Source organism: Elgaria multicarinata, chromosome 8 (genome assembly GCF_023053635.1).
Source record: "Elgaria multicarinata webbii isolate HBS135686 ecotype San Diego chromosome 8, rElgMul1.1.pri, whole genome shotgun sequence".
In the NCBI taxonomy this organism is placed as follows: domain Eukaryota; kingdom Metazoa; phylum Chordata; class Lepidosauria; order Squamata; family Anguidae; genus Elgaria; species Elgaria multicarinata.
The window spans coordinates 55,527,716-55,599,004 of record NC_086178.1 but is presented as its reverse complement, the minus strand read 5'-3'; the positions used below and the strand labels follow the sequence as shown (position 1 = coordinate 55,599,004).

General features: G+C 47.9%; 1 protein-coding gene across 2 annotated transcripts; it reads left to right on the top strand.

Annotated features, from left to right (window-relative positions):
* The first annotated feature begins 23,282 nt into the window (after positions 1–23,282).
* On the top strand, positions 23,283–64,484 carry R3HCC1L (R3H domain and coiled-coil containing 1 like). Of its 2 annotated transcripts, XM_063132486.1 has the most exons (8): positions 23,283–23,341; positions 46,155–47,995; positions 53,067–53,117; positions 57,795–57,970; positions 58,385–58,455; positions 58,757–58,852; positions 59,868–60,008; positions 63,909–64,484. In XM_063132486.1, the coding sequence occupies exons 2-8, from the start codon at positions 46,169–46,171 to the stop codon at positions 63,962–63,964; spliced, it is 2,418 nt and encodes an 805-aa protein (XP_062988556.1). In that variant the 5' UTR covers positions 23,283–23,341; positions 46,155–46,168; the 3' UTR covers positions 63,965–64,484. The 2 variants fall into 2 exon arrangements, with proteins under 2 accessions (XP_062988556.1, XP_062988557.1); XM_063132487.1 differs by lacking the exons at positions 23,283–23,341; positions 53,067–53,117 and adding an exon at positions 27,785–27,832.
* Positions 64,485–71,289: the final 6,805 nt, after the last annotated feature.

The following is a 71,289-nucleotide window of genomic DNA, read 5'->3' as shown; positions in this document are numbered from 1 at the left end:
AATAAATATGAGGAGGTGCTCACTTTTTCACTTGTATAGTCATTCATCTATACAGTTGTGAGAACTGTTGAACACTATGGGTTTTTGTGTATGATTGTCTTCTAAACCATAAAAACAGTCATGCAGAGTCACACAACTTGGCTGCCCAGCATGTGTTGTTGAACATTAGCATTTTTGCAGCATTTCTCACATGCCTACTTCTACCTCATTTGTGCTGTAGTACCAGCATGGATAATTAGATGGACTGGACACTGGTTATACACACATTTAGGATGCAATCCTATGCATATTTAGACCAAAAAAAGTCCTATGACTTCCAGCATTCCCCAGCCAGCATGAATGGCTAGGACATACTGGGAGCTGCAGGACTTTGCAGGCCTACCCAGTCAAATTTTAAGATGTCTGGCTGTTATTTTAATAATGTATTAATTTTATGTTTTTAATCAGTTTTATGTATTTTATAGAATTTTTGTATTTGATGTTGTTCCCCACCTCAATCCAGAGGGAGAGGAGGGTAAGAAATTATTATTATTATCATCATCATCATCATCATCATCATCATCATCATCATCATCTAAGCCCTATGGAAGGCTAGGCAAAGTTATACTACTTTCCAAGATGACCATTAATTTTGCTGCCCTCACCATGTATCTCTTGTATTCTGGGGCTACAGCTGTGTTCCTTTCTCAGAGTTTTCCCAATTGCAATTCATAAGTGAATTGAACAAGGGAGAAGGAGATGCATTTGGGAACATGGGAAGTAGGGTGCACTTGCTCCTGCTTCAGACTATGTTGTACCAAAGTTCTGGGTAAGGGAGAAAAGTGGTCCCCTGCCCTTTAGGTTTTCCAGAGCAGCCCAGTGACTCTCTTATTTCTGAACTGCCCAAACTGTCTGTTGCAGAGGTGTTGAACCTCTTTCAGCCCAATGGCCAAATTCCATTTTGGAAAAGCTCTTGGGGGATGCATTTCAGTGGAGTGAGGCCCCAAATACCATATTTTAACTTAAAGCATTTCAACCTTTTAGAATGGGGAAAAACTTCACAAAAGCAGGGAAACCACAAAAGAATTGGTGGTTAGGAGAAAAGGGATGGAGTCAGGGAAAGAGTGTGCGGCCATCTTGAGATCCCAGAGGGCTTTACTGGGATGCCCGAATTGCTAGATATGGCTTCCGGGCTTGAGCTTCTGCACCCCTGGTCTATTGTGTTGGCTGGCCCTGGCCCTGGCCCTGGCCCTTAGGGTTTATACAGTGAAGTGAAATGATTAGTGTTGGACTGGGATTCGGGAGGTCCAGGTTCTAACCCCCACTTGGCCATGAAGTTCAGTGGGTGACTTTGGGCCAGTCACTGGCTCTCAGCCTAACTTAACTCACAGGGTTGTTGTGAGAATAAAATAGAGAGGAGGAGGACCGTGTGAACCACCTCGGGTTCTTTGCAAAAGAAAAGAAAAAAGGTGAAGTATAAAATGTTATAAATAAATTTACCAATGACATAAATGATGTGACATTGCAGGATCTGAAATGGGATCCGTACAAAAGGGGACTGGTCATGAGCTCGTGTGGGCTAATGCTCCATCACGGAGACCATTCATTATGAAATACCCTTATAAATAGGTGTACAAAGTGAGATAGTGCCAGAGATAGCAGATGCATGCCAGGACACTATACCTCAAGACCAGCTGGCGCCTGCCTGCTCCACTGCTACAGGTTCAGAGCAGATACAATGCATTCAATGTAGCTCTGATAGGTTCCAGAGAGTGCTGGGACTACACCTGGATACCTCCCCCTTAGAGAGCTGGATGCCAATAGAGTGGCTAGCACTGATGTGGAGAATGTGGATAAGGAGACATTTTTCTGCCTCTCCCATAATACTAGATCCTGGGGTCATCCCACGAAGCTGATTGGTGGGAGATTCAGGACAGATAAAAGGAAGTACTTCTTCACACAGTGTATGGTTAAACTCTGGAATTCACTACCACAAGATGCGGTGATGGCCACCAATATGGATGGCTTTGAAAGGGGTTTGGATAAATTCCTGGAGAAGTCTATCTATGGCTACTAGTCCTGATGCCTATGCGCTACCTCCAGTATCAGAGGAAATAAGCTTTTATATACCAGTTATTAGGGGACATGGGCAGGAGGCTGCTGTTGTGCCGTGTCCTGCTTGTGGGTCCCTGGTTGACAACTGGTTGGCCCCTGTGTGAACAGAGTGCTGGACTAGATGGACCCTTGGACTGAGCCAGCATGGTTCTTCTTATGTTCTTATATTCTTACTTCCCCCATTTGGCATCTCATGCCTACACTCAGCAAAGGGTTTTGCCACTTCAGGGCCAAAGGAACAGGTGATGTTAGGAGCAGGGACGGCACTCCCTTTGGCCAGCTGCACAGGGCCCTTTGATGCATTTGCAAGCCAGACAGGGCCTTTTGCCAGTGCAGGAAGGAAGGCAAGAAGAGGCTGCATTTTCAGCAGGGTCCAGAGCCTTGTCCCCATCTGACCACAACACCCTCCACCTCCTTGGAGATTCCAACCTTGCCTGTGGCAATTCAAGCAGAAATGCAGGGCATAAGCCGCATGTAGCTTACAGAAACTCTTGGGAGAATGGCACGGCCAGGAGGCATGTGAGAGGCTGGGGGAATGGGAAGGACCAGCCCAGCTACCCCGCTACTGACCCTCATGAAAGATTGATTAGCACCAAATGGATCTTGCTGATTAATCAGTTCCAATCATTGTCTATCAGGAGTGTTTGGGTTCCAAATGGATGCCACCTGACACCGCTGCCCCTCCCAGTCAGAGCCGGTGCGCACTGATAAGGAGCATCTTTCTACTACTGTATGGATTGAAAAGAGCTCTTTCTCTGCACTGTGCCCAGCTCTAGGCACAGTGCATTCTAGCAATACAAGCTCCCTTCTCCTAGGAGGCACAGTCCAAAGGTCTGTGTTACCACATGCAAGGCAAGATGTGCTCCGGGCTCAGAGCGTTCTGGGAGCAACTGGTTTACCAGTTGAACATTGTTAGCATCTTGAAGGCTGGCAGAGCATTCCCTGAAGTCCACTTCCCAAGGGGCAAATTTACTTTCAGGAGCCTGCGTAGATGGAAGGCTACAACGGCCGCATCTCCCGGTGACCTGTCCACTACCTTGGGTTCTATGTTTGGCCCAGAAGGCAGTCCCTGGCACAGTTTCATGGTGACCATAGCTCTTGCTGTGCTGGATAAGAGGTTGTTCTAAGATCCTGTTGCTATCTCTCCAGCCCCACCCAGCCATGTAATGGGGCTGTTTGGAGATGTGTGAACCCAAAGGATGCTAAGCACATCCTTTTGCGTCATTCCACACAGCTGCTGCTTCTGTCTGCCCATGCGCCAGGAGCTCTGGGGTTAACCCTTTCTGCAGCAAGGTCAGAAGCACAATTTGAATTTGCTTGGCAGCATCACGTTTGTATCCACCAAGCAGCTCTGGGGATGTACTGGCCGTGATGTTACTTGGAGACGCTGATGGTGAGCCTCACTCACAGATTCAGCTCAAGCACCACCAGTTGGTATCAAGCCCAGGAGTCCCCAAAAGTAACTCTGTTTTGGAGAGAAAGGTGGAGCTAAGCTCTGAGCTCACAATTTGTTTGCATTAGCAGGGGGGGAGATTGGGCTTTTTACATCTTCAGTGAACCAAATATAAACACTGCAACTGGGAACATTCCATAACCTCCAGTAAAGTCTTCTATAATGAATATAGAATACTGAATAATTCTTTGAAGGCCTCCCCAGTTCCCAGCATCAGAAAACTCAGTTTATCAAAAAGAAAAACCAGGCCACCTCCAGGCCTGTCATTGAGAAATCTATATATCCTGAATTGGCTGGCTGGCTGGCTGGGGATCCTGGGAGTTGTAGTCCAACACATTTGGGGAAGGCTGAACTAGACTTTTCCCTTTTCATTCCTTGATTATCTCCCCACCTTTGAAATTTGGATTGTAATCATCTTGAGACAGGGATCTACTTTTCTTATGTTGCTCTGGCAAGTGCCTTGGCCATTAATGCAGCAGCAGCAGCAGCAACAACAACTGGATGTATCTTTGTGTTATAACAAATTCCTTGCACTAAGGAAAGGCTTAATCCCCATGGTCCTTGCTCATAATTGATATAATCTTATTCTCCTCCTTGCTGCATGTAGACTAGGTTTACCATTGCCAAATCAAAATGGTCTTTCAAAATAAAGAGCCCCTTTTAAAAAAGAAATTAAAAAGAGGGGGTGGGAATCCTATTACAGATACAGGATGTAGAATTCAGCCCCAGCAATGAATATATTTAGAAAAAAGGGGTTTGACATCTAGTTTGAAATGGTGGGGTTTATATCCACAGAAGCCTGGCAACAGGACTGTTTGCCAGCTGCTGGACGGGGTTCGACTCTTAGATCATGTTACAATTGGACGTAGAGATACCTCTGCAGTGTCTACACCCCATCTTCTATACTAAGTGTATGGTTTTGTATATGATCCTGTCTCAAAGGGGCATATGGGCATGAGCAACATGACCAGCAACTATGAGAGATACCCACACATTTGGGGATGCACTGTAGCTCTGCCCTCTCTACAAAAAGAGTGACAAGACAGATTTCCCAGAGATTTCCTGTATGTTTTAAAGTCCTATCTCCATAGCCATGAGAGCTAGAATCTTAACATACATATATAAATGTATGTGATGATTATTAGGAATCCAAACTGCTCTAGATTTCATGCAGCATTTTATAAGCACAATCGCAGAAGATCCATTGTGGTGCCTTGAAGACTACCAGATTTATTGTGGCATGGGTTTTTGCAAGCTAGAGCCTACTTCATCAGATACAGTACTGATGATGAACAGCCCTCTATATGGAATGCTTGAGCCTGGGCTAAAAACCTTAGGTTGCAGTTTCCAGTGCTGTTGCTGCTGCTGTTGAGCCGATTCTTGTACGTTGCCCTGTGTAAAGGACAAAGTAGACCTCTTGAGAGAAGACAAGAGGGGCTGCTCCCATACAGTTCTAATAAACAGGTCCTGGGCCAAAATATGGGAATTTGTGAGATGTTCCCGACTTTAAGAAATGAACTTAATATTGAAGTATTATCCCTTAAAAAAAAAAAAAAAACCCGACAGCTGTATATATTTTAATGGCTATTCCTTATTTCAAGGCTGTCTAAACTCTATAAAACTCCAGACAGCTGACACCATGGATCCAGATAGTTCCTTATTCTAGGCAATTTTGATCTGGCCATCTTCTTGTGACTTCACCTTTTCCAAAAACAGGGGCTCCAATTGCATTGTGGGGCGATGGTTGGCCATGAAAAGCCTTCTCAAACTGCCTTGTAAGGCGCTGACAGCTCCTTTCTCTCTGCTGCTCACCCTTTCACTCACCGAGTCCCTGTGGTCTTTCCAGTTGCAGTTATAGATCAGCAGACAAGAGGAGAGAGACAGCCCCAGCAGCCACGTCAACGCTGAATCAAGCGCCACAGGCTGAGCAGAAAGCCTGCGCTACGTGGAAACGCTCTGTATGGAGGCCCAACACAGAGAAGGGGCTTGATATGCCCCATAGGAGATACCCACGGCAGCCAGAATCTGGAAGCTCCAGATGCTGGGCACCACACTTCAAGAAGGATGCAGACAAGCTGGAGGAGGTTCAGAGGAGGGCAACAAGGATGATCAGGGGTCTGGAAAAAAAACCCTTTGAGGAGAGACTGAAAGAACTAGGCATGTTTAGCCTTGAGAAGAGTGAGGGGAGACATGATAGGACTCTTCAAGTACTTGAAAGGTTGTCACACAGAGGTGGGCCAGGATCTTTTCTCAATCAGTGTATAGGGCATGGAATAATGAGGTCAAGTTACAGGAAGCCAGATTCCAGCTGAACATCAGGAAAAACCTCCTGAGTGTTAGAGCAGTATGACAATGGAAACAATTACCTAGGGAGGTTGTGGGCTCTCCCACACTAGAAGCATTCAAGCCATCTGCCAGGTATGCTTTAAGGTGGATTCCCGCACTGAGCAGGGGGTTGGACTTGATGGCCTTATAGGCTCCTTCCAACTCTATTATTCTATGATCTCAGGCATCAGAACACACAGCATAGGCTTAAGGAATCACATATTTTACAGAGGCCTCATGGGATTCAGGTACCCATGGGAAAACTAGATTTGTCTGTGGCACATCCTGAGATATCACCTCAAGCATTAAAGTTGCAATCCTAAGCAGGCTTTATGGACATCCATCCATAAATTATCGCTAAATTTGGAAGTGCAGGTATTCATCATGACAGTCCTCATAGCCATGTCCCCAACAAGGGACCAAAATTGTAAGCCATTGTGTTGATTCACATCAACAAATCAGTTCTAACAATTTCGATCTCCACCAGGAATAGGTCTTTTGTAAAGATACTGAGTCTTCACAATTGCCCATTCAAGGTCAAGCCGCCACCCCCAATACACCCCCATTATAACAGAGAACAATATATTGTTGCTGGGAAAATTAATTCCCCATCCCCAGCTGCTATGAGAACTGCAGCTAAGCTCAAAGGGAAATGGGAAGGCTTAGGGGGCTGGCAGATGACATCAGCAGCCCTGCTCATAAAAAAGTGCTGGCATTGCATCCCTGTGAGCTCTGGCTCCACTACGTCACTGGGAGAAAGTGGGCAACATTGTCTCCCACACTTCCAATTCAAGGCTGTGCTTGCAACAGGCGATACTGCCGCTTGGCCAAAATGATTCCAGAAGTCCAGGCATGGCTTTCTCTGTGGGGTCTGCTGAAGGTAGATGGAGGGCTGGAAGTGGCAGCTGCGTTCCCCACCTCAATGGCTTGTGCTTAATAGGCCATTTCTAGAATTACAGTCCCAAAGTTAGAGAGCAAGAAAAGCTAGCAAGAGTGGTAGGATTTCTGGTGTCATCTTGCACCAAAGTTCAGGAATTCTCATGCTCACTCCGGATTCCTCACCCTCCTGTGTGCCTGGATGCCGATTAATGCTGAACGTTTCCTGGGATTCTACAGAGGCAAAGGAGCCCTGGTGAATGAGTATGAGTCAGGGAAGGAGGAGGATGTAAAAGTGCAACTGCTTGAATAGCGAGGGGGAAGTACAACCAAGGGGTTGCCTATATGCTTTGAAAGCCCCGCGGTAGTGAGAGTGGCACTGTATTAGTTATATGATGCAGCAGCCATCGCAGAGCTTTCCCACGAAGCTGCGAGTTTAAAAAGTTGGAGACTTATCCTGACTTTTTTGCTGGAGCGAGGCAAGTATGGCACATCCACCATCTAAACTCACTCAGGCGTCATGGCACAGGCGCTCCTGCGTGGATGGCAACCACTGATTGGTGGCCATCCGCCTGGGAGCGAGCCCAATGAGCTGAATGGCCACCAGAAAGCCCCCTCCCTCCCTCGTTGTCAGGATTAGCTGCTGCCCCCTCGCAGAAGAGAAAGCGCAGGGTTTCCTTAAACACAACAATAACCCAGCACTGTCAAGGCAGGGCCCAAGATTTACTGATGCTACTATTCCCTCCATCTCCAGCTGTTCAGGGCTCCAGATGCTGAGGTGCAGTGTGTGTATAAGGAATCTGCCTTTGGAACTTGGTTACATTATGAGATCTTGCTGCTGCTATGGAAACAGTTGCTAAAGCCAAGGACCAACATCCATGGTTGGACTGACAGGAGGCCCCAAGGTGCAGGCTGAATTGCTCAGGCTCTGGGAGCTCTGGGAGCTCTGGTCTGGATGAACCCGAGCTCTCTTACAACACCCCTGGTCATCCTGTACAAGGCTGGCCCAAGATGCTTTTCTGCCTGAGGTCAAGATGCCCCCCCTCCATACTTCATGCACAGAGGCTGACTGCACTGACAGATGAATTTGATTTCAACACTGGTGATGGGAAAGCATCCTCCCCAGCACCAGAGGGCAGCAAATTAATTTAGGGGGTGCAGGCAGGCCATGTGGCACACACATCCCTCTTTTCTTATAGAAGCGAATGGCTAGGGGTGGGGAGAGAATCGGGAGGAACGGCTGAGGGGCTGCTGTTGCCTCCCAACACCTGCTGCCTGAAGTGGTCGCCTCACTCTAATGCCTAATGGCAGGACCAGCCCTGCTCCTGCATAGTAACAGGCTGACATTTCTTCCCAAGAGTGTCCCGAGCACCCACTCCTTGCTCTCTGTGAGGGCTGTAGGACTGGCTCAGCTAGGTCCATTCTATACTGGTTTTAGACTTTGGGAATCGTACAGAGGGTTGAGAATTTCATTTTAGTTTGTTTTTTGATAAGAATTTACCAGAATTCAAACATTTCTTCACATTCAGGAAGGAAAGAACTTGAGATTTAAACAATTTGAATGCAGGAGAAGGAGAAACTGACAGATTCGTCTATTGAATGGACGAATGAATGAATTTAATATGCCTTCAAGGGTCCATTGGGAGCAGGAGAGGCAATGTTGGGATTCTCCAGGAAGTAAAGTCCAGGCTGTGTGGCACTTCAGAGTTACTGGAGTCAGAGTTCTTCAGACACCCAGGTGGGAGCAAATGGGAGCAAGCTTGTTTCAATTTTAGGATCAGGAGCACAGGCATGAACCAAGGATCTCACTAAGACTTGTTAACAGCAGCATTTAAATATTTAACTGAAGGTGCTAAAACACCCAAGACAGGCTCTGTTTTGGAGTGCACGGGCCTGTTCACATAGGTAGGGAGAGAATGCCGAAAGCACCTTGTCTTCGGATGGCAAGGATGGTGGCCATATATGCATCACTCCAAAATGGGACACGCATCACCCAAAAAAGAGGATAGCAATTTGCATATGCTAACACGCACATATGCAAATTTATAACCAATTAGTATAATTTAAATAGAAACACAATACATCTCACCATAGTGGGAAAGACTGACCATGTGACCTTTGTGCCTGCTCTGCCTGCCATCCAGGAGCTAAGTCTTAATCTGCAGGTTCAAGGCCTCAGTGTGTCTCCCTCCTTATGATCCATTCTCTGTAAACCAAGTTTGGATTAAACAGCTCTTCAAATAGAGGACACCTTCAAATAGTGGTCTCTCCTCTGTAAAGCGGGACAACTGGCCACCCTTAGCAAGATCAGCTGGAGGCCCAGCCAGATGAGAATGACCAGCTCTCTGCGATGATTCCTTCCTGTCCTCAAACATGAAGGCTCAAGCCTAATTTCAATGTGATGCTGGCATGTGAGAAAAAACTTACCCATGCAGTGGTGTAGGTGGCCAGCATCTCATCCAAACTGGGCCCTGGGCCTCTATGTGTGCATCATTAGCACACACACCCCCCCCCCCACCCGGGGCACAAATCCCTAGCATGAACAGGTGAGGCAACACAGTGTAAACAAAAGTCTGGCCCTATGGAATGCCCCAAGGTATGTTTCTCATATACATCTGCCATCAAGTAATCAGGCCTCAGAGAGAAAAGGAGCTGCATTTTCACCTTTTAGTCCCCAGTAGGTACCGTGCACTGCAGGGTGGCCAAAAGCTAGGAGGGCGACCCAAGGAGGTGGAGCAAAATCTGGGAGCAAAGGGTTGTCTAAAAACTTCCCGTGCCTTGCGCAGGGCCTGGGCTCCCTGCCACTCCCTTCGCCTCCTGATGCCATAAATCATTTTCTAATTTATAACATGAATAATTGATTTTGCCGTGGCAGCCTCGGTGATAAATCTCCCGTGCATAAGAAAATAATAATAAACCGGGGCTCCCTCTATTGATTACTTGTGCAGAGGGCCACTTTCCCATGATTCAGGCTCGAACTCTTCCCGCTATGCTGCTGGCAGATCCTTGGGGAGATGGCCCTGGGCGAGAGCCCTCTCTAGGCCAGGAACACCCTGGGTGCCCCACAAGATGTGCTGCTCAAGGGCATGAGGAGCCTTGCTGGATTCCCTGACGGGGGGAAATGGCCCCCTGGCAGAATTGTAGGCAGCCAGAATTGGGCTGAGAGGGAGCAGCAGCTGCTGATTGTTTATCTTGGAAAATGCCTGTCTTTTTGGAAATAGATCTGTCCTAACGTGATAACAGGGACTGGTAAAACTTTCTTCTGTCGAGAACTGTCTGTATTCCTTTGAAGGGAATCTGTCGGGGGCCACATGCCACAAGACGTAGTGATGCCTACCAATTTGGATGGCTTTAAAAAGGGATTGGATAAATACATAGAGGATAAGGCTATCAGTGGCTACTAGTCCTACTGGATCTATGCTACCTCTAGTATCAGAGGAAGTATGCCTAGGTACACCAATTGCTGGGGAACATGGGTGGGAGGGTGCTGTTGCACTCATGTCCTGCTTGTGAGTTTCCGGTCGACAGCTGGTTGGCACTGTGTGAAGAGAATGCTGGACTAGATGGACCCTTGGTCTGATCCAGCAGGGCTCTTCTTATGTTCTCATGCCGATGGTGGATGGAGTAGGACAGCCACTTACGAATCACCAAGAAAGGGGAAATGCATAACCAAAGAAGAGGACAAAAGGGGACATTATTTGCATAACCTTTGCATACGCTAATATATATTTATATATCCAAACTTAGAAATGATTATTATAATTGAAATATAAATACAGCACATCTCACCATAGCGGGAAGGCTGTGACCAGGTGACCCGTGTGCCTGCCTGTTCGGCCTACAAATAGAGGATTGTCCTCTATAAAACAGAATACTTGGCCACCCTACGTTGTCATGCCGACGGGGTCAAAGCCAGCAGTAGGTAAGGCCAGGGACAAAAGTGGGAAGGGCCACTCCCTTTATCTTCCCTCTCTCTGTGTGACACCCCCCCTTCTCTCTCTCCCTCTCCTTCCGTGCTGGGGCAGGGACAGATCACTCCTGCCAAAGGACTGAACGGATCTCCTGCAGAAGGCTTTTGAAATTAGAGTAAGAGGCACAAGTTGCTCATGCCTGCTTTATAAAGTCAAAATAACAGTGTGTATTCTGGCTTAAGTTTGAGGAATTAATTTATAAAATAAAGATGTCAGGGCAGCATCCTGATTGGAAATTACACCTGCTCTACTACTTAATCTGAAATGTTTGGGGGCCTTGTTGCTACTCATTTATGATGGACAGGTACTCTGCCCATGACCAGTCAACTTCAAATGTTCATGGGACTTCAAATGTTTGAGGGATGAGATCTGGGAGTCAAAATGGGCACTGGGGCATAGCCCTGCAGAACACTTGCTTCTAGTTGACATGCACCCATTTCAGTGTCCTCTTGCAGCATTGCTTAAGAGCTGGATGGTTCATAGGAAACTGCTGGTCAGTGGGATAATGCACATAGCAAAGTAATTAATTCCCTACACCCTGTTGCCCAGTACTCACGCCAAATCTTTGCTGATCCCCAAAGTTTAGAAACATCATAGTGCATCTCCCTAAATCAACAAAGGAACTCTTTGAGCCTCCTCAATTATCACAAAGACAAAAGAAAAAGAGTTCCCCAACGGTATTCATCACAGACACAGCAAAGAGAAAGAAAGAACAAGTTAAGGAAACAAGATAACATGGAATCAGAGCATGCTTCAGGGAATCTGTGTTCAGATCCTTTAGGAACCAAGGAACTACGTGAAAAAATACATTGCAGGCAGCATACCCTATTGATCTCATTCTAGGCAAGTGTGCTTAAAGGGCTGCAGCCATGGACAGTTGCCTCATTGACTGCTCCTGTCTTTTCACACATTTCCCTATTTGCCTCGCAGCATCCAACTGTGGCAGGTTCCACAGGCAATTGTGCACGATCTGCAAATGCCTTTTGATCAATGTTAAGATCTTGGGAGAGGACAGATAACCTCGCCTTTCCCATAGGCTTCTCAACCCACCTCTGGCATATCTGCATTAGCGATCCCCTGGGCTCCTTTCAGAGAGGACTGGGGAATCACAGGCCTAGGAGCCAAATCCAGCTTGCTGAGTCCTAATCCAATCCTCCAGGGATCCCTAGATTGCTACGCTCCTGGCCCCATCCCCTTTGCCCCAACCACCAATCATTTGGTTGTTTCCCAGCTTCCCCCGCCCCCATTCTAAAAGGTTGCAAATGCCTCCCTTAAGGCTTAGTTACTGTCAGTAAGATGCTTTAAGAACATAAGAGCCCTGCTGGATCAGACCGAGGGTCCATGTAGTCCAGCACTCTGTTCACACAGTGGCCAATCAGCCCACAAGCAGGACACAGTGCAACAGCACCCTCCTACCCATGTTCCCCAGCAACTGGTGTATACAGGCTTACTGCCTTTAATACGGGAGGTAGCACATAGCCATTATGGCTAGTAGCCATTGATAGTCTTCTCCCGCCAGGAATTTATCCAATTTATTGTAACTTTAAACTACAATGTGCCAGCATTTTGTGTTTTGTAATTCTGGCTGTACCCCTTTTGCTTTGCCTACCACTGGAATGTGGCACCCAAGAGCTTCTCCTAAATTGAATTTGGGCCACAGGCTGAAAGAGGTTCCCCACCCTTTCAGGGCCATCTACTTCAACCGCAGTGAGACACAACCCAGCCAGGGTCATGCCAAATCCTTATAAAACAGGAAGGGGGAGATTTAGAGCCTGGGCATGGGTGGTGGGAAAGCAAAGGAGGAGACCCGTGTGAGCTTTAGCTTTTCTACCAGTCATGAACAGCAAAGTGGGGTGGGGAGAGAGAGGAGGACAGTTGGTTTCTGGGGAAAAGCACTGGTGGGGGTAGAGGGTTTACTTCCCCCCCCCCTCCACACCCACTCATGTTGTGCTTTGACTCTCCCACCTCTTGCTTTGGGATTCAGCTACAGCCGCTGTCACATGTTGTTTGGTTTGGCCCAAAAGTTCGATCTATTTGTCCAGCCGTTTGAGCCTTTCTGCCCGAGAGCATTGCCATGCCGGTATGCTACCAGGGCCTGGCCTTAGCCCCACTTCCCCGTCCCTCCAGCCCAGTGCTCATCCTCCCCACCTTTACCTACACAGTCCTAAAAAGTTGCAGCAAGGCCAGTTCAGCCCTGCCGGAAGCTAATAAAGCAGAGGAGTAACAGAGTGAATCCATATGCCTTTAATATGCGACATTAAAAGGTAATGGGAAAATCAATCGCAGCAACAGCAGGGTTCCCTCCGCTTCAAGTGCAACAAAGGCACCAGCAGTATTTGTTTGGCTCTGCCAGGGGAGGCTCGAGGTGTCAGGTGCTGCACGCTTCAAGCTGCGCCAGAGTTCTGTGTCATGACGAGCCGGATGCTCGTGTGGGAGCGGCTCCTGGTTTAAATTGTGAATAACGGCAGTACGGTAGACAGGGAATTGAGATATGGACATTTCTTCTTCTTCTTCTTGGCACAGCTGTTTTTGTGTGTCGCCTCACCTGCTAACTCACACTGCTTGCATCAGGCTGTCATAAATAATGCTTGGGAAGGGGGGAGAGAGTGATAACACTAACAGGTGCTTCTGCCATTTTGGAGGCAAGATGTCCCCCAGCTCAAATTGCAGGAAGCAGCTATGCTGGTGAAAGGGAGGATCCCGGGCCCTCCTAACAGCCCAGCTCTTCGCTTATAAACCAGGGGTGCTGATAGTAATGTATACATTTGGAATGGAAGTGTTAAATCCTTCTTTATCCCGCTTTTCTTTTCTCTCTCTTCTTTTTAAGGATGAGATGATTATTGTGCATGGATAGGTCATGACACGTTCTCCCTTCTCCTGCCCCCACCTTCTTTTCCTCTTTTGTGCCCCCTTTTTATTCCTTTGTCATTGCTCTGTTTGTAAACAAATACATAAAATAATCCAAGGGTGCAGGACCTTGGACCTGGGGGTCAAATCCGGCCCACTTGGGATCTCAGTCTGGCCTTCCAGAGTTCCCCAGATGGCCACACCCCTTTCCCACCAATTGTTTCCCAGTTTTTGTGCAATTTTCCAGCTTTTGTGCAGAATTTGACAAAGGGGGTGGTGGTTTCCAGGTCACTCTCATCATCCTGGCATGTTTTCCCACTGCTTCTTCCATCTTTTGTTCTTTCTGTGGAAAATCCATTAAGAAGGGGGGGGGGGAGACGAAATTACTGCACAATGTCTTCTGATGGGAAGTGCGAGGAGCCCTCAGTTGGGAAGCATTAGCCACGATTGCACTATCCATGATCCCCATGCCGACTTCATCCCAGCTCCCAGAGACTCCGAATGTCAGTTTCGGGGGACCACTTTACTCCCTCACTTGAGTGCTCAGTGCTTGAGCCAGGGTATTAAGACGCATCATTCTGGCTATGCCTATCTGGCAAGGGATGAAGTAGGACAGGGCAGGGGGAAAGATAGCCCTACCCATGGAATTCAGAGACGTTCTCAGAAGATCTTCCAGAAGAACGGGGGGGGGGGGGATCCACACGTCGTACCCAGAGCGCTTCTATGCAACCCCAGTGCACCCCGAAAACGATCGTCTAACTTGCCTGTAAAAGAAACGAGAAAGAGGCGTCCTTGCCGGCGAGGAGAGCTCGGTGAAAGAAGGCGGGGTGGAGAGGAAAGGAAAGAAAAAGGAAAGTGTGCGCTGGCGAGAGAGCGAAGAGGGCACAGAAGAGCAGCTGATTTCCCGCTTGTTTCCCTTCCTCAAAGGACCAAAAGCTGCCAGTTCTCTTCCCCACCCCACCCCACCCCACCACCGCCCCCACCAAAGGCTGAGGGGGAAGGGATGACGGCGGCTCGGGTTAGAAAAGAGACGCGTCTCTCAAGGTGGAGACCCACACACCAACACACCGCTCGCCTCTCCCATTCCTATTCCTTCTTCCTGTCTCCCGGAGCCGGCACCTTCCCCTCCGAAAGGGGCACCGGAGCCGGCAGCGGAGTCGTGCCCCCTCTGTCGAGCTCTCCTCGCCGGCTGGCGAGGAGCGCCGGCAAGGACACGTCTTCCTCGTTTCTTTGACAGGCAAGTTAGACGATCGTTTTCGGGGTGCACTGGGGTCGCATAGAAGCGCTCTGGGTACGACGTGCGGATACCCTCCAGGTGACAACAGCACCAGAACAGCAGAGTTCTGGTCATGATGGGAAACCTGAGGAGGTATGAGTCTGGGGCTGAAATTCAAAAATAGCATGGGTTGCTGGAACTTGTGCATGTGTTTGTGTGTATGCAAGTATGCCCTGAAGTGCATGTACAAATGCAACGCTGAATTATTATGAGTCGAAGAAGCATTCATATCCCAGGAGTGAAGGGCAGGAGTTATCGCTGTTATTACATTCTCCCTGTGTTGGAGAAATGGACGCTTATCAGCTCCATCAGTAAAACTTCCCCTGCTTAGTAAATTAAATGCAGTGCAGAACAGCACACAGGCCAGTATCACCTGTGCTAGCTCCTGCCGGAATGCAAGGCAGGAGGGCACCTGGTATCTACTGCAGAGTGCCCAGAGTGAAGCTCTTTTTTACTTACATGTGTTCTGTATATTCTCTAATGATACCAAGCAGTGCCAGATTGGCAACTCAAAGAATGCCACTGAATTGATCATAATGACACTTTCTTTGTCACGATACCTAATAATTTGCTCCAGAGCAGCCTGTCCCTCCCAGAGTGAATTAATTCTGATGGCTTGGAAACATCCTCCCTCCCCTCAACCCACAATCTGCCACTCACTGCCAAGCAAACTTTTATCATACACAACATATTGCCAAGCAAGGGCAATTTGATCAGAAGCAATACCTCTGCTTGCGCCTTACCCTAGATCCAGGGCAAAAGCAGGGTAAGGTTCCCTGGGGGTGAAGTGAGGTGAAGAGACAAGGTGTGGTTGCAGGAAAGTGTCGGGCGGTGGGGGCTGCGTGCTGTGCGCACAAGGCTGTGATAACTGCTCTTTCATTACCTGAGAGACAGATTAATCAAATAATAATTAACTTTACTGCCAGCAGGGAAACTAATACACAAGCATCGTCTGCTTAGTGGGTCCACAGACCTGAGTGTTCCAGTCCTGGAAGGAATCCTGGATATTGGGCTGCTTGCATGTCATTCCTCCTGTCCCCAGCCTCTTCGATGTGGGCACAGTGGGGGCCCCAAGGGACAGAACAGCTGGCACAGCTGCCTTAATGAGCACTGCTGCCTTTCGCAGAGGAAGGAAGTCATCGCTCAACTGTATACTTTCATTTACATAAATGTATGCACATTAAAAAGAAATTCCCCTGGCATATTGTTGAGGTTGAATCATGATGAAATGGCTCCCTGCACCCATTCCATGCTGAAGCAAGCTGGCTAAAACCCAGCAAAAGGACAAGCCTATTTTGCTTGGATTAGTCCAGATCTACCACACTGATGTATGAGTTGTTCTCTGGGAGGGGAGCAATAGGTAGGTGGGGCATGCACTGTGCTTATTGATTAGGGACGGAGATGTTCTAGTAGCTGCAGCTTTCAAGCATATACAATAGCTTGTACGCTTTTCACAAATTATAGCGCACATCTTTTGCGCATGGTTTTTACTGTACCCATGTGGGGAAAATGTCAAATGTGAGACATACACACTCCTTGTTCTTTTCAAGCAGGGATGGATAGGAAGTAGATTGTGATCCCCTGGTAGATTTCTGAATGATTTGCAATAGTTCTCCATGGCTTTCTTATTCTCAATAGTTTAAAATGGTAAATACAACTGCAAGGTTTCTTTTTTTTTTAAAAAAAAAAAGAGTGACCTTGTAGTAATGACTGTTCTTTCAGCCCCCATATTCCAGGCCTGTACAAAAATGAGTATCAGTTGGTTGCCTTTGATGACTTTGTTCACCTCTGTTGGCCAGTTTTAGAGTTTGGAGTTAGAAGCAATATCCAATGGTACTCCTACACAGAGTAGAGCCATTGAAGTGAATGGGCCTAATCTAAGTAGGACTATCATTGGATACTGCCCCTAATCTGTAGAAATTAGCTGTAGATTTGTACTTGCGTCATCACATGGGGGGGAAATCGCGTACTGTCGCTTCTCCACCCCCATATTTGTCCCTCATTACTTCCTCTTCCGCCCAAGGGGAAAGAGGAAGTAAACAAAGACCCCACGTGGCCCATTCAGGGTCCGTTTTAATCATGCTGCTTTTCCTGCACACAACAGGAGACCACGGCACATGCCATTAAAAAAAAGTGGGATTAAAAGGTGTTTATTTTGCGATGGAAAAATGGGCGGAAGGAGCGCAGGAGGTGGACAACGTCATCTAAAGGACACACAAACATCCATAAGTAGGCAGTAGCGAGTGTGCGATAAAACAATCATCTTATGATGTTATCCTAGGGCGGAGGGGAGGAAAGCATCCAGTAGGTAATTTTCTCCATTCTGAATCACCATTTTGCATCTGGTTCCCTTAGCTACTATTTTGCAGTTGTCTCTGGTTGGTGGAACTCTGAGTCTTAATTAAAAAAAACCTGAACAACAACACCTAGATCCCACAAAGCTGAAGTCTGGCCATCCCTATTGTAAAGCAACACAAGTATAGGTAAGTCATATGTGGAATTTGTTCATGCTTGTTTCAAAGCACTGCAAGGCTTCTCGGCATCCTGGAGACCGGAGGAGGGTCAGTCAGACTAGGACATCACCATGTAGCAGTGGCCATATATCTTTGTTTAATACAATCACCACCTCCCTTTCTCAATCTCTCATCTTCCGCAGCTTGCTAGTTCTGATCTGGTCATCTCACTAAACATAGAGGAGATCCAAATAGACAAACCGTGCTGAAGGCAAGTCCACAGCAAGCCTTTCCAACAAAGGAAAACCCAGCTAGACTCACAATAACTGAGGAAGATAGGAACATAGAAAGCTGCCTTATAGCAAGTCAGAACATCTAGTCCAGTACTGTTGACACTGACCGGCAGCAGCTCTCCAGAGGGCTCTTTCAGGCAGGGATCTTGAACCGGAGACCTTCTGCAGGTGCTCTATCACTGAACTATGTCTCCTCCCTTCAGGACATTATTATTATTTATTTATATAGCGCCATCAATGTACATGGTGCTGTACAGAGTAAAACAATAAAATAGCAAGACCCTGCCGCATAGGCTTACATCTTAAGACCAACATGGCTTAGGGACAAAACGGAAGGCAGGTGAGGCAAAAAAGAAACACAACTATTGGAGCAGATTCATTTAAGCAACTTAACCTTTCCACTACCCCAGATCATGTCAGCCACACAGCTCCCCAAAATTAACACTGCTCTCCATCACTGGCTCTGTAGATAGGGGTGGGGAACCTGTGCCCCTCCATATGTTGTTGGACTACAACTCCCGTTATCCTGGACCATTGGCTGTGCTGACTGAGGCTGATGGGAGTTAGAGTCCAACAGTATCTGGAGAGCTACAGGGACTCCACCCCTACCCCAATCTGAGCTGTCAGCTATTTTGAAGAGACACCCCCTCCCCCCACAGTTGATTATTTCAAATCTATATCCCACCCCTTTAGCCACACTCTACTCGTTTTCAATTATGGTACATTAAAATTAGTTTATTGACGATAGAGGAGATAATTGGATAGGATAAGGGGGAAACAAGATTAAGTTGCACTGCAAAATGAAATAAAAATTGAGTCCTTGCCTAGCATATAGTTGCCATAGTTATCCTCTGGTATACTAGCCTATGGAAGCAGTGGGCGCTAGAATTTCACATGATGCAGATGCCCACCTTGAATCTGTTCCATTAGTGAAAAGAACAATGAGTTTCTCTTTAGACTTTTACTTTTCACTCCAAATGTCCTCCTGGATTTGCCTCTGTGACCCTATCGCACAACCTTTCAGCCTCCTGCATTCAGGCGAGTCCCCAAACTGGCAAAAGTGAGTGACCACCCACCCTCCTTTAGGCATCATGACTCCAACCCCAGACACTGTGAAGCACAAGCAAGTTTCTCTCAGGCTTTTACCAGCATGCCCATTACTCTGCTGGGAATGGCAGTGATGCCCTTCCCCAAAACTAGAATGCTTCAGAGTGACCTCCGAGTCAGCCTAATAAAGGTATCAGAGTTTCCTTTCGGCAGGTTTCAAAAGCTATCCTAATCCACTATGTCCTCACCATGATCACGGCCATCGTATACACTTCGTTTAGCTCTTCTGTTACTTCTAGCATTGGAGGCAATAACGTCTGAGTCTCAAGATAGTAAAATGTCTCCTCCTGGCAGACATTGGCCTGCAGCTGGGGTAGAGTCCCTCAGAGCTGGGTTGTAGCCTGCCAGGGAGTTAATGAATTATGATTTAATGGCACTTTCATAGCCTCCTCCTTGTGATATTTCTGATGAAGGTGTCAGCCTTTAACTGGAAATGCCAGTGATGCATGGAACTTGGGACCTTATACATACAACCAAACTGCTCTACTACTGAGTTAGAGGTTATTACAGGATCAGAACCAGAATCCTAAGAGTTATGCATAGCAATGAACTAGGTTTAAGAACAGTGGTTGTAGAAGCTGCAGTGTTATAGGAGCTATACAACCCCAGTGGTCTGAGGTACTGCTTGATTTGCTGGTGTGGGCCATAAAGATGCCATTTGCATTTCATGCATGCCCAATCAGTTGGCATTTCCCTGGATTTGTTAAGTTTTGAAAGCCAGGATAGATAGACTAGGTTCAAGATGAGCAATGGACAAAACAGAATTCTTGCACAAAAGAGGAAAGGAGGTCTAGCACTCGGCCATGGGTCTCTAGAGAGGATCAGGACTTGATAAGGCAAAATAAATGTGCCAGGTTCTAAGGACCGTGTAACAAAAGCATATCACTTGTCAACATAGGAAACAATTGCACAGTGACAGCACAAGAGACAGAAAAAATATCACAAACTGGGTCAGGAAAAAACGGAATAAAGAAGCTGGAATGCAATGTTTGGCAAACGCGTCATGTGGATTCAGAGTGAGACATTATGGGAATGGGGTAAAATTCTAGAGTGGACAGTCCCAAAGTCAACAAGAAAAGGACTTGCTGTTGTGAGACTTCAAAAGAGATTCAAACGGAGCAATGCAGATCCAAAGGCAGGCCAGATGCCAGTATGCTTCTAACCTAGGTCCAGAACAACCAATCATGTAACCATGTAATGCAGAGGTAGGCAACTTATGATCGTGCAGATCATCCATCACCACTGACTATGCTGGCTAGGGCTGATGGGAGTTGTAGGCCACAACTTCCCTAACCCTGACATAATGGATGAATCAACTAGAGTGTGCATCTAGCAACCTAAGCAAAGGGGTATGTAACTCCCAGCACTTCTGTGCTAGTAATCTGGTAATGTCCCAGGAAGTTAAAGGCAGAATTCTTTTACCCAGAGTCTTAACCAGAGCTAGATCCTGACAATCCCATAAATCTTGACTGAGATTGCCTCTCCAGCTGCCCTCCCCATTGGCTTCAGCTTTACTCAAAACATGTGCATTTTCAATTTTGTCAACGTCTTGTTATCAGCATCAGCCTTCCAGCTTTGGCAGTTCTCAAGAGATCCTGCTGGTTGGTGCATCTGTGACATTGCAATGTGGCATTGCCATTCTTCAGTAACATATGAACACGCTCACCAGAATCAGATAAGCGGCATCAAACAGAGGCATTCAGACAGAAACGAAGCCCTGGACAGAAAGGTAGCCTCCTCTTCTTAGCCTGAAATACCAGGGGACTTAACAAGCCACACAGATCAGTGTTTTATGCCCTACATTTCCTTCACATAAGGCATCATAAAGCTATTCTAGCCCAATCTCCTGCCCAAAACTGAACCATCAGCCTCTGACAAAATTCTTACTGCAATGTGTCACAAGCCAAGACTATTTGTACCACAGAAACATGCTTGCAAGACAAACGGGTCAAAGTGGCTCAAGCAAATGAACCAAGCCACCTGGGCTGCTGAAGAATGCAATCCTTATATCACTGTCAATTTGACCTGGGGGAAACTCATTCCTGACCCCATCTTACAAGCAGCTGGACCCCAAATAATACAAATATAATGAAGCTCTGTTGCAGAGGCATGGAGACTGAAAGCTCCGTCCGACGAGCGTTTTATTGCACACTCGTTACTGGGCACTCATGGAGTTTGCTCAAGTCCCTCACATGATGTTGTCTGCCTTCTGTGCGCCTTCCGCCCCTTCTAGCCTTCCTTGCGTGACAAAAAACCCTCATTAAGTCCGATGTGTGGGTTTTTTAAACTCAGAATTGCTGCTCTCTCCTGCTGTGTGCAGTAGAAGCAGCGCCATCAGAACAGCGGACTGAAAGCTCCATCACACCGGGGTTTAACACGCTCCCTACTTTTGCTTCTCCACCTGTGTTTTCATTCCAGTTACTTCCTCTTTCAAAAGAGGAAGTACAGAACAAGCACGAGGCCCATTGAGTCCTAACGGCGCTTCTCCTCCTGCACACAGCAGAAGAGAGTAGCAATTCCAAGTTTAAACAAACGGGGGGGGGGGGGGGTTGTCGCAAAATGAAGGCCAGAAGGCGCATGGGAGGCAGACAATGTCATGTGAGGGACCTGAGCAAACTCCGTGAGTGCCCAGTAATGAGTGTGCAATAAAACACTCGTTGGATGGAGCTTTGAATGGGCCTCCTGCTCATCCTGTACTTCCTCTTTTGAAAAGAGGAAGTAACTGAGGAATGAAAACACTGCCAGAGAAGCGAAGGTAGGGAGCTTGTTAACCCCCTGGTGTGCTGGAGCACTGAACTAAGCCTAGAACTAATATTGCCTGTTCTGGGGGAGAACCGAGTGCCAAAGTCATAAATGGATACTGTTGTTTTATACTATTGTTTTTATATTTTTGATGGTTTTAAATTTTGTATACTTTTTAATGTTCACTGTTTTTAACTTTTGTAAACCGCCCAGAGAGCTTCGGCTATGGGGCGGTATATAAATTTAATAAATAAATAAAATAAAGTCATACACTCTGGAGACATCCAATTAGATTCCTCTCACTCCCTATCCTACGATCTTAACCTTTCTGGTCCTTATTGATAGCAGTACTTAATGGATCTTGGAGATGCAGGAAGCAGCCTTATGACAAGTCAGAACATGGGTCCACCTAGCTTAGTATCTTTTGCTACAGTGACTGGCAATGGCTCTCCAGGGTTTCCAGACTGGGGTCTTTCCCAGCACTACTTGAAGATGTCAGGGATTGGACCTGGATCACAGATATGCAAAGGAGGTGCTCTGCCACTGAGATACGGCATCACACGTGCATTAGTTACAACATAACCAATGGGATTTGCTTACAATTAAGTGTGTAACCTTATTGTGACAGGCCCAGGCCCGTGGATGTGATGACATCCCAGATATAACAGGGTTGTTTCATTGACCCTCGGTACTGATCATAAACATAAGGACTAGGAAACAGAGTGTTCTATTTTGCAATGGTATTGGAGAGGGTGACCTGTCCAGACACTGTGTCCTGGCACAATGAAAACATGCTCACTGCTGGAGTCTCCATGTTTCCCTCCTAGGATGCTTTGAACCCAACCTACTTGGTGGAGGCATTTTATGCTTCCAGAGGATAGAGAGGCTGAGTTAAATCCAGAGTTCCCACTCTACTTTTAACCTTGATTGAATCAAAATAGGGCAAAATTGGAGGCATGGCTTACTAGTACTTAACCCTGGACATTATATGCTACTATCAGTTCTGTCATTTTTATTGCATTTGCCCTTTTCACAGTGAAGTAGTCAGAGCTGCTGCCATTACTCAGCAACTGCCAAGGGGGGAAGGAAGGTGAGTAGAGTAGAGACACCGCAAACAAATATCGGAAGGGCACAGAAAGGGAAAAGTTCAGTCTGGGGTGGGTGGGGGCGTTTTGTCCCACATATTCAATTTCCGAAAGGGAAATCACATTTTATTTCACATTAAGTCCCATCCCAAACCTGTTTTCTCTGAAGTCCTCTTGATTTTAATGGAGATAAAAGTTATTTTCCCCTCCTAGAGAAAATCTACAGAACAGAGTCCACGGGGAACAAAGTATGTGTAAATGTCTTTTCTTCAAGTTACCACACCAGTTACAACATAGGGCGGAAGAGGGAAAGGGTAAGTCACTTGTCTGGTTTAGGACTTTGCCCCCCAGTTTAAATCTTTTAATTTTTTTCCAGATTAAAACACCGTTCTCAAGATTAAAACGCACCACTTTACCACTGGTTTACATTTGGACGCTCCACATCCATTTCAGGAACAAAGAGTACACCTGAGCATCTGCAAAGTGCCTTTCCCTCGCCGCTGAGGAACACATGCGAAATTCACAATGGGGCGGGGAGGCGGGTGCTTCCTGACGCCAGGATTAGATGTATGAGATGGGAGACTGCAAATCCGAATAAACCGTTTCGTAGGCAGTGTGAGTAGTATCCGCTACAGAGGCAGGTAGAGCGGGAGAAGGCGCTTGAGGGAACGCGGAGGTAATTAAAGGAAGTCCGCTGTAGCTTCCCTCAGACTACATTTCCCAGAGGCCCTCGCGGTGAAGAGGCGTGGCCCGCCAAGGAGCGGACGGAAGTAGCGAAGACGGAAGCAGCTGAGGCAGCGCGACTCTTCCTAGCGCCTGGTAACTGTCCCCCCCCCTACCCCAATGCGGGTTTTAAAAGCGGCTTTGCAAAAGTTATTTCCTTGCGCCTCCCTCCCCGCTTTTGGGGCTGCTCATTCTCAGTGCCTTCCCCCAGAAACTGTTGCTGTTCTTGCTCTTGTTGCCTCCCTGCTTCGGGCTCTCTCGGTGTCCTTGCTATATGCTCCACGCACCGCGTGGTGTGAACGTTGTTCTTATTGCTTCCCACTGTCCCTGCCGTGTTCTTCTTGGACTGTTGTTTAGTTCGTATTTGAGCAACACGTGGGCAGCAATTGATTTCTGAGAAAAAAAGGTGTTGGGGCTCAAATATTGTAAAACTTTATATACCATTTCCCCTATATTTAATATATGAAATAAAAACTTTGTGATGTCGTATAGTATTTTGTCTGTTAGGAGTTAATCACTGGTTAGAAAGCCCAGTCTGATCATTCAAGTTGGAATGGGATGTCTTGTTTGCACAGGAAAAGGAGCCTGCATCATATTGTGCAATAAATAGGCTTCTTCCTTCAAGGTAGTACTTCCCTTGGGGTGTGTGGAAGGGTTGCATCTTTCCATTGCTACAGTATTTCGCCACTGGGGAAAATGGGATTCTGCCTCTAACATTTCCTCTAGGAGTTAGTGCTGTGGGTATTACAGTTTTGGAAATGTGATGAGCTCCGGTTAAAAACAGCCGGTGACCTCACTGACACTGGAGAGCACTACTTGCCTTTCTCTCCCTAACGCTTGGGCTATTGTAGAAGACACTTTTAAAAAAAAGAAAAGCTGTTACCTTTTATTTTTTTAAAAAAAAGCTTCTAGAAGGCTTGCTAGTCTTGAGATATAGTTGTCTAAAGGCTGTGTGTTCCCCCTTTCTGTTGTTGGGGCACCTCTTCTGGCCATGTGGTTTTTTGTTTTGGTGCTTTCTAAAGTCCGTACATACTTACCTGGGAGTAAGTATCATTCAGCTTGGAGGGATTTACAAGCCTCCTTTCCATTTCAGTGGTGCTGCGGCATGCATGTAACACTAAACAAACGCGGAGTGGAGGTTGTCATCTAAAGAGGCTGTCGAGGTATGCCTTTTATTAGTACTTCATGTGTTCTAGTGATCTATCTTGAGTCTTAGAATAGTTTCCGGAATTACATTCTGGCCCAAATTAGCTCCTACCAGTATGTGATCTTATTGACGCTACAGTAGCTCCAGATGTGGGTGTTATTCATTATTTAGTGTTAGGTGGATTTATATGGGATAACTATAGACAGCTTTTGGTGTGTGTATGCATAATGCTTTATAGTATGTTCCTAGTTCTTTTGGTTGTAGAGTGAATGTGAAAATATTGCATCTGGCATTGCTTTTCCCATGATCCAAGAATGGGGCTTTTATTTATTTATTTTTAAGTTACTGAACATGTTAGCTTTCCAATTCTGAAGGCTTGGGTTAGGTAACTATATAACGGTACAAAGTGCCTAGTTAAAAATAAACTAAAAAGCATTGATATGAGAACCCCAACTCCCTCATCTTGCCTTAGCTGTGACCCCGAAAACCAGCCCTTCAAGTCTTTACAGTGATTGCAAAAAATGCTCAGGTCTTGGCACGTTCTCAGGCTAATAATAATATTCTCTTTATTGTTTTAAGCCAAGAAGCTGTGACAACATGGAATATTAAAATGTAACCTTAAATATATTTCAATAGAGATAATACATTCTCTGTTAACAGCAGATGAGGTAATGTTTTTCTCACTCACAGCCTAAACAATCCACTAGTTTGGCTCTGATAATCATGTCACATGGAAAAGGCACTCCATAGTTGTGGTGAAAGGATCAAGAGTGCCTCTACCTTGGCTTTCTGCTATCTGGTGCACCCTAGAGGTTTTGTACTACAATTCCCCTCATTGTCCATGCCAGCTGGGGCTGATGGGTGTTGTAGCCCAAACATCTGGAAGGATCCAAGTTGGGGAAGTCTGCTCTGTATCCTTTAACTATCCTGTTTAGTGGTCAGGCAGTAACTACCTACTAAGGCAGTAACTGTCCACATGTTTTGGTCTTCTAACTCCCATGAACCCTTGCTACAAAAGCCAATGGAAAGCAATGCTGAAGTCCAAAATATCTGGAGATTTACTTTCTGCTTGTCCTTGCTCTAAGGATCTTGGTCCATTTGCAAGGAAATGTAGGTGATCAGGTAGCCTCTTAAGGATTTCCCCTCATTTTTTAAGGGCTTTCTATTGGAAGGCAGTATAGCCAGTACAGATTCTAGAATGTATTATGCACTCATAATGAAATATGCTCTGTGACCTGTTCGCTATGTTCAACCGTACCTGAATGTTCTCTACAGCTTTCACAGACAGGACGATGCAGAGCAGAGATGGGCAAGTTGTGGCTCTCCAGGTGCTTTAGTCTATAAATCCCATCAGTCCTAGCCAACCATAATCAATGGTAAGGTTTCATGGAAGTTGTAAGCCAAAACATCTGGAGGACTACAAGTTGCCCACCCATGATGCAGGGCGTATTGCAGTAGTCTAGCTCTACCTTGTTTTCTTTCCCACCTACAGTCAGTGTTATTTGACCTTAATGGTCATGAACATCTGTCTATTGCCCTATTTTAAGTATTATACATCTGGATACATTGGGTAAATTTTCTTTGCCTCAGAATGATAAAACATGGGGAAAAATCCTCCTTTGTTTATGTGAAATTCACTAATGCTTTTTTATTATTATTCAGTGAGCGTGCATATATGGTCATGACAGTAGTAATTTGAGAATCTGCATTCCTTTCTTTCTAACACATGAGTGACAGTAGCAGCCCCAAATGTGGTGCAGAGAGAAGGTATCCCATCAGATGGTATTGACAGAATTTCCCCCCCTAAATGTATCACAAGGCTTCACCATCTGGCTGTTAGAGGATATGGATGCAATATGCTTAAGATAGTTATTCAAGCCCTCACAAAATGACATACATAAAATGAATGAAACAATAGTACCTTAGGCAGATCATATAACTAGACAGTAGATAAAGCATATGGGTATATGAGAAAACCTCTTTGGAATACACAGCCATCAGCTCTCTTTAGGAAAGGCAGGAGTAAAAAGATCAGTTTTTAAGTCTGTCTTAAAGGAGCCAAGTGAATGTCAAACAAAAGGAACTCCCACACTTGTGGGACCACCACTGAGAAGGCCCTTGTTTCTTCTACTCTCCAACCAAATGGATTTTTACCAGTGGACACATGAGCAGCATCTCCAGCACAGATCTTAGGTTGCAGGCAAAAATGTACTGGTGAAGGCAGTCCATAAGGTAACCTAGTCCCAAACTGTTTAGAGCCTTAAAGGTTAGTACTGGCACTTTAATCTGGGTCAAGAAACCACACTGGTAGCCAGAGCAAGTGGTGCAAAAGTTTTATTACATAATACAGTTTTTTTCCTTAGGGATAAAATGATCCCACGTTCCTATTTGTTAAGCCCCAGTCCAAGAGCTGCTTTTCCGTGGGGCAGTTTATCATGTTGTGTGGAGGAAGTTTTTTTTAACCAACCGTTGGTTATTTGACCGAAATAACCAACGCAAATAATCAACACCGTGCAGAGTTGGCTATTTGAGTCATCACTGGTTATCATATTGTATGGAGGGCACCGTTGGTTATTTCATCAGCCACGGAGCCACAAGGCAAGAGCGGTCAAAGCACTGGCTGCTGCTGTAGTCCAGCTGGCAGGATAGATTTTTGGCAGTAATGGCTGATGGGACACTAGCAGGAGGACTGAGAGGGGAGAGAGGGTGGGTGTCGAGTGAGTCAACTCAGCATGGTCTAATAGACAACTCTACACTGATCCTAATCCATCCACACCATCGTTGATTATCATGTTGTGTGGGGAGTACCCCTAGATAAAAAACTGTAGAGTTTATTGTTACCCCACCGTTGAGTATTGCATTGTCTGAATGCAGCCATTGGATATGAAATTATCTACCTGGTAAAACAAAGCCCTGCCAAAATAAAACAACTCCTCACTCTCTGATGGAAGACGGCAAGACAGGATTCCTGCTCCACATTTTGGCAGGGCTTTGCGTTCTCACTGTCTGGTAGTTGATGCCCTATTTAGGAAGGGTCATCAGCATCTTCCACTTTGCAGGTGAGCCCTTTTCCTGTGCATATTGGACTAGAAAAATTTATGGGAGTTGCTGCTGTAGTCCTTTGGGTACGATGGATGAACCCTGGTAACTGCTGGGACTTTATTGAATTAGAAAGAGATTCTGTTTGTCAGAGCCCCTGCAGGAGGGAAGTTATATGGTGTCCCTCAGCAGCACTGTGCAGCAGCACCTCCCTCCCCTGGCGCACTCGCAGCCCCAGCCACTCTATGCCTCATAAAACATCTATCCCTTCATTCCCAGCCGCTAGCCTGTGTTTTTCACTGTCTCCTGCCAGCGCACGCCATAACTGCCGTTCTTCATTGTGGCGTTTCAGCTTCCTTGCCTTGTTCTCATACTCCTGTTGGTGACTGGCTGTGTGATGGGTCACTTGCTAGAAAGGACAGTATTTGTGCCTGAGATCTGGAATGTGAGAGGAGTTGGGTACCCCTTTAGTAAGCGAGGACTGGGAGTGTGGAGCATAAAAGTGGCTTTGCTCGGGACAACTTTTCTTGGTGAGTGTGAGCAGACTTCTGAAATTCACAGAGCTCTTCCAGAATCAGACACAGGGAGCAACAACTAAACCTGAGCTGTGTGTATCACTACGTTCATTAAAGAGGGTACTGGGTATGGCTGTTTCATACTATTCTGAGACTTCGATCTTATAGTCTTAAAGAGCAGCAGAGATTCCAAAGTGTCCTTCAGGAGTTTATCATTGGATATACTGTTTAATTCATTCCCTAAATAGCATTTATTGTTTCATTTAAGCTTTCTGTCCCCACTTCTTACCATTTTTTTTCTCTCTGAACCCCTTTGTTTGGTTATATGCCACCCAGTTATATGACCCATGTCCTAAATGGAATCAATGGTAACCCTTCATTCCTGTAAAAATCCTCAGTCCACACTTGGGGAAAAAATACAGAATTAGAGAGAGAGAGAGAGAGAGAGATAGGGAGAGAGTGATATAAAAGCAGAAAGCAGAGAGATTCTGGGGAGCACAAAGTGACTGAAGAGAGAGCAGCAGGCTTGGAAACAATCTCACTTGCATATTTTCAAGCATTCTGTGGATTCCAATTTCAGCAAGAGACTAGAGTACTTGATTTTTTTTTATCTGTGTGAGAGTCCCGTGTTTTGAGAATGAGTGATGGAAGCTCCATCTAGAATGGGGCGGGGAGAGCCAAGCAGACATCTTTTGGTTTGGTAGGTGTGTAATATTTTCAGAAGTGTGAGTGATAGGGAAGGGGTCAGGTAAGGAGGCCAGAAGCTGTCTTACAAACTCGGCCACCAATGATATCCTTTGCCCTGTTCAAGGCCTATTGCATTCATTATTATTTTTTTGGCTTTCAGTCTTGGTGAGCTTACATGGGTGCTCCCCCTGCCCCCAGAGAGTCGTCTTCTTGTTGCAGAGGGATGTAATGATTGTTGAATATCACTACCCGAGAACTGGACTGAAGTAAAGGAGGAGGATGGAGCTTGCCTATTGATTCATAGTGGGGCTGCAGAGACCTATCCATCGCAGAGAATGCCACTTCCTTTCCCCTCTACCTAATTTAGTTCTCCAGGTATGCCTCAGTAGTTCCTGCCAGGTTGCTTTGGGCAAAGCTGCTCTTCCTGATCATGGGTGCATCCTCTGCCATTCTCCCCCCACCACTTTCCTCTGGGGTGTGATGTCTCTGCAGCCTGAAATAGCAGCAGCTCTTTCATCATTGTCAGCTCATCTCCAATTTGCTCTCATCCTGTGTCTCTTTCCAGGTTTCTGTCCCTGCTCAGTGTCTGCATTTCCCGTCTCCACAAGCTGCGCCTTGCCCAGCTGAATTGTGTTTCATTTCTACCCTTGCTCACATCCTTTGAATTATTTCCTTGTTCCCTCAGCTTTTTGCTGCAAATTCCCCTTTGGTGTCATCTGCAAATGTAATTGTCAGGCTTTGGGAAATAAAATTTTGGGAAACTTTCCCTGAAGTTCAGTTGCATCGAATTTTAATGCTGTTTCCCCACCCGGTATCTTTTGATGGCAATTCTGATAGAGTCAATCTTGTGCTCTTTTAATCCTGGTTGCCCTGATCACCCATGATCCCATCACTGCCTAGATGTGTTCAGCTTCGTAGTCACTCTTTCTTGGTCTGGCCCTTTTCTTGTGTATTGATGCTAGGCTTGCCAGCAGACACTTTCAAAACTACATAGCTATCTACTGCTGGAAATCTGACCACACTTATGGAGAAGCTGCCATTTGAGGGACAAGAAAGAGGGAGATAGAGAGCCAGCAATGCAAACTGCCTCTTGATTAGACCCCCACCCCATCTCACTGCACCAGAGTTCTTTAACAATAGGTTATCCAGGGTTCAATAAATTAATTAGCTAGACCTGATTTGCCCTGGAATGCATGTCGTGTGAGGTGCTAGTTTTAGATACATGCATGCATGTAGCAGGGTTTTTTTCCCCCCACAAGGTCATTCCTCTCATCCTTTTTGTGTGTGTTCAGGACAGATTTAAATAATCTTATTCCTGTTGGACTCCTTATTAATTTCATCTCTCCTTATTTATTGATGTCCTCTCTAGCGGGGCCTCTGCCCTTGATATATCTGTACAATCCTGCCTAATTCCCTTAGTCCTTTTGGTTAGACATTAATTCATTTTTCTCCTTTGTTGCCTTGTCTTTTTTCCTATGCAGGTTTAAAGGAACACCATTGACTCCAGACCCCACTGTAGCATTGAACTAGTTTTAGTAACAGTCCTTAGTTCAGGAGGCCTGAAATGGGAAGAAAATGAACTGCTTCCTCTATTGTGTCTCTTTATTTTTAAAAGGTGTTGTCTTTGCATGTTTGGAATCACCTTGTGAAGTGCAATTGATGCTCTCCAATGAGGAACAAATATGTAGGCAAGATTTTTTAAATTACTTTTAAAAAGAAAAGGCTGTGGAATCGTATAGTCTAAGCTGCTAAGGGGGTCAGGTCTTTGGCCGAAATAGATGTGGAATTGCATGGCTCTAAATGTCGATGGAGAATCGGGGCCGGGGGGTGGGATACGGATCTCCTGCTATCCAGCTGGCTGGATTCTAAGCTACTTCCTGGCTTTATGACAAGTGTTGCAAGTGTTCCTAAAGTGCAAGGGAGCATGACAGAGCCCCGAGGCAATGTTTTTCAGCTCCTGGTTTGCAGTCTGCTTCATGATAGGAGCCAGCTCAGTTTTGCTGCTGCATGGGAAGCTTTACACGCTCTTGCTCCAACAGCAAACATAATGATATTATATTTATAGGCTTCCCTCGGATCACTGTGTGAGGGAATGTGCAAGAATTGTAGCCCCTCCTGCTATGGAAGGATATGTTGAACCTGACTGGAATTGGCAGTAATGGCTTGCATGCTGGAGTTGCCACTGGGGCTTATGCTGAAGTCCAGAAAAGGGATGTCTGGTGTGGTGGTGGCTGGTGGTGCAGGGCATTGGAGGCACCATCTGCTTGCTGCTAGTTTTGGATTTTTCCATGACAAGGGGATGCAGGTTGTCAGCAAGTTTGGGGGAAGCAAAGGTGGCTTTAGTACCTGTTCAGAACCAACATTACTTTCTTCCTGTACAGTAAGGGTGGCTATGCTTGCTAGGGCTGATGGAAACGGCAGCCCTCCAGATGGTGGTAGGCTGTCGTGTCCATCAGCCCTAGCCAGCATAGCCAATGGTGGACGATGATGAAAGCTGCAGTCAACAATACCTGGAGGGCCACACATTCCTCAGCCCTCTTGTACTACCACACATACACACACACTTGTAGATCAAGGCAACTCCCACAAACAGCTAACTAAGCTCTGAAAGTTACTACAATGAACCATATGCATTATCATAATTCCAGTCATTGAAATCTGCATTGCTGTATAGCAGGAGCAGGGAAGCTGTGGTCCTCCAGGTGTTGGACTACAGCTACCATCATTCATTCTTGCTGGTGCTGCTGGGAGTTGAAGTTCAGCAACATTTGGAGGGTCATGGGGTCCCCAACCTGCTGTATAACAGTGTGGATCTAGCAGTGAGATATGGGAATGTTTAGGGTCCATTGTCCCAATCGTTAGAGCTTAGACGTTTGTGGGAGATGCATTGGCTCGCAAGACATGAGGGGTTTTGTATGTGTGGCAGAGGAGCTAGAGGACTCGAGTTCTGAGTCTTTGTTATTGGATTAATTGGGTTGTTGTTGTTTTAAAGTGGGAGTCTTCAGGCTGTATTGTATGCCTGTAAGCTGTGGTATGGAACTGGGGAGGGGGGAAGCTGCTTTGAGGCCTTGTGTTTCCTTTGCCAAGGTGCTCGCACTGATACGTGTTGGAGCGGGGGAGGCACTCTTGCCATGTGCTCAGAGACTAAACGAGTGGAACAGTCCAAGGGGTTTCCTAATTCGGGTTGTTTGGAGTCTCCTTGCACTTCTCTCTTTTTATTAGTGCGATTATTTTGTAAGAAGTACCCGTTCGGCAGCAGGCCATAAAGAGTGACATTGTGCATGTGTGAGTGCTGAGTGGCACCTGGTGCTGTCCCTCAAGGGCACTTCGCTGCTCCCCAAGCACCAATCAAGAGCTGCTCCCACTTCACAAATGCGACGGGGGAGGGGGGAGACCGGTGGGGGGGCAGACAGATACAAGAGTTTTGGTCACCGCTGCACCCTATGAGGATTTGTTAACAGAGCTGGCGGCTCTGCTTCCCCAGTGCTCTGAAGTGAGGGATCTCTGGCGCTGCCTCCCCTTCCTTGTCCAGCCCAAGGGGCTTGGCCTTTCTCTCCTGTGATCAAGGCTCTAAAGGTTAACTATTCTATTGATGGAATTATGGATTGAGTGGAATCGGAAACCTCAAAGGCTAAAAATACAGTTCGCTGCCAGGAAGCAATAGCAGCTGCTGGGAGCTCATGGGGTGCCACTTCAGCCTTTACTGCGCTGGTGCCGGGGCAGTGGAGGGGCAGTGTGCTCCAGGGGCACTCTCCATCCCAACATCTCCGTGGGCTCTCCCTATCTTGCCGTAAAGGAATGGCCCCAGATAGCAGCGGTTGTTTGTCCCAGTGGGAGAAAGTTCATGAGATGCCAATTACAGCTGCCGTGACTAGAGCTCTGTTGGGATTATATTCTAAGGCGCATCCAACCCTGGCTGTAAGGGTTGTAATCTGGGGTTGGATTGTAAGATGTAGTGAAATGTAAAGTGTCTGTGCATTTTGATAGGGCACATTTGCTAGGTTTTTCTTTTCTTTTCTAGAAACGTTGCAGGGTGATTTTTTAATTTTTAATTTTACAAAAAATGTCCACCAGTTGCCATTTTGTGGGCTGTTGTTTCTTAGTAGGCTCAAGGTCCCCTATCATCTGTCAGGGATGCTTTAAGGTGGATTCCTGCATTGAGCAGGGGGTTGGACTCGATGGCCTTGTAGGCCCCTTCCAGCTCTGCTATTCTATGATTCTATTTCATGTAGCACCTTCCTTTAGATCAGCCATGCACAACATAAGGCTTTGGGGGGTGGTTGTGGCCCTCTGGGGGAATTCTGAATTTCCATTGGTGGTGGCCCTCTCCCACCACTTTGTGGGGATGTCTGGTCTATAAAAATGGGGGGTGAAATTGGAGGATTTCTGCATTGCTTCTCCTCTTGCAAGTTCAGAAACGCATGAAGGAGTTGGCAAAAGGCAGCCATATTGCATGGCTTATCTGCATCAGTCTACCTTTCTCTGTACATTACTGGGAGAGTGAAGACCTTGTGTTCTGTGCCGCTGAATTCCAGCAAGGAAAAGTTAGAGATAATGGACAGTGGGATAGAAGCAAAGAAAGACAAAATGAAGGGGGGAAAAGGAGAGAATTTGGAAATGGGTGTACAGAGAAAAGGAGGGGGCAGAGAATAGAGAACTATGGGGTGCAGACGCTTGTGTGGTAGGGGAAATGTAAACATGGAGTAAAGAGATGAGGGCACTGAGAAACCTGAGGTGGTACAGAACAAGAAGATGGAGTGATACGAGATACAGAGGGGGGAAGAAGGCTGCGGACAGCAGAAAGGCCCGCTGGCGAGGAGAGACAGAAAATCGGGTTAACTAAAAGATTAGGATGTAGAACGAGGTGGGGGAGACCATGTGCAATGGGGTGGATAGAGAAAGAGAAGGGACGGTAAATAGAGTTGTTTTGGGAGATGTGATGGTGCAGAGAGAAGAGAGAGCTTGGTATGGGATGCAGAGAGAAAGAGAGAAAAGAGCTAATAAAGAACGTGTAAAAACAACCACAATACATGGTTATAATTGAAATAGTTGGTTAGTGTAGTGATTTGGCCCTTCTGAATTAAAGGTGGCCAATTTGTGCTGTCCATCCCTGCCCTACAGACCTGTCTGTCTTGAGAACCAATGTCAAGCTTTCCCTTTTGGCTTTAGTTCAGGAGTTACCTTGATGCTTGTATGGTTTTTTCAGCTACTGTGTCCTGCAGTATGGATTAAGGGGTTTAGCCCAGAACTTTAGAGCAGCAAGTTGGAAGTTGTGTTGCTCACTGTAGTGTGAAAAGGAGACACGCCAAGGGACACTGATTCAACCCTCTGAGCATGAAATGGGTCGGTGCCGAGGCGTGGCGAGGGGGTGGGCGTCTGACAGAGTGTGTAATAGACTGCGGATACCAGGGAAATACAGGATCCTGAGAAATGAAATTCATGGACTGCAGTTCCTCGCCCCACCCTAAAAAACAAAACGCAATCACTGCAGAGGATGATGCAGTAGCCGTGGCTTAGTTAGACTTAAAGTATTGTAGGGCAAAGCTTGTGAGATAAGAAGAACCCTACTGGATCAGACCAAGGGTCTGCCTAGCCCAGTACGCTGTTTACAGCAGTGGTTGGTCAGATGCTCCTGGGAAGCCTGCAAGCAGGACATGGAAAACGGTGCGGCTCTTCCCTAGCAGCACATGCTCAGAGATGCGCTGCCTCTGAACACTATCATGGCTAGTAGCTGTTGACTGATCTCTTGTCTAGGAATTTGTGTAATCTCCTTTTAAAGCCATTGCAGCCAGTGGCCATCAGTGCGTCTTGTGGCACAGCGAATTCCATGTTAATTACACATTGTGTGAACAAGAATTTCCTTTTGTTGTGTCCTGAATCTACTGCTAATTAATTTAATTGTACGTGCCCTGAATGTTCTGGTATGGTGAGAGAGGGAGAAAAATTTGTCTATCCACTTTTTCCACACTCTTCGTAATTTTAAAAATATTTTATTGCGTCTCCACTATGAGTTGGGTTCCATTTGACCCCTTGGATAGGGGCAGCTTCATAGAACGAACACATAGGAACATACGAAGAGCGATGCTGGACTAGACCAAAGGCACAGTCGCCAATCAGATGCCTCTCGGAAGCCCACAAGCAGGACATGAGTTTAATGGCACCCTCCTGCTCATGTTCCTCAGTAACTGGTATTCAGAGGCATGCTGAGGTAATGTATTTGACTAGTAGCCATTGCTAGGCATATCCCCCATGAATTTGTATAATCCCCTTCTAAAACTGTCTATACACTGGTCTTTTGCTAGTGTTCCTATGTAAGATGCGGACATTGTGCCTGTGTACATGTGTCTGGGAATCCTGATTGGGCCAAGGCTCCCAGAGGACTGTAAACAGGTCTGTGATGTCCACACTTCACAAGGCATCACCAGCGTATACACAACAATCGTGTTTTGCCATGTAAAGTATGGCCCTTCCCTAAGGGGGAGACAAGGAGAGCCAGAGGTCATTGGAAATGCTGCAAATTCTGACATCAGTGGGGCTTTAATGGGATGTGTGACTGGCTGTGGCTCCTCAGACCATGACGCGAAGCGGGTTGCGCTGTTTCATGATGACAGACTGTGGCAGAGTTGTCTCAGCAGAGATGAAGGATGGCTCTCCAGTCTGAAGAGCCTGGGGTGGGCTAGGGGAAGCAGGCAGACAAGTTGTTCACGGGAAGGTTTACAATTTGGCTAATGGTGGAAGTTTGCACTCAGTATAAGAATTGTTGCTTCAGTGGAGTTCAGGTTAGGAAAAGCCAACTTCTTATTCTCAGGATTACGATATTCTCCAGACTGTAGCTGGAACAACCTGACCGCCTCATGCCTGACCCTATTCTATAATTGTCAGTATCATCTGACAGAAAGGGCTTCATAGATGTGGAGCCCGTGTCATTTGGTGATTCAAGATTGTTGATGGGTGAGAGGGGCTGGTCCCTTCAAGGTTCAGATTGGCAGAAAAAATACATTTGCAGACTCTTTGCTTTCTTTTTCTTATGAGTAAAACTTTGTGCTTTTTTATCACTCAAATTAAAATTTCAGAGGCTGCAAGGGACTTGATAAGGTGCTTTTAGGGTGGGAGACAGGGGCAGATCCAGGTGTCCAGTTGGTTGTTTCCAGTCTAGGTGATGAGAGGATCACCAACATTGATAAAATAACTGACTCCATTCCGGAGCCTTCGCATACGTATTGTATTCTTTGGGGGGTTTTCTTTCCAGACTTCCTGGTACTGAGCCTTAAGCTCTCAGATGTATTTCAGTCACGTCTTTTCTTTATCTCTATGATCATCAGGGCTAAAAAGCATTGAACAGAACCTGAGACCCCCTTTGTTTCAGCCACTGTGGTTGTAAGGAAGCATTGAAATCAGCAAATGTCAGCAGCCATAAGATAATAAATGTCCCCAGATCCACTTTGTTGCCATCATGCTCTTGGACTCTGGATGGCCTGAGAGCAGATCCAATAAACTTATAATCCTAAAAGCTGCCATTGCATTTTTAGAAGCCAATCCCCATAGAGAGCTAATTTAAATTCCTAGGAGTCAGCACCATTTTAGGAGCCCAGGCAACCAGACATTTGGGGGTGTCCCTCCCCCGATTTTGCCTAAGAGGCAATTTTCATCATCCTTTTGTTTGGACAACAGACCTGATTCTATGGAATCATCGTCATCATCATCATCAATATTATTTAGATGCCTTTCTCTTTAAAAAGTCCAAGGAAACTTACAATAAGGTTATTGAAAACATACAAACTATAAAACAGCTAAAACCAATTTTCATTAAAATAACAAAACATGATAAGACTACTAAAACATCAGTAGAACCATAGCCAAACAACTGCTGCATAACAAACTTATCGTAACAAGTCAATTTAAGGAGAATTGAAATATTCATAGGGTGACATACTCTATGTAAGAATAGCTGATTTCATTGGACACTAGCGGGAGGATCGCAACCGGTAGATTCACGTAACAACAGAATAAATTTAAGCTGGATATTGGGAATGCATTATAGCTTTAAGAAAAGTTACAATAAAAAAGGAAGTTTCTCTGGAGACCTTTAAAGATGGCTTGTCAAGGGAATTCTTCATTGCAAGGGGCTCAGTGCTTGAAGTGTTCTTGTGTCTTATGATTCCCTTAGTACTTGCCTGTTTTGTGATGGGTGAAAGAAAGCTCAGTGGGTGATTATGATATGGTGGACTGGTGCTATATGAAGTCAGCTAAAGGGGATGTGGGATAGTGGAGTTGGTGAATGGGTTTTGTGGGGGAGAACTATAACCCCATCCCTGTTCATCAAACATGCTGAACACTTTACGTAGTTAATAATGTGATATTCAGCAGGACTTCCCACTCTCTGCCATGTTTGTCTTAGCTTTGCAGACATGTTTGGGGGTGGGCGGGAGGTCTTCAACTTTCCCGACATCAGTCCTGAGCATTATCTTTGTAATGCCACTTGTCTTGTAGCAAGTTGCCTAATTGTCCTTATGATGTTGTGTTTGGGGGGCCCTTAGACAACTGCACCATTCTGTTGCCCTCTTTGCAGCGCCTATGGGGTTATGTGACCTCCAACATGTCTCTCTGTGCCATTTGCTGGGGAATGGGAGCAGGAGGGTGACACTATGGCCATGTCCTACTTGTAGGCTTCTCACAGGCAGCTGGTTGGCCACCGTGTGAACAGGATGCTGGACTAGATGGACCCCCGGTCTAATCCAGCAGGGCTGTTCTTATATGGAGGGTGCTGTTACACCGTGTCCTGCTTTGTTGGTCCCTGGCCAACAGCTGGTTGGCCACCATGTGAACAGAGTGCCGGACTAAATGGACCCTCAGTATGATCCACCTTGGCAATTCTTACGTTCTTATATTCCTATGACAGGTAACTATTTTTGTAGTGCTAATTCTAGAAATGCCAGCTTTCTATTTGCCTGGCCATTGCTATCTGAAAGGGGTCTGCGAGCAGTGCTCGCGTGTGCCCCTGTCCCTTTCTGGGCTGTAGCAGAGTTTGTTGCCATGAGAGACCCCCGCTTGGAGCACATAGTTTGCTGAGCACGGTCCCTCGTCCAAGGTAGGTGTGGCTGTTTCGAAAGAAATAGATTATGCTTTGTGCTGAAAAATGACTCCTCTGCCCTGAAGCTGTCTTAATGATACGTTCTCTTCGTGCCGAGTCAATAAAGATGAAGGGGACCGTTCTGCTGGTGAAATTAGCTTATTGGAGAATGGAAAAGATCCAAAGGCACAGTCCGCATCTTGGTTAGGAAATGGATTGTAGACTCCTTAGCCTGTGTAAAGTTTGCCCCATACTCTGGAGCATGCTGTCTTGACACTAGGGATGCCGTAGAAATCCACAATGGCTTCAAATGAGTTCAGGTTTCTATGAACCCGACCTGTGGATACAGCAGTGAACCAGTTTTTCTTAGTCACCTGGATTCCGCAGACTTGTGGACAGTTTTCTTGTTTGTTTTTACTTTTGGGATGAAGGGAGGATTTGCACAAATATACATTAGTGCAAGTGTGTGTTTTCTCTAGTGTGCATTCGAGCAAAAGGGTTGTACAAAAAACCTGATTCTGTCAGTGAGCGGATGACAGAACAACATCTGATCATTGACAATCTCTGACAATGTGAAACAAGACAGAATGGATTTTAACAATTCTGTTTGTCCATACTTGACACCCTGGCTTTCTCTACTGTCACTGCCTTCTTCTGCAAGAAAAGCATTTTACTAACTATCCAGGGAGTCTTCAGGAACTTTCAAGTTCTATATTAAAAATATATAGCAGGGCTTTGTAGCAGGGGTGGGCAAGACATGGCCCATGGGCTACAAGCACCCCCCAGCTTTTTTATTTATTTATTTATTTTTATTTATTTAGAATATTTATATACCGCTCCTCATTGAAAATTTTTTGGAGCGGTGTACAAGGTAAAATGAAAATAAAAACAGAATAAAACAGTTAAAACAAAATTTAAAAAGAAGCAAAAAAACCCCCAACAACACAGAAATCCAAGGCTGCATGTTAAAGAAAGGCTTCTTGGAATAAAGGTGTTTTCAGGAGGCGCCGAAAGGAGTACAAGGTTGGAGCCTGTCTGACCTCCAGAGGCAGGGAATTCCACAGGAGGGGCGCCACCACGCTGAAGGCTCTTCCCCTGGTGGATTCCAATCAGAGGATGGATCTAGGTGGAACCACCAGGAGCAGGCCCTCGGATGACCTCAGTGACCGGGCAGGTTGGTAAGGGAGAAGGCGCTCTCTCAGGTATCCTGGTCCCAAGTTGTTTAGGGCTTTGTACACAAGTACAAGAACCTTAAACCTGGCCCGGTAGCGAATAGGCAGCCAGTGCAGTTCCCTCAGCAGAGGAGTTACATGCTGGAAAGGGGCAGCTCCAGACAACAGCCGAGCTGCAGCATTCTGCACTAGCTCCAACTTCCGGAGCAGCTTCAAGGGCACCCTTGAAGTTTAAGGACTATGTTATGGGATAGTGGTGAAGAGCTGAGATTGACGAGTTAAGATTTAATTGAACAAAAGTTATTGTTTTTATGGAGAAGGGGGGATGTGATATGTGGATGTATATACCTTTAAGAGGCCTGTAGCTGCTAGTCTCCAGGTCCTCATCGAAGGCCTCGGCGGGGCCTCTGTTTCAGCCACTTGGTGGTGTGGGCCTTGCTACAGGGTTTTGGAGTGTCACTGTTCTAGGAGGTTTTAGTAATAAAGGAATCCAGCAAGGAAAAGACTCTGAAGTTATTGCCTGGTAGTCTAGGGGCAAGTGGCAGGCTGAGCAGGTAAGCTCACCCGTATGGTCCCTATGCCTGAGGGATACTACATGTTTTTGCACCCCTGTCACCCCCACCCCACCCAAGTCACCACCAAATTTCTGCTGAATTTTGGCAGCAGTGACTGCGGCAAAAAAGCTGCATTTTCACTTTAAAACAAGGCAGACACTCCCTGTGCACCTTGTTTAATGCAAGTTCACACTCCACCCAGGCTTCTGGGCATGCAATTTTGGCCACGTAGGCAGGTATCTTCTGATTACCAGGTTATATGTGGTGTGAGTTCTGCTTGCTTTTCGCCCTTTTGACATGCGTATGTATGCGTCTGTAACAGAATGAAGCAAATTGAAATGCAGCTTCCACATACATCCTGACTGAGTTGGCCGTGTGGTCTGCATTTCCTTTGGGGGCACCTGCCTATATTGCACGGCGTCTGAGCCTTCTGTGGGTTTCTTTTGCAGCATACTTGCCCTCTGGACTCCATGCCACCCGCACCCCCTGCTTGCTGGGGAGGGATCCATTTTCAGTTCAAATCAGGGGAGGGGAGAAGAAAGGAGCAGGGTGGGGAAGGTGAATACAGCCTAATGCACCGGAGGTGCCTCGGAAATGAGTACCTTGGATGAATTCCTGGCCCTATTGATTGGTATACAGTTTATGCATCCTGACATTCATAATCTTGGTCTGCTGCTGATGGTCCAGATTAATGGGCCCAGGGGCCGTCCATCCGTCACTTCCCATTAATTACTAGAGAGGTGTTTTTCCAGTGATTTACCTGACAGTGGGCCATGATGAATACCCCTAAACAGAGTGGGCAGTGATTAATCATGTGGCCACACCCTTCCCCAACCCTTCCTTTCCCCCCCAACCACAGGACAGACCCCCAAGCCATCCGTCTCCATAAACGTGGCCTGATGCATATTTATAGGGGCCTGGGGCCTGGCAGATAGCAGCCTTGCTGTTTGTGCCAACGCTTATGAAAAATAAATCTCCCTGGCAAGTGGGGGCCGCAAGCATCTGGGCCCTGGGGGTGGTGGTTAGCCTGGAAGCCTGTGCGGTCTGGGGTTGGGAGGGAAGGGTCAAGGGGCTCTGAATGAGAGGAAGAGAACGTGGTTGAGCAGCCATGAGAGGTCTAAGAGCCAGGATTCCTGGACTGTGCTCCTGCCGTTGAGAAAGATGTGGGCTCTGTTGATCAGGATTACGATGCTAGATTCTCGAGAAAGGGGGTATTTTCATGCCTTGGAGGGGAATATGGGCCTTGGGGAGGGAGACTGTACACCTCATGCTGGTCCTGGTTCGGCAGCAGGGTTTGAGATTGAAGAACTAGCTGGGAGCCAGGATTTCCAAGCTCTTTTCTCAGCTGTGCTCCTAATTTGCTGCATGTGTAAACTTGGACAGTCACCTGTAGTTATTTCCCCATTTGTAGAATGGAAGCGAGACCTTTTACCAAAAGCGACATGAGGCTGAATGCCTCTTCCTAATGTGCCTTGTGAAAACTGAGTGCATAGCAGCTGCTCACACTGGCTTTGGGGTACACTGCAGTCCTACTCCCACACGAACGAGGTGTCCTGGTAGGAGGCACATTGGTGCCTGTGGTTTTTGGTGCTCCTTACAGTTCTAATACACTGAGCATGTGAAGTGCTGGTTTGGAGGCAGAATTCTGAGGACTCCTGGCGCTCTCCCTTGCTGCTCGTGGCAGTGTAGGCAACACCAAGTGGTGTCCCAGTTGGTGAATGGCAAATGAGCAAGACCCTGGGTGATTGTACCTTGTGATGGTCTTATTTCCAGCACTTCGGGGTGCTTCTGATTTTCTCTGTATTTTGGGGTTGGTGGTAGTTGTAATAAACTATGGAACTCACTGCCACAAGGCATAATGATGGCCATGAATTTGGATGGCTTTAAAAGGGGGGTTAGACAAATTTCTGGAGGAGAAGGCTATCAAGGGCTACCTCCAGTATCAAAGGCAGCATCCCTCTGTACACCAGTTGGTAGGGAACATGGGCGGGAGGGTGCTGCTGTGCTTATGTCCTGCTTGTGGGTTTCTGGTGGACAGCTGATTGGCCACCGTGTGAACATAATGCGGGACAAGATGGACCCTTGGTCTGATCCATCATGATTCTTCTTATGTAGCTGAGCTGACCAAAGGCAAGCTTAGAAACCCTCCTCTTTTTCGGACTGTTATCAACAGGATGGGTACAAGGGCACCCCTACCGCTGCTAGTCTCAATATCCAGCCTTCCCCCCAGCAGTTAAACAGCTCTCATTTTTGAAGCCATTTGACTCCCCATTTGCATGTAACATGTGCTTGTTGTGGCAGCAGGTTCTCAATATTAGAATATGGCAGCTGATCCATGATACCTATTACTGGCCTTCCACTATGATCTTCTTTTCTCTATGCCAAGAGTGGGCAAATTGTGGTCCTTCAGATGTTTTGGCTTATAACTCCCACCAGCCCTAGCCAGCTTAGCCAATGGGGACAGATAAGTACATAAGAGCAGCCATGCTGGATCAGACCATGGGTCCAACTAGTGCAGCATTCTGTTCACACAGTGACCAGCTAGCTGTCGGCCAGGAATCCACAAGCAGGACATGAGTACAACAGCACCTTCCCTTCCATGTTCCTCAGCAACTGGTGTACATAGGGGGTGGGACTTGATGGCCTTATAGACCCCTTCCAACTCTACTATTCTATGATTCTGTGATTCTATAGGCTTACTGCCTCTGATACTGGGATGACAGGAGTTGTAGGCCAAAACATTTGGAGGGCCACAAATTACCCACCCCTGTTCTAGGGCTAAAGAACCAATAAAGCAGGAAGTTATGGACTGAACATACCATGTGTGTGCAACTGGCTGGACTTTGTGTTATTGCTCATGCCTTTCCATAAGCACCATTTAGTCTGATAGGCCTCTGTCCATTGCAGTAAGAAATGGGGAGGGACACGAGTCTCCTGTCTTAGTTTCTGGCTTAAACTAAAACTAAACAAGGCAGGTTCAGCATTTAGTTACCTCCACTCATCCTCCCATGAAGCCTATTGGCTTCATAGTTCTTGTAGGAAGGCATTGGAGATAGCATAAAGCCAAGCTTTCTGCACCCATCTTCGGCTCCTGCTTTATTAATGTATGAACCTTAATTTAATTCGATGTGTACTATATATTTCCGGAGGTGTAGCCTGCAGGAGCTGTGACATGTTTAGCATAATCTGTAGATATTACTTCCTCTCTTTGTAGGTCTTAAATCTGTCCCTTAGGCGTATGTCAGTTTAGAATGTATATACGGCACTTATTGCACATCTGTGGGAATACAGTCACAAAGACAAGAGAGCAGAGCACAGCCTCCCCACTCCCCTGCCTTACTTATAGCAATTTCTGTTGTTGCTATTGCAATAGCATTGAGTTTGGATGGGAATTTGGAGTTGGGGAGGAAGAAGAGAACAAAACAGCACTCTAGATTTCTTATCTAATCTTTGTAGACTTTAATAAGAATCTGGAACATTTCCATCTGGCAGCAGAAAGGAGAGGTTATTGGGGCTTAGGGCTGTGGGTTTTTCCCCTTTTTAAATTATGACCTAGACCATCTAAAAGCATGAACTTAGGTTCCCCTCTGGATGGATGCAAGCAAATGGGTCATAGAAAGCTCCTTAGCCTGCTCAGCAAGACTTGTTACATTTCATCCACATCTCTAGGTGTTTGAGGTCTGCTTGCTACCTCGAGGGCTTGGACTCCCCATCTGGTTCCTTGTTTCCACCAGTTGGATTCAGGATTTGGGAGACCTTTGGGCATGGCGCCCACAATGCTCTCTCCACCCCGAATTAAGAACACCGGAAGCTGCTTTACGACTGGCCAGGCTACTTGTTCACTCTGGCACTGGTTCCCCAGGGTGTCAGGGACCTCATTCTTTTTTAATGTGAAGATGCCAGAGATCGAACCAGGGACCTTTTGCATACAAAGCATGTGCTCTACCACTGAGCTATGGTTTCTCCCTATTCCCCTGGGCAGGGCTTTTCCAGGATTTGAACTCAGGACCTCTCCTACCATAAGCGATAATCAAGCCTCTAGACTGGCTTATACCTCTATATTGGGGCGCAGAACCTCCAGCCTTCCAGAGTTCCCCAGATGGCCACTCACTTTCCCCCCAGATTTCCTCACTTTTGTGCAGTTTTTCTAAAAGGCTGAAATGCTTCTCCTAAGGCTTATTTCCTGGCAATAAGCGCTTTCAGCTAAACTATGCTGACATTTGGGGGAGGGTTTGGTCATTTGTCTTTCGCCTATGGTTCCTCCCACCACTGAAACGTGGGCCCCGGGAGTTTCTCTGAAATGGAATCCGGCCCTTGGGTTGAAAGAATTTCTGTATCCTTGTTCTAGACCAATAAGCTAGGTTCCCTCATGCTGCTTCTGATTTCATGGGGTGCTCTGTGTAAAGCAGGAACTGAGATGATGAGCACTTTGGTAGTCTTGGGGCCTCAGCAAATCACGACTGTGCCACTTAGAATCATAGAATAGCAGAGTTGGAAGGGGCCTACAAGGCCATCGAGTCCAACCCCCTGCTCAATGCAGGAATCCACCCTAAAGCATCCCTGACAGATGGTTGTCCAGTTGCCTGTTGAATGCCTCTAGTGTGGGAGAGCCCACAACCTCCCTAGGTAACTGATTCCATTGTCATACTGCTCTAACAGTCAGGAAGTTTTTCCTGATGTCCAGCTGGAATCTGGCTTCTTTTAACTTGAGCCCGTTATTCCGTGTCCTGCACTCTGGGAGGATCGAGAAGAGATCCTGGCCCTCCTCTGTGTGACAACCTTCTTGGAAGCCAGCCCTGCTTACAAACCATTAATTGCGCAGAAGTTCAACCAAACATGCTAACTATATGAAAATGGCTTTTCTCTCTGTGCACTAATTTCTGCCCAACCAGTTAATACGCAGCACATTAAAAGTAGGACTAACTGGGCTACACCTTATAAAGACCTGGGTAAGGGTTTGGTTTGTTTATTGAAGGGAGGCTTGTCTTGACTGATTTTGGTAGTGGAAATTTCTCTCCCCCACTTCACCAAAAAAGAGAAAATCCCATTGCCAGTTCAGTGGGGCACAGATTAGGAAATCTGGGTATAAAATAAATGTCTAGTAGGGAAACTCTTTCATCCCACCCCAGGGCTGAGACACTGGAAAGGTAACTTCTGCAGCTTTAGGCTAGGAATCAAGTATAGGCTGAAACGGCATTCTTACATTGATGTGTTGTTGTTGCGCCTGTTCTAAACCTTGCTTTTTCTATCAAACTGTCTTATCTTCCAAAAAAATCCTTTGTTTGCTAGAATAGGTTACAAACATTTGTGTAGTTATCATGAAGAACAGCCTTCCCCACCCTTTGGGCCATGTTTTGGACTTCAACTCCCACCAGCCCCAGACAGAATAGACTGGTTGGGGATGTGGGGAGCTGTAGTCCAAAACATTTGGAGAGCACCAGGTTGAACATGGAAGCAGTTAGTTTGTGTGGTGGTGGTAGTGGGGTTATGGCATTTTGGAGACAGCCATGTATTTCTAATTTTTAAGCCCTTTGAGGAGCTGAGCTTATGACAAGTGCTGTTATGGTTCCATGCAGGATACAAACAAAGCTGAGAAAAAGCCTTAGAGGAGCTTGGTTAGGGCTTGAAGTGGCTGGTGTCTAGATGCTAATGTGCAGGAGAGAGCAAGTGAAAGCTTAGTCATACCCGTCTTTCGAAATAGGAAGCCATCCTTGGATCCAGCAAATGAAAACAGCATGTCATGTTAGTTATCTGTCTTGCACCCAGTCCAAAATCACTGTGGCTTATTTGGACATGCGAATCCTGCTTCCCTGGGAGCTGCATCTGAAAATGTTTAAAGGTAGAGAGGGGAAGCCACAACAGGGGCTGGATGCCATCAAAACATCATGCAAGGCCTATAAGAAACACGCACAATGTAGTTTATTGATCCAAAAGGATAATCAAAATGCCAAGGTATTTGGCCGTAGCGCTTTCTATAGAGGAATATTTGATTCCAAGTGTAACTCAGAGTAAAGAAAGAACGTTTGAAAAGGCAGAGCTTTGTCAGTTTCAGAAGTTCTACGCTGTTATGAAATCCAGCATGGAATTACTGGTTTTTAAAAGTATGTTGCTAGGCCTCATGGTTGCAAATGAGTTTGGAAACACTGAAAAAAAAGGGAAGGCAAACACTGGGTCCCAAAATATTGAGACCCAGTGTTTCAGTCAACTAAATTACTCCTTCCTGCTCCATGTCTGACTATACCCTATTCCCTACCTCCACTGGGTATTCAGCCTCATGCCTTTTCCCTGCCCTTCTTGCCTCAGCCCCTCTGCACCATTTTCTTTTTAATTAAAAAATATACGGTGCAGTGATTGAAAATTTGAACCATGGAACCAAAATAAAGTAAGGCAAAACATCTGAACGCTGCAGTAGAATTTGGTTTCCCTTCTCACAGAATGTATGCAACCATGGTTACTTATGATGTCATAACGCCACACAGAAGGATATGCACAGATATGCCCATCCCCTTGTCCAGAGGAAATTGCTTTCTTGGCTAGTTCCCCCCATGTTTCAGTAAATCTCGTTTTTGGAAGAGGCACCATCTGGGACTTGCTCTGTTCCAGGCTTGACCCACTCCACACAGTTGGTGCCGCTGTTTCCAGGCATCCCACGTCCCTTCCACCGCTCCTCATGGACCTCTGCTGCTCTGCTGCTGCAATGGACTGACTGCTTTCCTCTCTTACAGGTGTTGGTGGCACTATGCAGCCAGATACGGAGAGGACCCGGATACGGCCCAAGAAACCAGACATGGCCCTGTATGTCCCCAGAGCACGGCGTGAGATGGCAGCCCCCAAAACCAGCCCCTCAGTGGCCCCCACTGGAAGTGGGAGGGAGGAGAGCTGTTGCCCCGTAGGGATGGAGAGCATAAAAGGATGTGAGGCAAGGCAGAGTCCCAGAGCAAGGAGAGGCCTCCGTCACAGCGGTCAAGGAGAAGCCAGCTTCCCCAAGGGAGGGAGAGGAACTTCGACCCGAGATGAGAGTCAAAGCAATGTGTTTCCCCAAAGCAGCCCAGGGGTGAAGGCACAGTCCCAGGAGAGGCTGCAATCCCAGCTGAAGCCTGAATGGTATAGACTGCTCCCTTCCTCCATCTTCCTAGACCAAACGTCCACTCCACTGCCCAGCAGCAAAGTCGAGGCAGCTCCGGAGTGCTGCCCTGCGCACTCTACTAATTTCCTGGAGAGGATGGCAAATCTCCGGCTTCAGTCAGGGCTTAGCGATGTAGACTGCCCTTGGGGACAAGAGCGCATGGTTCCGTCAGCAGAGCAGGGCCTGTTCTCTTTCCAAAGGACTTGCAGCATTGGCAGGAGCAAGCAGGCAGGAGCACTCCTCCCACACCAGGTAGGGCTGAGTGAAGAGAGTGTGCAGAAATACAGCAGGGAGAGGCTCCCGGGGCAGGGAGTGCTGAGTGAAGCTCACGCGTTGGCTAGTGAGGGAAGCCCGACGAAGCCGGTAAGCCAAGGCGATTCAGAGGTACACGAGGATCTCTCATCAGGTGAGGGGGTGTCCCGTCAAGCAGATCCAAGCGACAGTAGCATGCTGGAGCACACTGGCAAGGTCATGCTGGCTTGTACGGAGGTGGCTGAGTGCGATAGATGCAAATGCATAGATGAGAGCAACTCCAGTCAGACAGAGGTGTGTGGCCATAGCATGTTGGAAGAGGCTCAGTGGCGAGGTGTAGATCAGACAGGACCAAAGGGAGGCACTGGGGCCAAAGACGCAGGTGGGAGCACTCCTGCCCAGGCACAAGTAAGGGAGCAAGGCTCACCAGGGCATGGAGAGGAGAGTGAGAGGAGCCTGCCCCATCAGGCAGTTGAACCCGTGTCCGATCAGGTTGGGGTCAGATTGGATAATGTGTCTGAATGCAGCGTGAGTGAGAGCGCTTTGATTCAGGCAGCGGCAAGCAGCCTAACTGAGGACGCAAGCGAGCAATTCCCAGGTGCTTCAGGGGTGACTGCAGGCGAACGCTCTTCAGCTAGGGCCTCTGGGAGGTTGGACGGTCTGCCCAATTGCGTCCTTGAGGTAGTGGGGGATGAAATAGGGCAGGTGTGTGGTAGTGAGCATGAGAAGGGGGGCGGCTTCTCCCATCACACCAGCCAGTGCGAAGTGGATGCCTCTGAGGCTGCACTGACAACGGGAGGAACGGAGTTGGGCACGGATGATCCATGCACTGAGGTTAGAGGCAGTGCTGAAGCAAGCAGTTCCTTCGAGGAAGGTGCTCGCTGGTTACTGGAAGGTGCCTCCGAGAAGATGGCATCCTGTCCAGAGAGTGTTCTGGACGAAGCAGAAGCACCCTTAGGTGACACCTCTGCGGAACAGCCAACTCATGGGGATGTGGGCGTGAGGTTGTGGCATCCATCCAAGGCTGAAGGAGAAGCTGGACGGAGTGTGCCATCCAGTCGGGAGGAACCCACTAGAACCAGCGTCGGCCCTGCAACCCGCAGGGAGGAGGATGACATGGTGGAAGAGAGCTGGGATGCTCTGTTCAATGACGATGGTGAATGCCTGGATCCACACTTGCTGGAGGGGGTGAGTACTCTGGGTGATCCTTTCCCAGAAGGGGAGGGCCATGAGACCTAGTGGTGGGAGCTGCATGTGTATTGGAGTTGGGTGTGATGTGATACGGACCCTGATCAGATGACACGCTAAGCCACAGTGGTTAAGCATTTTGAGCTAAACATTGTGGTTTAGCAGGTCGTGTGAACCATTATTGCGCGTGTCATGTGAACCATTCCTAACCATAGTGGCTACATAAACCACAGTTTAAACACACTCACTAACTGTTTGCTGCAAAAGGCTTAGTGGCCTAACCATGGCTTAGCATATCATCTGAACAGGGTCACAGTCAGTTTGGGGCTGGTGCATTTTTTCCTCTGAGGTCCTGAACAGCTGGCTTGGACCCAGACGTTTTTGTCAGCCTGTCTGTATTCTGTGGTTGTGCGTCCGGCCTTTGGCACCCCTCTTTCCTATAAGATCATTGAAAAATTCAAAGCTACGTTTTCAGAGTAAACTGTGGGGATTATTCAAAATGCATATGTTCAATTTAGTCATTTATTCTGATACAGCTTCTAGATTTTTTAAAAATTATTTTTTCACTATATTTGCACTCTTTTGGAGGTGGAGGAGAGAGAGACCATACTGGGCAGTGTACAGGGTCAGGAAATTGATGACTGATGGACATGGGAAGCAAAAGGAAACCGCAGAGACCCAAAATAATCCCTCGTACCACGTACTTTACCACTGAAAACCTTGGTCAGGCTGCAATATTTTTTAAAGCATTTTTCAGAGACTGCTGACATCCTTTGAAACTTTTTCCCCCAGCCATGAGGGCTAGTAACTTCTTTCTTTAAAATTATGATGAGAGTCCAGGGATTCCGAAAAAGCCTTCACGGAGTTATGTGCTACGACGACACATTCCGGGCTGTACAGATTTCTGTTCTCTTTGATAACCATGTGGTGTGGGTCCCATATACTCTTGCCTTAAAATCAGAGGAAAATGCAAACGAAAACCTCAGTCCACTCCACACCCCGCGGGCTAGCCTGTGGAACTCTCCAACACAAGTGATGGCTGAGGAATCCTTAAACAGAGAGGGGCACCGTGATTGGCTAAGAAATGCGACATCTGCGGCAGGCTTTGCTCCGTCATGCTTGCGAAACCCGGCATGGCCGTGCCGCTGTGACACAGAAGAGAAATATACTCAGTTGACAGTATATAAAATGTGTGCAATAAAGCAGGCGGAAGTGCTGTGCGTGTTGACCGCGTTGCTGTGGAGCAGAGAGCCGTCATGATGACCGCCAGGCGTGGGGAGACGTACCGTGAAGTTTCACGGAAATGGCAGGTTTTTAATTGGCTCTGGCTTGTTAGCATATTGCCCTGTGTGGGTAGGGCTGGATGTATTGCAATGAGTAGTTCAGCACTGGGAATAGTGCAACCTTCCCTTCGGTTTATGAGGAAGGCTCGTTGCCGGCTGGATGGCTGAGAGCCCCTTATTAACGTTTAAATCAATACCATAAACCCTGTACTTTTGGAGTGACACAAAGGTACCTAAAGTAACAAAGTGTCCTAATATTGCGGCGAAGTGCATCCAGGCCTGCTTTCGGAGTCAGGGTTGATCTGAATGGATTCCACTTGCTTAATAGCTCCTCCGAACCTCTGAAATTAACTAAGCAGGCTCATTACCAAGGGTTAGCTCATAAACCATCCTAAACCCCTGGTAATGGAAGCTGTTAAAACTCCGCAGGGGCAGCTCTTACAGGAAGTGGCTCGGGGTTCACTGCTGCTTATTCCAGTCAATAATGGCATAGAAATTAAATCCCCCTTTCTAGGCAGGTAACCTGCCAATGGAAATCCAGCCCGGATCATGCACTTGGCACATATGCCACAAAGGGACCGTATGTCATTCTCACGCCTTCAGCAGAAGTGCCAGCACATCAAGTAGAACTTGTCTTCCCGAGTGTAGAAGGCGCGTCAGGAATAGAATGATCTCCCCCGCCCCGCCCCCAATCAAGGAGCAGTGCATGAACATTTCACTGAGCATGCACAGAGCTCCAGCGCCCTCTGTGTGGTGCCAGTCCTATATATTGGGAGGCACAACATCATCCACCAGTTCCCAGGCACATGCAAAGTAATCCCTGTACAAAGAAACATTTGCAGAGCCTGCCTGCCTGTTTTGCACATTTCCGCAGCTATGATGGCTAGGATGCCCCTTTGGACCAAGAAGAGAACAGGGGGAAATGTTTGCATGCTGAAAGACACCAGGAAAGGGAGAAAACAATTTAGATTATCTAGCTTAGGACGGCGTCCTTATCTTCCTTTTCTGTAAGGCTGAGTTTGCTGTATTGGTGTTGTCAAAGGGAGAGCAATAGTGCCACAGCATGGCTGGGCTTAAACAGAAACGGTGTGGCATGGAGTGGCTTCCCCGTGCTCCTACCTCCGATCTCAAGGTGGGATGCTTGGATATGTGCTGGCATGTTTGCAGTACTATGAATTCTTGCTTTATGCAATCATTTTGCTTCTTTAAACCAACTCCCTGCCTGTCTTTATAAGGAGAAGTGGTAGCAGCAAACTGTCCGCATTAGAAAGCACTAATTTTAGAAAGTCAGGGATAATTTCCTTTCAATTGTATCACAAATACCCACTTGGAGGAAAGTGCAGTCTACAGAGCTGAGAGAGTGAAGGTGATATATTTGGAGTCGATACTCTAAGGAAAACTGGGTGAGGGCTGCAAGTTGACTCTGGGGCAAGCTAAAGGAGAAACTCTGGTGACCAAGAATCACAGAGGGGGAAATTATTATAGTTTGCAGATTTCTTCTACCTCCTCGTAACTGTGGGTGCTTCCAGACAAGACTTTTGTCATGCAATCATGCTGCTTCATTAATGAAATGTTGTGGGGGTTCAGACGATGTTGACTTCCATTAATAATTGTCCGTCTTTTCCCATTGCTTCTTCCCTCCATTTTTTTTCCATGCTGTGGAAAATCCTTTAAGGAGAAAAAGATGGCATAGCTGCAGAATGCCTTCAAATTGTTAATACTAGAAACCCTCTAGCTGGAAGCACCCTGTACCTTTGTAACAGTGCCACATTCAGAGGAGACTCCAGTACAGCATGGCTGACTGGGGCATGCTGGGAATTGTAGCCGAATACATCTGGAGGACATCAGGTTGGGGAAGGCTGGCCCGTAAACCTCACTTGCCACAATGAGCCAGTGTGGTGTAGTGGCTAAAGTGTTGGACTGGGAGTCGAGAGATCTGGGTTCTAGTCCCCACTCGGCCACGGAAGCTCACTGGGTGACTTTGGGCCAGTCACAGACTCTCAGCTCAACCTACCTCAGAGGGTTGTTGTGAGGATAAAATGGAGAGGAGGAGGATTATGTACGCCGCCTTGGGTTTCTTGGAGGAAAAAAGGCGGGATATAAATGCAATAATAAATAAAATAAGAGATGGATCCAGGTTTTGTTTTAGGTGGAGACATGACCTTATTTTAAACTTGCAGGCAGGACAAAAATGATAGTGTGATGATTCTGTGTTAGGAGTATTATGTCCTCTAGAGGAATCTGTGAAGGTATTGACTTAGGGTATGTCCAGACCAGTACTCTTGTAGCACTGCATTTCATTCCAGCATTGTCCTTCATTGTCCAAGAATAAACCCTTGAGCGTTTTCCCCATATATGACCCCACTGATAGTTTGGCATGAATATATACACATTCCTCCTTGAATTGTCATTAGGGTTTCTCATGTTTTTCTTAATGAACCCTAAACTGTTTGTGATTGCACCAATATCCCGGCACATATTTACCTCAATCCACTTCATTAGATTTGATTCCTTCTCCCACCCATCCCCAAAGGAGAGGACCATGGGTCAAGCTTGTGAAATAGTGAGTCTCTAAGACCATGAAGTAGCTAGATTTATTGTCTGCTAAGAGAATTTAGCAGACACCGTTTAAAAGTGTCCAGGCAAATGAGTGCAATGCTGGAAATTCACCTTAAAAAAACAACAATACGGGGTTTGATAATGAAAGAGAGAAGGTAGGACAATAGCTGTGAAAAGGGACAGCACAAGACTTCTGTCAAGACCAATTACACAAAAGCTTGTATCTCTTTAATGAGGTACAAGATTTTGTGTGGATAAAACAAGACTTGGGTTGCACACTGTGACGGATCCTGGGACGTGGTGTGAACTGTAGCCCGCTTCCTTGTGTGAAAATCAGTATCAGAACATGCAAAACACAAAGAGCAAAAAAAAAAAAAACTCAAACACCTGCCTCTAACAAACGGTACATTCACACCAGCAATTATTCCTGAACTCATCACACCGTTCACTGTGGTTCACACACCTGCTTTAGGTCAGTTTGCATCTGCCCTGCAGTAAAATCATTCACTAGCATGTTTTAAACTACTGTAGGGAAGTTCCTGCCTTAGGGGGTGAAATACTGCTCCTCTAACTGTGAATATACTCAGATGGTAGGTATCAGAGGATCTCTGAGTGTTTGAGAAATGTGGTAGTGACAATTCACAGGCAAGATTCCTGCGAAGTCCGGAGTTTGGTTTTTCTTCTGCAGCTCTAGCCTCTGTTGATGCAGATATGCACGTATCCATATCTTCCTGGTTATGTTTAAAAAAGAATAAGATGAGATAAAAATAGAGGGTGGAAGAAAAGCAGCAATCTTGAGAAAACAACTCATGTCTAAATAAAGCTGTGTTTCCACCCCAGTGAAAACCTTACTGTAGTTCCTTGCACCAAGGTCAATTTAACTCGTTTTGTTGTGTAGGACCTGCATTGGGGTATGTGATAGTGAGAATTAGGAGGAGAGCAATCGGATCTTGGCAGACCCCAACGGAGGGGCTTTGCGTGGGTTTATGGCTCGTGTGTGAGCGCTGTGGTGCAGATGTGTTTACACAAGAGGGACAGGGAAGCGGTACTGCTTGTTCTGTGTGTCTGTGTGGGAGGAGAGTGAGCCCAGCTGTGCACACTTGCCTGGGAAATAGGGGAGTGTTTGTGCGTGTTTTAGGCGATATGTTTGGGATTGACATTTGGGCACTGTGTATATTTGAAGGTTGCCTTCTACTGGCTTAATGCTGTGGCATTTCCTCCCTACCTAGAAACTGCAGCTGCTCTTTGCTGGGAAGGATTCTGCCCCTCTGGGAAAAACAGTAGGAGTTATTCCCTTTGAGCAACACCCTGTGTTCACTGAACAGGGGAAAACTGGGGGTTTGCTCTAGGACTGGGGTGTTTGAACCTCCAAGTCCTATTTTTCATTTTTCAAAAGCTAATTTGGAAGGGTCACCAAAAGGCCATCCAATCCAACCCCATTTATTTTGGCTTGCCCAAAAAAACGACATGTTTCCTTCACTCAGAAAAAAAATATGTTTGTTTATTTTCCAAAACAGAAGTCATCTCTTCTTGTTTTTAGAACGTTTTCTTCTCTGGCCACTGTGCTGCAACATGGCTGTCTTTGCAGGCTGCTCACCCAAGTGCAGTGCAGTCGGTGGTGTAGTGGAACCAAAACTCAGAGGGAGGCAGCAGCAATTTTTCATTAGCTGGGATGTTGACACCCATCTGCCACCCCCCTCAGAATTCTCTGCTCCAATTCTCATAGTCGCTGGGGAGAAATAAATTTCCCCAGCACCAAAATATTGTTCCCTGTTGTAATGCAAAGTATTTTGAGGTGACTTGGTCTGGAATGGCCAATTCAGACCTACTAGCTTCACAAAAGACCTGCTTCCTGGTGGAGTTAAAAATGGCTTTGTGGATATGGATCAATCCAGCTGCCTGCATTTTTGGACTCTCCTGAGTGCAGTGGGGTAGGGGTGGCACAGTTCTGGCGTGTGGCTCATGATGTGCCTGCACTTCAACATTTTCCACTACACCACTGAGGGCAGTGCATTCCTCGGGTCACCCGTGGAAGAAATGTAGGCATAGGAAATACAGTTCCTACACGGAGAATCATTTTGGGCAATGTCTGTTTTTACGCTTGGAGTAATTATAACTATCCAGCCCTGTGTGCATGGGGGAGGGGGGTGATTAACACAGGGTGTCAAGGGTTCTCATTCATACATCTCAGTGAGATGGCTGGATCTCCCCATGGGAAGGAGTCTTCTCCGGCCCCTAGTGCTGCGCCTCCCTGCCCCACTCCACCCCCCACATGTTTTCCTGACTGTCTTCTCTGTCTCAAAGGCTGAAAAAGCGAGCAGCAGTCCTCGTGCTGTCCTGCTTGCTCGGAACGCACACCGGCACGGATAAATCTTTGGAGAGCGTTGAGCCGTGGCAGACAGTCTTCATTTCCTGTGTCCTCTTGCTCCCTGCTGCCTGTGCATCCGCCGCCAGGCCCTTTCCCAGCACAGGAGAGCTCTTGAACATTAGCGATCTCTGGGAAGGAGACTGAGAACAGGAGGCTGGGACTGTGTTAATGCGGCACGAGGGTGCACAGTTCCTGTAAGCAACCCAAGACAGGAAACTCCAGCATTAATGGGCTCACGCTCTCAGTGGTGTGTGAACCATTGCAAACGTACTTGTGATAGCACAGCGCCACGTGCCCGCTGCATTGCCTGGTGCGTGCATGCACTAAATAGCAGCAGCAGCCTAGCAGGCTCACGTTGGTCAAGGCTGAAGTTGTGCAGAGACGCCTGCTGCAGGCCCGGCTTTAAGAAGCCCCCTCTCTCCCTCGTTTCCAGCGGGCTCTGTAGGCACATTCAAATTCTTGCGTCTTGTGAACTGCAGCACTCGTACTGGTCACCCTCCATGCTAAGCAGGCAGCCCATAGCCTTCAGAGTCCCCTCTGCTGCACCCAATGGTTTGTGAAGGGCAGGGGTGCTCATGCATTATGCACTCCATAGTTTTTGATAATCTGCCATGCGGCTTGGTATAATGAGCACCCTGCTCCCTCAAGCATTGCGTAGACCTGGTCCTCCTGGGACAGGACATCATCGTCTTGCTCACTTGGGCTCCTGATGCTCAGCTCTTAAACCCACCAAGTTGCTCAGGTTGCTCTTAAACCCACCAAGTCACATTCTCCTTTCTCCCCCCTCTTGCTCCTGCTCCACCCTTCCTGTCTGATTCTTACACGCTCCACCCACTCACAAACTCACCTTCCTGGCGAAATTTTCTGAATTACTGTCTTTTATTGACCGAAGGGGGCTGGAATTTATAGACTCTCCCTGCACAGCCGTGGCTTGTGCTGGTGCAGGTGCCTTGAGAAGCAGACAGGAGCCTGCTTGAATTATAGACTCCCTCGCCGACGGGACATGTGCTGATCTGGGCAGCTTAGGGACCCTGCACAAGTGTTCTGCTAGCAAAGCACCAGCAGATGGGTCCTGCATCCAGTTATCCATCTCCCAGCAGCCGTGGGTGGCTCTAGAGCAGCCTTCCTCAACCTGGGGCGCTCCAGATGTGTTGGACTGCATCTCCCAGAATGCCCCAGCCAGCTGGCTGGGGCATTCTGGGAGATGCAGTCCAACACATCTGGAGCGCCCCAGGTTGAGGAAGGCTGCTCTAGAGCCAGCTCCAGGCTTTTGAGGGCCCTTGGGCAAGGCACCTTCGACAGGGCCCGGTCCTCCGTGAGAATACCTTCTCATTGCCATTGTCGCCAGCTACTATAGCTCCTCGTCCTTTTTCTCATCCTTGCTGCCACTGGTTTGCTGGACTAGCAAAGAGCCAGTGAGCAAGAAGGCAGGGGCCCCCTCCTGCTCCTCCTCCTCACCACCACTGTTGTCTGGACCAGAGCGAGAGGCAGGTGAACAAAAGGAGGTTGCAGTGGAGAAGAAGAGGGGCAAGTCCAAGTCCAAGGGGCTCTTGCCAGGGGGCCCCTGTGGATGTGTGGGCCCTCAGCAGCAGGGGCCCAATGAAGCCTACCCTTGGCGCTGGGTGTTTTGGCATGCTTCGGGAGGGGGGAGGGCCGCCAGCCTTTGGAGGGGCTTCTGAATGGCTATGCCAAGGCTCTTTAGGGCGGGGATTCTTGCCCATCTGGCCGTTGCATTGCAGGTCAGGAGTCAATAGCAAGGTTTTCCTAGCATGAGCCCTGCCAGCATCTTGTGATGTTCCCACAGGCTTTGGTTCCTCCCCTGCAAGGACAAGAGTCGGGTTTGCCTGACCTTCCCCTCTCTGGGGAACCATGGCAAGCAGTGCCATTTTCTTGTGAAAAATTACAACTTCTGTATTTTCATATTTACAAAAACATCTTCTGCATTGCCTTTTGGTGCTCACAGGGGTCCCCCAAGGCAGTTTGCAACAATTAAAATCTCACTGATGTTCAAACTGGATTGAATTTAAAAAGCCAGAATAAAACAGACCTGGAAAAGGCAAGATTAAAACGCACGAAAAGCCTGGCAGCATAAAAATGCCTTAACTGCCTGTTTAAAGGACAACAGGAGAGAGGCCAGTCCAATCTGCCTTGAGAAGGAGTTCCAGAATTGAGGTGCTGCCTCTGAAAAGGCCCTGTGCCTTGCCTCCACCAATCACACCTATCTTGACAGCAGAGTGCAGAGCAAGGCCTCCAAAAACAACCACAACTGACAGGCAGATGGATGTGGGGGGAGGTGGTCCTTCAAGCATCCTGCTCCTAAGCTACTAAGGGCTTTATAAGTAATAACCAGCACCTTGAATTGGGCCCGGAAATGAATCAAAAGCCCAGTTACAATGCATAGCTAGCTGTAGTTACCAAATAGTTTTCAAGGGCACCTGCATGTAGAGCGTGTTGCAGTAATGGCAGAGTAACTCATGTTCCCTTAGAAGCAGTTTGTGAGGTCAGCCTGTGTCAGGCTCCCATTCTTCTCCCATTCGTGGTTCAGATGCTCCACATCATCACTGGAATTGGGGACCAACTGCACTTGAATCCTTCCCTCATCACCTGCTGAGCCTCTCTTTTAAAATAGAAGGCAGACAGACACTGGCTACTGTATATTATCATCATCATCAACTGTTCTGTATTAATGTATTCCAGTCTCCCCGAACTTGGTGCCCTCCAGATGTTTTGGATTACAACTCCCATCACCCCTGATCATTGGCCATGCTGGCTGGGGCTGATGGGAGTCGTCCCAACCATCTGGAGGGCACCAGGTTGGGGAAGGCTGATGTGTTCCCTGGCTCAGAGTCTGCTGAGGCAGTAGCCAGCCCAATGAGTACATGAGTGCAGGCAGGTCTTCCCCCACATGGCACCACCTTGCCCTGTTTAGCTTTCTCCCTGCTGGGTCTCGGCCCTGTCCCTTTCCTTCCCTCTCCTATACTCCTTCAAGACTTACCTGGGGTGGGTGGGAGTGGCTGCCATACCTGCCGTATCAGCTCAGTTTTTCAGCTGCCTTGGGAACCTATTTGGGTGCAACCTCATCCCCTTCTGTGCAGTGTTGAGCAGGCAGGATGCCGACGTATTGGGAGTGAGGGCCCTCTCCAGCTTCCTCCCCTGGAAAGAACGAGGACCCCCCTCCCTTGAACTGGTGAAATGGTTAATGGGGAAAGTATGCAAGCAGCAGGAGGCACCTGATCGATAACTCCCCATCTCCCGTGGGCCATCAATCCTTCTCCAGCGCAGGAGCCCACGGCTCCATCAATCAGTCACTGCACCCACTCCCAGGCTGCCAAAGGGCTCAGGGGCTGGGATGCGCCAAGACACTTGGCAGCCGGAGGCTGTGCATGCCTGTCGTCTTGTGGGGGGATCTGGTTCGATGGCTTAAAGGGCCCCTTCTAACTCTTCTGTGATGGTAGGCTAAGGACCAGCTCCCTGAAATGGCACCAGGGATCCGTCTGTGGCCTCTGCTGCTTTGGGGCAAGAGGAGGGCCTCTTTCTGATGTGTCACATGCACATCTGGCTCACCGTTGTTCACTGCTCTTCCTTCCAGCTCTCGGTCCCCAGTCCACCCGCCACAGGGCTACAGGAGCCACGCTTTGACTACTACAACTACTCTCCCACTGATCTGGACTTGAGCGACTCTGAGCTGCCGCACGTCATTGAGATCTACGACTTCCCGTCCGAATTCCGCACTGAGGACCTTCTGCGTGTCTTCTGCAGCTACCAGTGAGCAGTTCGTCCCCATCTCTCACACTGCCCCTTCCCCTTCCCGCTGAAGCGCGTGATGGCTGCTTTCACTTTGGGTTCTCCCTTCTGTGGCCAGCTAACAAAACAAAAAGGAAGTCCTGAGCTCAGCTGCTTGAGTGGCCTCCTTTGCTCTGGTCTTACAGACCCAGAGCATCACCTGAGCTCCAGAGGTGTTGCCTGGCTCAAAGTCACTGCTGCCAGCCTTGCTACCCATCAAGGGAGAGCTCTATCAGTACTAATACCATGTCCCATCCTCCAGTGAGAAGTTCAGAGCGAATGGGCCATGCCTCCCTGGTTATGTGTCACCTTTTGAGCACCCGTCATGGCTGCACACAACGCCCCCACCCCGGTAAATGTCCTGAAATCCCCAACTTCCTCTTTCTCCCTCACCAGGAAGAAAGGCTTTGACATTAAGTGGGTCGATGACACACATGCCCTCGGTATCTTCTCCAGCCCCATCACAGGTAGGATCTGCTTCTGAGTGTGGCTTGGCTGAGCACTGGGAGTCGCACTTGCGGAGTAGGTGGGGGCAGCCTTAGGGAATGCCTGCAGGCAGCGTTCATTGGGCAAAGAGCCCCACGTCTCCTGTCTGCTTAGTCCAGCCTTCCCCAACAATCCAGGTGTGTTGGACTTCAACTCCCATCATCCCCAGCCAGCATGGCTGGCAAGATGGCTGTTGTACTCCCAACACGTTTGGAGGGCACTACGTCGGGTAAGGCTGACTTAGTCCCATTCCCAGCATAATACCTGTTTCTTTTCCCACAGCCCGGGATGCTCTCAGCACCAAGCACCTGCTGGTGAAAACCCGCCCGCTGTCGCAGGCCACACGAGCGGCAAAGACCAAAGCCCAGGCCTACGCAGGTGAGGCCCAAAGAGACGCAGAGAGAATCTAGTCAAGTTCTTACCATCCTCCAGCCATTAACCTGAACCTATAGAATATACTGTCTTCCTGCAGATATTAATTCAGATCATCCTGATGATAGATAGTGATAGTTGTATGGCTTCAACTGCCTTACCCACTGGATGGAAACGCGCACGCGCACACACACGCCTTCTCTGTCAGATGTTGATTAGCATTCTGAGCCAGTGCAGGTAAAACATCTCTTCCAGTCATGGAAGCTGGTCTGCTGATAACTCCCCTCTGATATTAGGCTCCCCAAGTCCTACGGCCACCCCTCCAATGAAACCGCTGCAGTTCGGCCCGCTGAATGTGCCTTACGAGCACTGAACAGTGGTTTCCTCTCAGCATTACAGTGAATGAGGATCAGTCCTCATAGAGGCTATCAGTCAACGGCTTTGAGTCTCCGGGACCCTCTTCTCAAACACTCTTGCATCACATCACTGCTAAGCCCAGGAAGTGGCTTTCTTGGTTTCCCAGTCCTGTGCCAGGCAACATTTGGAGACTTGAAAGGTGCATGGCAAAGTGCAGCAGCGCCTGTTTTCAGAGTAGCATGGTGGGGCAGTTAGTGGGTCTCTGGGCTAAATTTCAGAGTACAGCTGTGCCAGAACTTGCATATGCTGCATCCAGCCAGTGGTCCCGCCACACACGCACACACACTCACAATGACTTCGGGGGGCCTTGTCCACGGTCCTGTCCCCTTTGACACTTGCTTCCACCTTGAGTTTTAAGGGAAAGCGCCGCAGAAGTGCTCTCAACCTTTTCCGCTATCCTGCCATGCACTGTAGCGGAGGGGAGCAGCCTTTGCCTGGTGCTTTGTTCCTTCCCTACTTTTCCGGTATCCATCCAGGCGATGCAGTCGGGAAGAACTCCTCTGCTGATTTAGTGCCTGAATACTCCCATCTCCCCAGGCCAGCATTGGGAGGAGGGCTGCAGTACTGCCCCTGATCATCGCCCTTCTTCTGCCAATTCCTCTAGAATTCCTGCAGCCAGCCAAAGAGCGCCCCGAGACCTCAGCTGCTCTGGCCAGGAGGCTGGTGACGGGCGCCCTCGGTGTGCGGAGCAACCAAAGCAAAGCCGAACGCGAAGCCGAACGCAAGCAGTTACAAGCAGCCCGAGGTGAGCCTCGGGCCGTGTCGACATTGTAGTGATGCTTTGGGGGGAAGACAGGAGCTGATGTTGTATTACAGGGGCTGCTGCACGTGTGTGAGACGCAGGTGATCCAGGCTGCCGTGTTGTCAAGCCCAGGTGAGGGATGCTGGGGGATTTCTCAATGTCTCCGCCTGCGGCTGCCCTGCTCTCACTTACTGCCCACGTTCTGCGACTCCCCGGGGAGTCTGCCTGGCCAAGCGCTCTGCTTCAGGGCAGGATGACAAGTAAGCGAGGCCAGCCATGCGCTCTCCCTGCTGTCACGCAGCCAGCTCTGCCTGTCTGAGTACCCACGGGAGGCTCCCGGGCAGCCAGTGATGCTGTGATGTCTAGGTCAGTGTGTGCCCTACTGAAACATTCAGGGATGCAGAAGAGGGAATCCTGCTGCATTCTGGGAAGGGGATTCCCTTGTTGCTCTCAGCACAGCTGGGTAAGGAAAGCCTTCTATACTGGTGCACAGTAAGGGGAAACAAGGGGATTGTGTGGAGCAAAGGGTTTGTACCCCTTCCCAGCATGCTCCAGGACACAGAAAACCCACGGACAGAGGGCCCCTCCTTGGCCGTACTGCCATCCCTTGCTTATTGTATCCACTAATGGCCCCTGTCCCTTCCTGGTGTGATGGCAGCTGGCCCTCTGCCTGCCCTTCAGCTGTACGAGCCAGATAACAGTGATGGAGCGTGCCGGCCTGGCTGGAGAACACTCAGCTTTACCATACTTGTTCGGAAACCGTAATGAGATCAGCGAGGTCTTTGCAGATTCCCAGTGTGTCTTTGTCTTCCTGATGGGAGAGGGGAAAAGAGGACGCTGCTGGCCAGTACAGAGCAGCTTGTAGGGGCTTGGAAATACACTTGAACCACCTCGTCAGCATCCCTGGTACAAAGGGAGTCACCTGATCTTGGCTCTGTGGTACCTCCTGATCCCCTATTTGTGGAGGGATAGCTGGACATGTTCAGTCTTCATCGGAATCCACCTAGCTTAGCTCCCGCCTCTCACCCCAGTGGGTTGTCCAGATCGAATTATGGGCCATACCCTTGAATTGAGGCTTTTGACTCTACAGAGCTATTTACCTTAAGTGTGGCAGCGGATGGCAGTGTCTCTAAGGGCCACACACACTTGGCTGAAAGAGAAGAAGCGTTAGGGAAAGGGCAGCTGGATTGAATGAGTAGCAAAAGGTGACAGATGGGTTAGCTGATTATAAAATCCTCTGGCAAATGCCTTCCTTCAAATCAGTTTCTATGTGCTGAATTGAACCCATTACCCTGATGCAGCCTCCGTGGCTGTCTTACCTATATAGCCGAATGTAGGCCTGTTGACCCAGCAGTACAGACAGATCTTCCGATCACCCTGTGTTCTCCTCCGTCTCACACATTGGGGCAGACTGGAGAGAAGAGCTATAAACTAGCGCTCCATGTTTTCGGTTTATCCAGAGCCTCTGAGGTGTTTTGGGTTTTTTTTAAAAAAGCAAATATATCTTGCAGTGTGGAAGGCAGAGCAGACTTAGGGAGGGTGGAGCAGGGCTACTAAAAGGCCCTTCGCCTAAGCTAATGGAGGATGTGGGGCAGAGCTGGATCCTGACGCAGCAGAACCTCCAGGAACAATCAAAGATAAGGTTGACGAGACGGAAGCTGACCTCAAAGGTTAGATTTTGGCTTTTGCTTTTCTTCCTGAAACGACATCCGGTATTTTAGACTCATCCAGACCCTTCAGGGTGCGATGAAAATCAGAAGAGAAGGTGCAGGTAATTAACAATGCACGTATTTTAGTTATTGCAAACAATCCTTTTGCGCGTCAAGAATGTGCTGACAGTTGTTTGTCAGTTCAGCTGATAAAATGTCCACGTGATTTCCAATTTCTACCACGACCTTTCCCACCCTGGTGCCCTCCAGATGTGCTGGACTGCAGCTCCCATCATTGGGAGGCTGGCAATGATGGACATTGCAGTCCGACACATCCGGAGGGCACCAGGCTGGAGAAGGCTGTTCGAACGTCCCCTCTTCTTCCTAATCGTTCTGGCCCATTCAGAACTCTTCCCACCTGCTTCTCTCATTCTCTCACCCCCTCCCTTTTTCCTGCGGTGTGTTCTCAGGCAACTCCTTTGCAGAAAGTCTGTTATTCTGCTACCCCCTGCCCAATTGTTCTCTTGAAACTGGAGTATGAGCACTGATTACTCTAGGTCTCTATGACATTCCCAGCATAATCAGAAGTTGTTCAAGATTGTTTTTCTCCATGGCTTTAGAATTTTGAATAGGATCTGCACCCAATAATCACCCTGGTGTTTCCAGTGCTATTACCACTGCCAGTGATAGTCTGTGCCCTGTGAACGCAGCATTTTGGAATAATTCCTGGGTCAGATTTCACATTGTATACCTATGATACCCAGGTTATTGTAGCCTAGCCTCATTTGGCTCATGACATTTTTTTTTAACTGTACTTAGTTTTGTCTTTATCTGTGCAGGTGTCTCTCTTTGTTGCCATTTAAAACTAGGGATTCTTGTTCTTCTTTCCCTTTTCTCTGAAGCTACTTGGGGGATGCAAGTTCTCCCAGCATTTTAACAATCTATAAATAAATTTTAACTTGGTGTTTTGAATTTGTAATTTTGCATTGCTGCTGTTTTTATCTGGTTGAGCTTTTATATTGTATTTTATATTATGGTTTTATACTGTTGTTTTATACTTTGAATGGTTTTAATTTTTGTGAACTGCCCAGAGAGCTCCGGCTATTGGGTGGTATAGAAATGTAATAAATAAATTATAAAATGCGGACAGGGGTGCACCTGGATTTGCAAGATCAGTTTACAGTAGGGATGTTGGAGAAATCCATCAGTGGAATCAATTAAATTTGGATTTCTATGACTCTGATCCATGGATTCTGCAGTGGACCAGCTTTTTCCGAGTCGCATGGATTCTGTGGATTTGCAGGCTTTTTTTTTTTTTTTAAACTTTCTGGAATTTTATGCAAATTTAGTCGTACAAAAAATGCATTTAAAAAATCAGACAAAAATGTGAATTTCCCCATAGGCTAAAGTATGAAAGTACGCATTTTGGGAGGGGGGATTTGTGGATTTGCACCAGTGCGAATTAGCATGAATTTGAAAAATTGGGGCGGGGGTGGAATCTTGATTCCATCAATGAGTGGACAATGGAACAAAAGGTACATGACAATCTGTGAAACACAGGTGGAACAGATTTTACAAAATCCCTACATCCCTATTGTACAGCTCTTACCAGATGCCTGTGAGGGGAAGGGGCGCAAGGGTGGGGTAACACTCTCGGAGAAAGGTGTATATATATATATGGAAAGTGAGGTTGCGTTGGGTCTGCACTGTTCCACTTTGGACACTAGGTGGTGCTCCAATCCTGACTCCTGCTCCAGGATGCAGGCCTGGGCGCCAGGCCCAGCTGCAGGAGGCAGTGTAAGTCATGCATAGGAATGGCTAATTTATTTTAATTGCAACTGCCAGCTCTGCAGTCTCCCTGTTCCTCTTTGCTCACTCACCTTTCCCTTGGGTCATCAAGCAGGATCTCTGCTTCCAGCACAGGTGAGGTGCAACCGACTGGAATGTTACTGGTCGGACGTGGGGAGCAGGCGCAGTGCACGGTGTGGATAGGACGGGAGAAAGGGTCGCGTCAGCTCAGGTTAGCAGGCGCTTCTGAGTGCCAGCCGGGCAGCTGACCACCGTTTGCTGAGTTCAGTGGTGTGGCGTGCCACAGAAACAGAGCCAAGTGTGCCGAAGAGGTGGTGGTGGGGGATGGGAGGTAGTGTGCCAAGGCTGCGGGCAGGGCCGGTGAGCTCATGCCTCTTTTAAGCCCAACGCTGACCAACCCGGCCACATCTGGCTGCTGCTTCACCTGTCCCTTTCCTGCTTACAGAGCGGAAGCGCCTGGAAGCCAAGCAGAGAGAAGATGCCTGGGAAGGCCGTGAGTGAGCCAACGTGATCGCCAGCGGGAGGAGAGAGACGGCCAGACCCTTGCCGGAGCTGGATTGAGACCCTTGACAAGGAAGGGCAGGTTGTGCTTGTGGCCTTGGGGTGTTCTGCTGTTCCGTTTGGGGCAAGCTGCAAGGCATGGGGCCCGTTGCGCATGCTCATGAGTAGCCTGAATCTGCTTCAGTGGGACGCGGGAGCCCAAGGGAAGCATCGCTCCTGTGCGTATCCGAAACGGCAGGACTGGAGCTTGGCCCAGAAGAGCTGCCACTTGGGCCTCAGGCCTCAAGGCTTCTGCCTGGCCCTGTCCTCTGCAAGGCTGTGTGCCGTGGAAATGGGTCCCAACTGCCCAAGCCCTCTGGGATGCAGCGGCTCCCTGCCCTGTTGGGCAGCAGACAGACCGACCACTGGGCAGCGCCGTGTTCCGTGGCGCTGGACTGAGCGGTGGCAGCTTTTAGGACAGGCCTACCAGGTTGGCCAAGAGCCCACTGTTGAGTTTGCTATTAAAGTTCCTTTTTTGTTATGTGGTGCAGTGTGTGTGATTCAGGCAGCCTTACTACTTGCAGGTTGCTCCTAGGTTAGTCTGTGACTCCTCCACACTGCAGATCCAGCAGAAAGCTGTGATAGTCGCCAATGAATGGCCATCATTGCTGCTGGACAGGAATGAAGCCCTGCTGCTGCCGCCGGCTCCTTAAAATGTCTGGATGCTTCCTTGAGGTCAGCAAGAGGGGCAAACAGCAAAGCGATTGATCCATGCCAGTGGTGCGCAACCTCTCTGGCCTTGAGGGCCCCCCGTGATGCTGGCTTGGCGGTCTCATGCATGCACACACACACATATGCACGCGTGCGCATATATAGGTACACATGCTCAGACATCCCAGAAATCCTGATACTGACTGCGCTTTCCTTGCTTTTTATAGCGGTGAGGAAAGAGCAAGCTGTATCAGGATTGCTGGGGCAGGGATGGGAGAAGCTTCTCCCCGGTGTGAAAGAAAGAGAGCCCTGCCGATCAACGCAACGCTGCCTCCTTCCTTCCTTCCTTCCTTCCTGGCTTCGCTCAGCTCTGTCTGTCTTGCAGCCAAGGCAGCCTCGTTTCCACTGTGGCAACTCCGCTGCCCTGGTGAGGCCCTTCAGTACCACCCGCTCCAGTGTGGCAAGAACCCTCTTGATCTGTTTCTGGGAGCTTCCCTGCTGGTTGTGCTCAGCAACCTGGGAGAGCGGCGGCAGCAGTGCATGCGGAACAACACCGTTCCTAGCCCAGAGCTGGCAGAAGACAACATCTTGGGCTAGAGGAGAACATAACACAGCACGGAGTGGGGAGGATCAGGAAACCAGTAGGAGAGGTACATTTAAAACTGGGGGATTGTGCATGTGAGCAGCAGTTTGTGCTTCCTTCCATGTGTTAATACAAGGACGGGGATCTTCTTTCAGCCTGAAGGCCAAATCCGATTTCAGAGAAGCTTTCGGTGGCCACATTCCAGCGATTGGCAGGGTCAAAGGCAAAGGGGCCGGATTTGGACCCCATGCGGGCCAGATTTTGAGCCCAGGCTGGAGGTTCCTCAACCCTGCTCTGGTAGAACCCTCGTGCAGTTAAGGTCAGTTGAAGAGCTGGTGCTGAAGTGGAAGCAGCGCCTTCCCCAAGTGGGAATTTATTTATTTATTTAAAAAAAACCATTTGTATCCCACCCTATATCACTAGGATCTCAGGATGGTGTACAGATAAAATCATACAATATAAAACAATAAACATACACAGCTAAAAACAAATTAAACCATTAATCAAGTTAAAACCAATATATAATTTAAAAGCAGTAAAAACAATTTAAACAGTTAAAACAATGTACAAACCAGGTGAATGTAATCATTAAAGGCTTTATTAGGGTATGTTCGGGAGGCCTTTGCCACACAAGCTGTATGCCAAAGCTCAGCTAGCAGAAGGCTTCCTCGTGCTGTCGGTCTATGCGTGCCGGTGGGATTCCCCTCCTCGTAGCAGGAATGTTTTGGCTCCTGGGTGTGTCCGCCTCTGCCTTGCACCCTATTGAATAGCTGGCTCTTAACAGTCGGACACAAAGACGCTTGCTCTCTGGCCAGCCTGCCGGAAAGGTTGTATTTCACTTCACGGGCGCTGACCCCCCTCAGGAATGCTCCCCGAGGAGCAGCGCACAAAGTCCTTTCTGTTCCGTGGAGATTGGACTTGCAGCCGCCCGAGGAGCAGGCAGATTGGCCACTTCCTACAGCGACAACACACCTTTGCCAGCTCTGCCAGGGATTCCTGTGGTCAGGCGCTCCCAGCTGTGTTTGGGGTCAGTATTCCGGTAGGCTCCCTGAGCTTGGGCCAGGAGCCTTTGGCTGTCGTCGCCTGGTTGTCACAGAGATAAGACACACAAACACAGGCCAGTGTGCACCGGCACGATCTCGTCGTGTGGGAGCAGCAGCCGCAACTTCGCTCCTAAGGTAAAAGCGGAAGCACATGTCCCAGCCCAGACTACAGGAAGAGCTTTGTGATGCTGCGTGAGCCGTTATGGAAGTGGGGTTGGGGAAGATGGAGAACACTGAGAAGACAAGACCTGCTCAGATGACATTTCCATGGAGTGTATCTTGCGCGCGCCCTGTTACCTGGCCAGTGCGAAGAAGGAGAGACCGAAGCCTGCCTCACAGGAGCCCTGGGCAGACTCTGATTGGGGAACATGTCCTAGGGGAAAACGTGTTGTCGTATCCGTATCCAGTCTTGTTTAGTGCTGCTCGGGGTCAGGTCAAGGTAGGCCAAGACAGCGCTCAAAGCTGGAATGTGCTGGCAAGGCCATGTGTTTACTGGCCAGCCGAGCTTGCAGGCATTTCCCCGTCTGGAACAGCTCTCTCTTGTGTCTCCGCTTGGGCAGGGTGGAGCGCACGCCTGTGATGTGGGTAGCGTGCTGGAATGGGAGCGGATGGGTGCTCACTGCTTTTCCTGGCAATTCCAGTAGTCTGTGACCCCCCGGTAAGGCCTGGCCTGCTTTACACTGCCAGCTGTTCCCTGAAACAAGCCCTGTCTATTTGGGCCAATTAAATCCTCTAAATACTCATATAGTGGAGCAGCCAAACTGTGATCCACCCCTGTTTATAGCTTCTGGCAGCCTGCAGGGTCACCTGGAATGAAAGGCCAGCAGCTTGGGGGTTCGAGTTAAGATGAGCCATTTATGACTTGGGAGCAACTTTATAGGGCGAAGAAGGAGTGGGGGGGGGTGTCCATCAATCCAAGGCTTGGAAATATCTGCACTCTGGCAACTCTTGCCCTAAACCAAAAAAAAAGAGAAGAAGCTCCCCTTGTTTGTTTAGTGGGAGATTACCTAGGTAACAGTGCAATCCTAAGCATATTTTATGCTCAGTGGGACTTGCTTGCTGTAGTTCATGGGTGGGGAAGCTTTTTCAGCCTCAGGGCCAGATTGGCCCTGGGCTGAGAGGCCAGGGGTTGCAAATTAGCAGTGTGGGGGAAGGGGTGCATTGCCCAATGTGGGTGGAGCTAGTGCGGACATGCACCTCCCCCAGGGGTGCGCGCGCGTGCACACCCACCCACCAGTCATGTACAGCCACACCTCCCTAGTTGATCTGTACAGATCCAGGGAGAGGGAGCATTTCCTCTGCCCCAGCGCTGAGAGGGCAACCTCTCTCAGCACTGGCCAGGAGAAAGGGCTCATCTCTGATCCCCTGCAGAATGGACGTAAGCCTTTTCCTCAGCCCCAGCACAGAGAGAGAGGGGAAAGGGCTTATCTCCAACCTGCAGCAGATCAGAGACAAGCCTGTTTCTCCTCTCTCTGTGCTGGGGCAGGGGAAAGGGGTGGGGGCATTGGGAAGAAGCTTGCCTGGCCAGATGGGAAATGCCCGCGGGCCGAGGATTGGTGCCACATGTGCAGCTTGGCACTGATTAAGAGGCTCCAGCAGGGAACGCAAAGGCCGCCTGCTCTTAGTGTTGCTGCATCTGCAAGGCCCCGTGGTGCCCTGCAGGTGTTTTGGAGTACAACTCCCATCAGCCCCAGTCAGCATGACTGATGGTCAGGGATGATGAATTCTGTAGTCTAAAACAACACCGTATTAGGGGCGACTGCAGAAAAGCATTTCCTGATCTGAAAAGGCTACAGCAGTGGGGGACTCGCTGTGCTGTGAGCTGCTACCCAGACTCTGCAGGGGGTTTCGTCCAGTCTCCATGCAAAACTTGATGTCCTCTTCTGGGTCCAGCTAGATTCCCTTTTTTTCAAAACTCAGCCTGTCTCTGATGCTTCTGAACTTTTGGGCCCTCTTTGATCGCTGCAGCAGCAGCACAAACCATTAGCTATGGCAGGCGCTGTTTTATTTCTTCTCAGCACCGTTTGTGGAAGGCCATGTTGAGATTTCACACCCTAAACCCCCCATCGTACAAGCCTATATCAAGCGGTGGGGGAGGAGAAGCGTGTTACTACAGAATAATCTAAATCAGCCTTTCTCAACCTGGGGCGCTCCAGATGTGTTGGACTACAACTGCTGGCTGGGGCATTCTGGGAGATGCAGTCCAACACATCTGGAGCGCCCCAGGTTGAGAAAGGCTGATCTAAATGGTGCAAGAAATAAAAATAAAAGTCACAATACCCTTGCAGAATTGCACTTCTAAGGAACTGCCAGAGGAGAACATGGTGAGCTACCAGGCCGGGATTGGTAACAGCATATTGTCGTAGACTGTGTCTCCTTGGTTCAGACAGAAACTTGGAAAATTGTGGACAGGCCAATGCTGGCTAGAGCAGTCTTGCTAGCTTCCACTTTAAAAAAAACACACCTCCCCATGCAATGAGCCTGAAACACCCACACATATTAACGTAAGAGCCTACGAAGAGCCGTGCTGGATCAGACTAGGCTCCGTCTAGTCCAGCACTCTGTTCACACAGTGGACAACCAGTTGTCAAGCAGGACACAGGTGCAATAGCTCCCTCCTATCCATGTCCCCCAGCAACTGGTGTACATAGGTGTACTGCCTTTGATACTGGAGATAGCAGAGAGCCGTTGGAAGTCGTAGCCATTGATCTCCTGCTCCTCCAGGAATTTATTGTGGCAGGGATGCGGATCGTTGGGAATCAGAGTTCTTTGTAATGACTTCTTGCCTGATCTCTGAACTCATCTCTGTTGGGCAGAACAATTTAGTATCTAGGGAACCAGCTGAAGTCGCCCCAGAAACTCGGGACCAAGTCCCAAAACACACAGCTTCTGGCTTTCTGATCATGCTGTCTGGGGATAATGGGAGTTGTAGTCTAGCACATCTGGAGGGCATCCTGAGGCTGTTCCTAAGCGATAAATAGTCCAGTACCTATCTTTTCGGTAGGTACCAGCTTGAAAGAAAAGGTTTAAGAGAACAGTTTGGCCCATAAACTTCTGTGGCATTTAACTTCCTTCTGTCCTCTGAATTTGCTGTGTTACATAGCCAAACTAATTATGACACACGAGATGCATGTTTAGGATATCCCACAGTTGTGTTTTTTTAATATTAAACAGCAGCCCCATATGGTTGCTTTGGAGATAGGAAAATAGGACTCTGGAGGAATTGTATTAAATCCCATCTTCCCTTACCCATTTCTTAATCTAACCCCCACCCCAGCTACTATCATCCCTACAGTGTGAAAAAAAAAGTACAGGTGCATCACGTGTACATGTCATCCCTCTGCCCACTCCCGCCCCAAGCTAATAGCGGCTTTGGAAAGGGGTTAAACACGCTCTACCAAAGCACCACTTTCCTGATCTTCAAAGCAGCCATTTGGAGCTGCCAATTAGTATAAAATAAAAATGCAAGAGAAGTTCATCACAAATCTCCCATGTCCCATCTAGTTGGGGGCAAAGTTTGGCTCTTTGCCACCTATTAATGAATCGCTGTAATTCATTGCTGTGGGGTTCATTTTGGTATCTAGGGCTTTTATACACAGTTTATTGCCCAATAAATGTGCATTTCTTGTTCACCTGTGGTACACAATCCTCACTTGTTTTCCCATGACTGCCTTCTGTTGTCAAAACAACTGCATTTCACTTGGAGCAAACCAAATGCATTCTCCCCACCCACCTCAAAGGCATAGATATTCTTTGTTGTTGCAGTTACTTGGTGGGCATGTGATTGTGTGAATGTCATCTTAGGCAGCTACTGTCTCTTTTTGGGATGCAGTTCAATATGGCCAACATGATTCCTTCTTCCCCGTGCAATCACAATGTTGTGAAACTTGCTATTTTTAGGACAGGCAGGCTCTAAAATGTATTTATTGTATAATACTGATAAAGTAAATCGTTTGGAAGTTGAGCACTACTTCACTGCACAATGCAGCATAGCCTAAGTCAGCCTTCCTCAACCTGGGGCGCTCCAGATGTGTTGGACTGCATCTCCCAGAATGCCCCAGCCAGCTGGCTGGGGCATTCTGGGAGTTGTAGTCCAACACATCTGGAGCGCCCCAGGTTGAGGAACACTGGCCTTAAGTGATCTTAGAAAGAGCTCCAGACAGATAGATAGGAGACGTTACAAAGTTAAGTGGCACAGCACAAGCCACGGGCCAATTCGGGTGACAGAATTGTGAAGTGAAAAGTCTCAGGAAGGGATTATTGTGTTAGGTTGTTTCTATAGTACCATCAATGTGCATGATGCTTCGCAGAGTACAAGAGGAGCTTACAGGGTGTAGTCGTTTCATTTGCATATGCTTATGCTTAGTTACAGACTACATAAGAATAGGGCAGGGGGAGGCAACCTGGTACCCTCCAGATATTTTGGACTACAACTCCCACAATCCCTAGCTGGTATTGCTAAAGGTCAGGGGTTAGCTGTAGTTTAAAACCTCTGGAGGGCACCAGGTTGCTTCCTCCTGGAGTAAGGCATGATGAACTGAGGGGATATGTCAAAGGCTTCACAGAAAAGGAGCGTTTCAAGAAGGAACTTGAAGGAAGCAAAGCAGAGGTGGCATCACACACACCAAACTTCAAAGCAAAGGGGGCAGCAAGGGAGATGGGGTGGAGTCTATTGAGGGAGCGGGAGAATGTTTGGATGGCTGAGGGTGGTGGAGCTGGAAGAGCGTCAAGCATGGGATGTAAGAACTGAGACATCAGACAAATCCGTGGAAGGAAAGAGGCTTAGCAAGCAGTGATAGCTGAAAGGTGAGAATGGAAGGAAGGCCATAGAAGGAAATCAGTGGTACAGGGTTTGTTATTGGTTGCAAAGAGAAGGAAAGCCAACAGAGATTTGACAGGATCAGTGCATCAGCCACACTCAGAATAGGGTGGAAGGCCATCCCAATTTTTAGGCAGAGCTGAAAGCATCTCTCTCCCTTTTTCTTCCGCTTGAGGGGAACGGACCACAA

What these genes read in the sequence shown, in the direction of transcription:
- R3HCC1L (XM_063132486.1), top strand. Translation starts at nt 46,169, where the DNA reads ATGCAGCCAGATACGGAGAGGACCCGGATACGGCCCAAGAAACCAGAC. An exon ending in ATCCACACTTGCTGGAGGGG is followed by an intron (nt 47,996 to 53,066) that starts GTGAGTACTCTG and finishes CTCCCTACCTAG; the next exon opens with AAACTGCAGCTGCTCTTTGC. An exon ending in CTGCCCCTCTGGGAAAAACA is followed by an intron (nt 53,118 to 57,794) that starts GTAGGAGTTATT and finishes TCTTCCTTCCAG; the next exon opens with CTCTCGGTCCCCAGTCCACC.